The sequence below is a fragment of the Oryza sativa genome, chromosome 5, assembly GCF_034140825.1.
Source record: "Oryza sativa Japonica Group chromosome 5, ASM3414082v1".
Lineage (NCBI taxonomy): Eukaryota > Viridiplantae > Streptophyta > Magnoliopsida > Poales > Poaceae > Oryza > Oryza sativa.
This window is the reverse complement of record NC_089039.1, coordinates 14,177,733-14,238,680: the sequence shown is the minus strand read 5'-3', so window position 1 is coordinate 14,238,680 and position 60,948 is coordinate 14,177,733. Positions and strand designations below refer to the sequence as shown.

At 45.1% G+C, this 60,948-nt stretch overlaps 1 protein-coding gene, 1 long non-coding RNA gene and 1 other non-coding gene across 4 annotated transcripts in view; all 3 read right to left on the bottom strand.

The window, feature by feature from the left end:
* Nucleotides 1–6,458: 6,458 nt before the first annotated feature.
* Nucleotides 6,459–22,157, bottom strand: LOC107280950 (tau-cadinol synthase-like). The gene is made up of 6 exons (XM_026025744.2): nucleotides 21,796–22,157; nucleotides 18,984–19,242; nucleotides 17,449–17,827; nucleotides 11,306–11,524; nucleotides 10,391–10,526; nucleotides 6,459–8,338 (listed from the first exon to the last, which is right to left on the bottom strand). Exons 1-6 carry the CDS (start codon nucleotides 22,045–22,047, stop codon nucleotides 7,730–7,732), a joined length of 1,854 nt encoding a protein of 617 aa, XP_025881529.2. The 5' UTR covers nucleotides 22,048–22,157; the 3' UTR covers nucleotides 6,459–7,729.
* A 23,267-nt stretch (nucleotides 22,158–45,424) lies between these two features.
* LOC112939132 (small nucleolar RNA R71) lies at nucleotides 45,425–45,530 on the bottom strand. The gene has a single exon (XR_003242674.1). It is a non-coding gene; the product is annotated as a small nucleolar RNA R71 (small nucleolar RNA).
* A 12,997-nt stretch (nucleotides 45,531–58,527) lies between these two features.
* Nucleotides 58,528–60,948, bottom strand: part of LOC136356704 (uncharacterized) — an 11,229-nt gene continuing 8,808 nt past the window's right edge. For both annotated transcript variants that reach the window (XR_010741619.1, XR_010741618.1), the window contains 3 exons: nucleotides 60,230–60,948; nucleotides 59,833–59,913; nucleotides 58,528–58,705 (listed from right to left, as the gene is read on the bottom strand). The exon at nucleotides 60,230–60,948 is cut by the window's right edge and continues 3,330 nt beyond it. This is a non-coding gene — a long non-coding RNA (uncharacterized lncRNA). The remainder of the gene's footprint in view (nucleotides 58,706–59,832; nucleotides 59,914–60,229) is intronic.

Genomic DNA, 60,948 nt, shown 5'->3' with positions numbered 1-60,948 from the left:
GAAGATCATAGTAGAGAGAACCGTACTAATAATTTATATGTTACTTGTAATAATCACAGTATAAGCAGGGGTTAAGATAAATCAAGGGTAGAGTGACACACAAGCAGGGAGCTACTCATTCTCAAACTAAAATATCTAAGCTAAGTGGAAAGAAAATAGAAAAGAGAATCTATTCATATACTTCTAGTATACATATATTCTAGTTATACGATTAACTAGCTAATACCCTCTTTTCGATGCCCTCCTAGTACTTCGAGAAGCCACCCTTGACTGCCGAGTTCGTTACGACAGCCCGTCATGACCATACAACGGGGTTAAATACAGAGGAGTACCTGTTGATGGTCGTTAGCGATTAGTTTCGACCGTCAATATTACCAAAATAGAGGAGAACTAGTTAGGCTTGCAATACATATACATGTTAGAATAATAATATTCCACTAGTATTTGGTTCACTAACCCTTTTGCAGAGAATAACCATAAAGTAGAGGAGAATCGACATCGAATCAGACGATAAATCAATCGGTCGATGTCGAGAATCAGACTTATGTAGGAATGGGCCAAGAACATAGAATTGACACGATAAATTGGGCCAAAATTCACAAGTCTGCAGTGAGCAACAGAAGAGGAGGCCACCTGCCAAGTTTGAGCCAGGTGGGCCCAGCCCATGGTTCGGCCGAACCCCCTGCAGCGCCATTCGATCCAGGTTTCTCTTGGACGGTTGAGATGGCTCCCCAATGACGGTTAGTGGGTATTACCGACCTTTCCAACCATCACAACTGTAATTGGGAGGCTATAAAAGGAGCTCTCATCCTCCCTTCACTCACACACCTCAAGTAAAGCTTTCTCATATTCTCTCAAGTTTAGTTTAGTATTCTTAAGCTAGTGGAATAGGAATAGAGTAGAAATCGGAGTCCGGAAGCCTTCGGAAAAGTTCGGGTATGGCTCTAGTAGCTCTTCTCTTCTCTTTTGTAAGCTTTGTATTATTATTACAATACTCTTCTTTATACATTTATGGTATTGGAATACTTTCTAAGTATATGAATGCCAACTCTATATTATGTTCATGTTATACTGATTATACTACTAGCTTATCTGGGAGATGCTTTGGTGTGGGTGTAATATTTGCTTATGCAATTACTCTATGTTATGACGATGATATTAGAGTAGTATCTGGTACTTTAGACATGATGTCTAGATTACGAGATATCATTATTTGGGTTACGACCTCCCAGGGTTATAATCTTGTATTTTTTTCATGCTTTATCAATATAAACTTTGCGCTGTATGGTGCGAGTCGTTCAAAAAAAAATGCTTGTTTCCGGTGGTTAGGAATGCAGATCAAAGCAAATGTGGAAGCAAATGCAGGGTTAATCAACCATCTCATCGCCAAAATCCAACAAACTACATTCGCTGATGTGTAGCAAGTGCTCGTCTCCGTGGATTGGCTTGACCAACATCTATCAACTCTGGAAACTGGACTACATTTCTTTCTTCCTTCCTAGCTTCTTACTGAACGAATTAACTTTCCTTCATTGCTTGTTTGCTCCTCCTTTTATTGAGCGATGGTCGATCCATTTCAGTTTGACGAGACAGCCGTACTGAAGCACTTCAGCTGGTTGGAGAGAAGAGACGACATACTCTAGGAGGCGGCCTTCGAATACCGTCATCTCAACTCTCTTCTTAAACAGATGACAGTTTAGGCTCGTCACTGATGATCTGGTTTGGCGTAGGGGTTCGATTTCAGTTAAGAAATTTAAATTTCGGCCATTAAATCATCCAGAGCAAAATATCGTAGAGTACCCATGTCATGTGGGGGATTCAGTTCCAGAGAAGGAGGCCTGGCGCGACGGGAGAATCAAGTGCGGCAATTGCTTAGGAATTTGGTTTTATCTTTTTCTTAATATTAGTTAAGTTTGTTAGCAAGTTGTTAGAAGTAAGTTTGCTATTTAAAGGATGTACTTTGGATGTTTTAGATCAACAAGAATCAGATTAATCCTTGTCGTGCTGCTCGACTCCGGCTCCATGCACAACTTCATCAACTCCACCGCCGCCGTATGCACCGGCGTCGTCCTTGACCCCCGACATGGCCTTCACATCCGCGTTGCCAATGGCGACCGCCTGGATTGTGGGGGCGTCGCGCGTGACGTCCCGTTCAACAATGGCGACACGACGTTCTGCTCCGACTTCTTCGCCATCCACCTCGATACGTTTGACGTTGTTCTGGGCGTCCAATGGCTCCAAGATTCTAGGTCCCATCCATTGGGACTATGCGCAACTCAGCGTCACACTCACACGCGCCTCGCTGCCCGTCACCTGGCGGGGGATTGGCGGCCCCTCCGGCGACCAGGGTGGCCTCGCTTTCACGTGTTTCGGGCCCGATACATTAGCTGATGAGCTAGGGAGGGCTTTAGCACTCTCTTCGCTGCCCCGCACGGGCTGCCACCGCCGCGATCACGCGACCACCACATCCATCTGCTACCGGACACCCGCCCCATGGCAGTCCAGCCATACCGCTATGCCCAACACCAGAAGGATGAGCTAGCGCGACAGTGTGCAGACATGCTCGCCCAAGGCATCATTCGTCCGAGCTCGTCCACCTTCTCTGCCCCTGTCCTCCTCGTAGCACGACAACAGTTGGCGCTTTTGTGTCGACTACCGTGCCCTCAATGATCGCACGATGAAAGACAAGTTCCCAATTCCGGTATCAACAAAACAGTACAAAAACAAGCATAAACAGTACATGTGGATATTTTTAACATGTAGATCTCGATTTTAGATGAATTTAGCAACTTGAACCACTGGAATCCGACTTACGATGATTTAGTTATGAATTTCCAAAGTTTAATCAGATTTTCATCTAATACAAAAAAAATATTACGATTTAAATAAAAGATTTATGGTGTCATCACGACATCATCGCCGGCCATGGCCTGGACCACAAGGTTACCAGCGCTACAGAGCTCGGTTGGGCTTTCCGAAGACACCAACATGAAGAGGATGACGACACGAACTCACCGAAGCAAAGAACTACGACGAACGATGACAGACGATGAACTCCGACGGCGGCACGGCTCGGCTCGACGACGGCGACGGCTCTCTGGCGAGATGCAGCAGCGGCGAAGGGGCGGACGGGATGCTCCTCCACCTGGCTGTTGATGCGAAAAATACACACTGGCCTGGGAGATCTGCTTAACTCCAGTGCAAGTCCAAAGATTGATGAGATGCGGGTGTGCCAGTCAGTTTGATCCTGCAACTGACAAGATATGTAAACAGCAGATAAAACAGCCGATCGGCTGACAAGCCGATGGAGTAGTTCCAGCCGATAGCCGATAATAGCCGATGCCGATACCAGCCGATAGCGATAGGGTTTAAGCAATCGGCTATATGTCCAATGTAGATAATGATATGAAGGCAATCGGCTGATGATGATGTAATAAAATAACAATATAATCCAGTATAAACCAATCGGCAAATAATGATATGATAAATAAGCATCGATCCGAAGGTTAAAGCACACATCGGCTGGAGGTCCGATGTCATGAAATCCACAAGATTAGATTAAACAATGAAACCTTTGTTGTCATCGGCTAAATCCAACTTATATGTATGTGCAATCCTTATGAGCCGATGCAACGTCCAGATAACTCACCGGCTGAAACCCCGATGAAACCCTTATTGGCAATAAAGAAGCAGGCTGGAGATTATGGTTCTAAGCACGACATAGTAGATCAAAATTAACTGATGCAGCACTAAATATGAAAAGAAACATAATATCTAGACAATCAAGCCGTTGACTGAGTTTTCAGGGTGGTAGATGTCTAAGCTAATCTAATCTAGCAACACGATTTAGCCGATACCGGCATAAACCCTAAAACGAGAAGCAGCCGATAGAGCTAAATTGATATGCTAAGACTAGATTAACAAAGACATATGATAAATAGGTAGGCAAATATATCATCCAAACCAGAGCAATCCAAGAGGTCGAATGTACTGATGCTGCCTTAAACGATGCCGACGTAAACGATACAATTGCCTGGACAGTAGGAACATTGGACTTACCCCTTAGCCGGAGATCGAACACCGATGCAGCCCCGCGTCAGGTGCCAAGTCCCGCCAGACGATAAAATAAAGTAGAAAAGGTAAAAGGTGGCGATGCGCCGAATTGTATTGATCGTAGCGATAGATTACATAGACCCCGGGTGTTCATATTTATACCCATGGGTTGATACAAGTCCTTTTCGGAGAAGAAAGAAACTTTCCTAAAGATAAAAGAAAAAGATAAAGTCCTTATAGGACACTAAACACACTTTCCTAAAGATAAAAGGAAACTAACAGACTATTCCTAATTAATAGATAACTTGCCATGCCACATTCTCTTTAAACTCGGTCTCTTCTCGATAAGCTTCCTTTAGTAGATCAATTTCCTTAACCGAATATAGCAAGAATCCGACAACTGACGACTTGACAACTCTCATCGGCTAATCTCAGGACTTCAAAGCCGATGCTGACTCTAAGCCGATGACTATTCCGGGCTTACCAAATTTCACTGTTAACACTGGTGAACCCGACGGTGGTGACGGAAGGCGGTGGCAACGACCACAGCGGCGGCGCAAAACGGTTGAAGCAGCGACGGCGACGGTGACGCTAGGGCTCACATGGCGGCGGCGCTACGGGCGACGGCTGCAGCTTGGACTTGAGGCAAACGGAAGAGGACGACTAGGGGATGCTATTTATAGGCTCGGATTAAAGAGATCGAACTCTAAACGAAAGGAATCGAAACCGGAAAATCCGATGGTTAGTTTGGAGAGATAAACTCGAAACGAGTTTGATTTAGTTGAAATACGAGGAATTAAACTCCGGCTTTTTGAGGGAAATGAAAGAGGACAACGAGGAGATAAATTCCCCTCATCCAATTGGACTCAGGAGCAACTGATGGAGGTGGATTCAAAGGGGAGGCGGCAGCAGCTCGGGCTCAGTCGGCTGGCCTGAGGTTGAAGAAGAATAGTGCCGAGGGAGTCATTGTAGACTTTCAGAGAAAAGGAAAAAGAAAAGAAAAGAAAAGAAAGGAATGGAGCAGCAGGCTGGCATGGCTGGCAGCCCGAGAGAGGCTTTGTGGGCCGAAAATGACCCACGGCCTAGAGAAAGGTTTTAATACTTTTCCTTATTTGAATAATTCGTGAAATGCTATTTCGTTGATTAAAAATACTTCCCTTGCTCAAATAATTCCCAGAAAAAATCCAGGAAACAGATAAACAAGCAAAGTATTTAATGAAATTTCATCTAACTCAGTTTTATGTTGCGATTTTTCCTAGATTATTAGAGTTCAACTTGTAAACTTTTAAAATAATTTCTAAAAATGCATTAAAGAATGAACTATTAAATTAGGCGATTTTCAGGGCGTGACAATCGCTGTGTAGAAGAAATCGCCAACAACAACTCTCAAACTGGCTCAACTAGTAAGATGTTCTTAATTTCTCATTAGCCGATCATAGCCAATCTTATGTTAACACTTATCTCTTTTTGCAGCCTCCTCCTCCTCCTCCTCCTTCCCCTGTACAACAATCACCAAGTAACCAAACCCCATCGGCTACAGGGAGCCATCATGTTGAAGAAGAAGAACAACCAGCTGCTCTTGCTATCCCAATACGTTTCCCTTTGATACAAGAACTTAGATCGGCTATATCTATTTAGCTTCTAACTATTCCTAAATTATTCTTGCAGGTCTTAGCCGATCTGTTCTCTTTTGACATTAAGGACTATCTCGATGAGACAGAAGAGGATACCACAAGCGAAGCCTTGGCCCCTTTATCCGATGATGTGAAGAAAACTCTTGAAGATATCTCTTATCGGCTAGAGGCATCATCACTAGACAGTTTGGTGGTCGACTGTGGATCAATTAGGGCCCGGCTACACGAAGTTCAAGCTTTAATTCCTGAAGAACTAACCGATGTCCTCACTCCAGCTGCTTATTTTGAACAACATCAATTCAAACTGGAGAAAGCCAAGCAAAGACTAGTCGAACGCCGAGAACGCAAAGAGATTGAGGCTACCATCCAGGCCAATCGGCAACTCGTGCATGAAGAGAAGTCAAAACTTGATCAACTATCTGAGGGCCCGATCAGGTCTAATATTGATCGGCTTGAAGCTCGAAAGATTGAGCTCTTGGCACAATTCCAAGAATGCAATGCCGAAGTGGTTCTGGAACACAAGAAGCTAGCCGATCTCCCATAGTCTGTCGAAGAACAAAAGGCAAGGCTAAAATCGGCTATCAAGAACGTCGCTGATATGACCAAGTCCCTAAAAGTCATCCCTGGAACCGATGCTCAGGATGCCCAATTCATTGAAGAAGTAGAACAAATTGGGCAAAGAGCTATATCGGCTATCCAGCGCTACTTGTCTCAGTGATATTTTGTGTAATAGACTCTAGGAATTTTATGCCGATTCAATATAACTCCATATTTTGCTAAAAAATTTGCAATTTTGCAATTTCTCATATATGTGCCCCCTAATTTTATAATGTCCAAAACATTGATAAAATTATAATTTGAACTAAGGGCGATATAACAATATCAGCCATTGTACATCGGCAAACCACAACCGATTACAATATGAAAACAACTAAGGGCGATATAACAATATCGGCCATCTCAAGGCGCTGCAAATGCATCGGCTATCATGTACCGGCAACATCAGCCGATCATGCATTAACCTAAACACTTGGGTAATATTTCTTCAAATATTTTCCATTTAGTGCTCGTCCATAAACTTCTCCATCGAGTCCTTGCAACATGTAAGCTCCCTTAGATACAACCTTATAGATTTGGAACGGTCCTTCCCAATTCGTTGACCACTTGTCCGAATTTACTATCCCGAGTCCCAATCGGCAAAATTAACTTCCATACAAGTTCACCTTCCAAAATAATCTTGGGTACCACCTTCTTGTTGTAATGCCAAACAACTCGTTCCTTATCCTTGGGTACCACCTTCTTATTGTCGGGTTCATCTTCAAGCCATATTTCCTAGTTCTCTCAAAAACCTTCCTCAAATCGGCTATATGGTTCTCTATCTCTTTAGACTTAACAACCACATCATCAATATAGACTTCAACCAACCAGCCGATCAGATCATGATATATATAATTCATGGCTCTTTGATATGTTGCTCCGGCACTTTTCAAGCCAAAAGTCATTACAACCCACTCAAACAAGCCGATTGCACCAGGACACCTAAAAGCCATTTTATGGATATCCTCTTCGGCCATGAAAATCTGATTGTATCCTGCATTTCCATCCATGAAACTCAATATCTTGTGTCCTGAAGCAGCATCAACCAGCTGATCGGCTACTGGCATTGGATACTCATCCTTTGGGGTAGCTTTGTTTAAATCTCTGAAATCAATGCACACCCTAACCTCACCATTTTTCTTGATAACAGGAACTATACTAGAAACCCACTCTGCATATCGACAAGGACGAATAAAACCAGCATCATATAAACGTTTAATCTCAGCCTTGACGGGTTCAAGCATATCGGCCTTGTATCTTCTCGGAGGTTGTTAATGTGGTCTAACCCCTGGTTTGATAGGTAGCCGATGTTCAACAATAGATCTGCTGAGTCCTGGCATCTCATAATACTCCCAAGCAAAACAATCTCTGAATTCCCTTAAGAGCTCTATCAACTTGGTTCTAAATTATGGAGATAAGTTCTTACTGATAAATGTCGGCCTTGGTCAGTCACCCGGACCTATATCAATCTCTTCCAAATCATCAGCCGACATGAAACCCTGTCCTTGCTTGTCATCGAGATCATCTACTGTGTCCTTGGTGTAGACGTTTGAACCCTTCACGATGCCCTCAAAATAATAGCTTGGGCTCTCGATCTTCAATTGGCTGTCGGCTGGCATGATTTCAATCTTGTCGCCTTGCCACTGAATCAAGCATTGATGCATGGTTGAAGGAATACAACAATTGGCATGAATCCAATCCCTTCCAAGCAACAAGCTGTAGGAACCCTTCCCATCGATGACAAAAAATGTTGTAGGGATAGTTTTGTTGCCGACTGCTAGCTCTACATTTAAAACTCCTTTGGTTTCCGATGGATTGCCACCAAAATTTTTGAGCACCATATTTGCATATGCTCTTATGGCACCAGTGTCGCTCGCTGCCCACTCAAATGCTTCTTTTGTTAGTGTATCATCTCGGCCAACCGTAGTACATACACATAGTAGTGGTCCTCCTGCAGTCATCGTAGACAATTCCATCTGCTCTTTAAAGTTTGGCTTATGATTCTGATGTGACCATTCAGATTCTTGCAGGTAATAGGTGGACAGCTTTTGAAACTACAGACAAGCAAAGGATATTAACCACATAGCAATATTTGCACTTTTTTGCGAATCTATGTAGCAATATCGTTATGCTACTACACAACTCAAATAGAGATACTTTTCTAGTCGCAATGTACTCGTCGTTTTAGATATGCATTTATACTCTATTTAGATTTAGACAACGCATTTAGACTTACTCGTCGTTTTATGTACTCGTCGCAATCTAAATATCTTAAATTTATATTCCATTTAGACAATGCATTTAAGTCATAATTGTAAATTTGTTCCAAAAAAAATAATTACTACATATTTTCTTTATTTTTTCTAGAATTGTTATCATTTTAGTTGTTTAATAAATTTTTAAATTATCAATTAGTGGTCTTACTCTCTCCATCCACTTACAAAGTACATACATGTACTTCAAACATTTCAACTTCATATACTTTGGTCATTAATTATACTAACCAAATTATACACATTTTCTGTAGACAAATTATTCTGATCGATTAGTATTACCTCAGTCCCAAAATATAGTTATTTTTAGCACAATACCTTGTCTCGAAATGATGCTATTTCTCCACCTACCTCTACTCAACCAATCACAACATTCTCTTTCACCTACTTTATCTTATATTAACTATTCACACATTTTCTCCAATCATTCTCACCTACTTTATTAATACACATGCCAATCTAAAAAATATTTGCATTTTAGGACGGAGGTAGTTTAAATTACTTTCATATGATGTTGGTGGCTTCACTATAACATATCTAGGCCTTTCTGACCGATTCCCTGTGATGACTGAGATATCCGTCATTAATCTAAGACGATTAAGGTCCTTAGTTCTGCCTCGGCTGATTCTAGTGACAGCTTAAGGTCTTGGTATTGGTAAGAAAAAAAGGTCACGGCATCAAACAGGGTAATAACAAATGCTTTGAAATTCGTGTTACAAGTTGGGCTGGCACACAGTGATGAACAATTCCGTCATAAAACATGGTAAGCAGGGTCCTCATGACGCGGACCACATTTAGACAGTACCATTCATATGTATGAGATTCTTTGTAAACATTGGTCATAAAGGAGCCCTAATTCCTATAAGAGTCAGAGCTGCACAACGATGATGAAGTAGTTTCGCAATATATAGCAGTAGCTAGCAATAGTTGCTAATTAAGGGTCTCACGCATGTAAGAATGAGATAACGTAGAGGAGGAGACAGTTTTCTAATGTTTACATGGATTGTGTGCATATGTTTAATTAGGGTTTGCTTTTCAAATCAGCATGTGTACGTCTCGCGTGGTTTGTCTGGTGGCTACATCCTATAGTCTGGCATAGTGGCCTCTTGTGAAAACGTGTTGATCAAACCATGTAGTTCCCTCTCCTGATCAATAGTGAATGTGAAAGATACGCCCATGCTAAGTAGTCGAGCAGGCGCCATTGATGTGATGCCCCGGAAAAAAATGGAGGTGAAAATAAAAATAAAACATGAGAGAAAAGAGGATTGATTGGGCTGCTTTGCTCCTTGGGTTTGAGATAGCGTGTATCAAGTTGCGCGTTAGACCGCGTTCGAATATCTCTTTTTCAATTTACTACTTCCTTGTTTTTCCGTGGCATGGTGAGTACGAATGTACTCAATCGTTGGTTTTCCCCCTTTCCCCAACACGAGTGAAGTGAAGTTGAAAGTTAGCTTTTTCTTTCCTAATTCAAAGCCGTTGCTTGTGGATTGTTTTCTAGATACTCTAAATTCTGCTGCTGCTTCCCTGCTTGCCGATTCGGGGTTGTTCCGAAGGTGTGGTTTACTCTCAACTATTATTTTTTACAAATGCCCCTTTTTGTCCGGAAGGTGTTCATAGATGGAGCTATCCACTATGACGCCCTTCAATTACATGGTCATCACAGAACAAGATATGTGACTAAATTTCGTTTATTCTTGATGAACATGCTTTATAGTTATTGATCATAATATATTGTATCAGAAATCAATGATCAAACTCTAATTTTGAAGATTGTGAGAAGAGGAAGAAACACATGCAATAAAATTGAGCTGATGGCGTATTACTGTTACATACCTCTTTCTTTGTTTGAGCAACCCGATAGCGGCCTTTCACCCCTACTTGATCCTCAAACTCTTTGAAGTTGTTCATAATTTCATTGTACAACGTTTTCATATAGTCCGGCAGGAAAGAGATAGCACTCTCATCCCATCTGCACCAGTTCGATTTGTAAATTCAATGAAAATTAATCACGGCAATGGTGGAAACACCCTATATTTTCTGCAACATATAAAAAACTACATGAAAAAGTTCTTTTAAAAAAACACTCCTTAATTTATGTGCCTTAAAATGTCAGGGCCTGTCTGTCCCATGCACGAACCATGCATCCGGACACTGCAACTTTTTCATCTCCTGATCTAGTACCGCTGATGTCTGAAGGTCCAGGAGGCCGAATGTCATGTATCACTTCCAGTTAATACCACAAATGTCCACGTATCGCTGCTGGACTAAGCCGCCAACCGCCATTCATATAGTGTATCTGTGCCGGTTCAGGAACCGACAGTGTTCCTCTCGAGCTACACTGTCGCTGCCCTACTGCCAGATCAAAAGCTGGCACTAATAGCTGTTTTGAACCAACATGATACTAATACCACATGATCATATACAATTTCAAGATTTAAATCAATTCAATTTGATAGAGGCTTTTGAAAAAAAAACTCAAACTTCACATTATTTTGGTTCTACACTATTCATTAATCTATTTTTGAATTACATATTATTCAAATGAAAGTTATCTAACTAGATCTTGAATTGTGTTACACATGCATGTTTGTATCACACAACCTTCTCTTCATGCATGTGATATTTTGTTTTGAACTTTTTTACATCTTCTAAACATATAATTTCTGGTCTTGTTTTAATCATGTTAATGAATTGCTGGGTTTCACATGATATTTACTCCTAATTGGATGTAGTAAATTTTCCTTAAACCTTTGTATGGCTTCATGCAATTTCCGACATTCCTCGATGTTGGCATGGCAATCATATGTGTCATCCATAATGACAGCTAGTACAAATAACTTGGCAAATACCATCCTTATGACCGCTAAGTCTTCCTCATAGAACACCATGTTGGACCAAACGTATGACTCCACTGCATGGTCCCTAATGTAACTTAGCCCCATGTTTCCATAAAGATCTTTCCACCACCTGAAAATTACGTGATTCAGATGTGTGCTCAGTACTCTATTTATAATAGATTAGTTCCTATTGACTATTTTAGGACTAGTACATATGAACATATACACATACAAAAAACACATGTTAAACAATGTACAGAGGGGTCTTAATAATATTGTCTCTGTAGTGCTGTAGAGGTATGTTTAAAAGCTATGCATATATATGAGCCAGTGAATGCCTGCTACAACCATAGTGACATTAATTCAATACTGTTTTGCATCTAGATTAGGGACATTATTTGAATAAATCTTGTGTTTTTCCCAAATCTCTATATAATTGTTCATTCCACGAAAGATATTATAAGAATATATTCTTTGTTTCGAAGGCCTTCATACAAATTATTCCTTATAGGATTCAAATCCTCCAAGATTCTTGTGTTTTTCATTATCATATTCCCTGTTCTGCAGGCCATATGAATTTTGAACCGCTAATCCCTTTCTGAACACACATCCATCAGTGCTTATCTTTATTTTCCAATTTCCATCGAGTCAACCCCAGTCACTACTAAAATACGATTTTTCATGGCGTTACCCTATAATTTTCACTGGCGGCCATACGCAAAAACCGCCAGCAAAAACATAATGAGAGCTGGAGAGCAACGGACCGCCAGTGAAAACAGATTTTTGCTGGCGGCCACGTTAAGAGGTCCGCCATAAAAAAACTACTTTATTTTTCAAGGCAGACCTCTTAAGTGTCCGCCAGCAAAAAAAAATCTCGTTTTCGCTGGTGGTAGGTAAAGAGGACCGTTGCCAAAAAATTTTTGAGGCAAATATATAAATCCACCGTGCCCCCCCTCCCCCACAGCTCCCTTCTACCTCCGTCTCTCCGCCGCCTCGCTCCCTTCTCCCACGGTCTCTGCTTCTTCGTCCCTTCTTCACTGTCACCAGCTACCGTTGCGATCACTGCCAATGCCACCACTGTCGTCGGCTTCCGTCGCCACCACCGCTGCTAGCTGCCATCGCTTCTACCACCTCTCCGCCGCGGCGGGGCGTGGCCTCCTCTTCTCGGCCGCTGGCCGCCACGAGCTCGGGGCCGGATCCTTTGCCGCGACGATGGGGGCGACCAGATATGCCGCCGTGATGATGAGGGAGGCCGGGTCTGCCACCGTGATGACAGGGGTGGCCAGATCCATCGCCACGACAACGGGGGAGGCCGCTACGACGACGATGCGACTGCCACAGGGCCATGGGCAGCGGTTTTGGCCACGGGAGGGGCGCAAGCTCTGGATCGAGCTGCCTCCAGCCTTGAGGTGTCGATAACGATGGCGATGAGGGGTAGATCCGGTACTGATGGTGATGGTTGGAGATCGGCAACGCCCTGCATTCCCTCGCATCCCTCTCCTCCCTCTCCCCGACAGGGGCAGATCTACGGTGTTCCTACCGGTGTCAGCTAACACCGACGCCCTTCTGCAAATCTTACACGATACTATTTGTTTTTAACCAATGACACCATCGGTGAAAGTTCACTGACACCGGTAGATTGACCAATTCACTACAGCTCATGCAATTAGCAGGTAATAAAAACATGCATTGTTTTATGAAAGCAAAACAGTTATGCTATTGTTAGCATTACACGTGCAAACACCCTGTTTTCCTTTAGTTAATTAATCAACTTCTCATAGTTTTGCTAAGTGATTATTAGAACTAACTTGCTTGGTTTCTTTACTTTGTTCTGATTGTTAAACAATTAATAATTTAACCCGGTGAAATGTGTCATTACTTCTTTTTAGGTTTAATAGATAACAATGTAGAATAATAAGGTATAGAAATAGTGCGCAACAGATAAAAGCTTACATGCATGCATTAAATTTTGCAAAAATGTTTTTTAATACTTAGAAGACATGGTAAGTTGCTCGAATTGTTATCAATCAGTGATATCTATTTCTATGTTGTACTAGTAATTCACTAATGTTAGAACACGTGTAGGACATTATAGATAACTAAGCTTCATGAATATGTGATTTAGATTTATAATTATGTTGATAATATTGGGATGAATTATTTTGTTCCCAATCTTTTATGAAATACTATAAAAATTTAAACCATTATAGTTTAACATATACACTTCAAATCCAGCGTGGATTAAGGATCTAGAACTATATCAAGCAAGGCTATAATAAAATATGTTTTACCTAATGACACCGGTGACTGAAAATCCTGGATCCGCCCCTGCTCCCAGATGGTGGCAGCAGTAGCCAAGGGGGTGGCTTCGGTGGCAGTGATAGCAACCTCTAAGGTCGCCGGCGACCGATGTGTATGTGTTGATATTTGCATATTGAAAATGCTGTGAGAAGTTGATGTAGATGTTTGGACTTTTGGATACTGTGAGAAATTGATGTTTTCATGTTGATGTTTGGATGTTGATGTTTGAAAATCGATTTGCTTCACTGTAATAGAACTATTAATGTGAATCTGCTGATCTGTTGATGAATATATTGATGTAAATTTGTTTTGAAAATCCTATGGAATATGTGGATTTTTTTTTGGAAAATCTCTTCACTGGCAGTTGACCTAAATGTGCCATCAGCGGAAATCCATTTTTCCGGTGGATTTCTAGGATGCCACCTGCGAAATTTTATTTTCGCAAGCGGATGAGGCCCGCCAGCCAAAATCACAATTTTCTCTAGCCTTTTGTTGCAGGCGGCTGGCCGCCTGCTTGCCAAAGTTGATTTTAGCCAGAAAAAAAACTGATTTTGTAGTAGTGAGTCAAGCATTAATTTTCCCTCAAAATGCTGCTACACCCTTACATAAACAAAAATTTAGAAAATTACAAATATAACATATAATTTAATTTGTACTAACTTGTATTAACAGTTGCAAAAAAAGAGAACAGTATATTTTTTCTGGAAAAACAGAGTGGCAAAAAGTAACATTTTTCAAAGTAACACGTATAAGCAAGTAAACCATGCTACAGTCAATCCCTGAACCTATCCAGATCTCCATCTTATACCTTGATATGCTAACCATCTCATCAAAACTTCACATATTGACTTCTGGAACTATTTGTTCATGTCCTACATCAGTCCTCTTATATTTATTCTAGTACACACAAATTAACACCGTACCCTAAATAATGCCTACGCGGGATGTCTTTTAACTTTTTGGTAAATTACAGTTTCCAGTACACACGAATTAACACCGTACCCTAAATAATGCCTACAGCAGGGGGGAAATAACTTTATCAAAAATGTCTTTTAACATTTGGTAAATTACAGTTTCTAAACATCAACACTAGACAATATTTATGAAATGTCTCAAAACCTTCTCTACAATGTCTGTAAGTGGGCTTCTATACAATATATTTAAACAAATATGATATTATTGAAACTAGTTGGGTGTCTTGCGCAATTACACAGCTAGCACCCTAAAAAATTATCTTATTGTTTACACATGATTTTCCTTAAAATTATTAAATAATCATCTCGTTGTCTTAGGACTTTAAAGTTTGAACCTTATAATTATTGGGTTTTCACTTTTATATTTTTAAAAGTTACACCAGTTGCCACCAAGATCTTTACCGTCTCTTTATTTGCTTGCCCTGTCTGTCACGGCTTCTATTCATCCTCCTTAAAACCTTTAACAATTGGATCTTATAGATTTTAGAAAGCAAGTTAAACGCCGCTACCATACTTCTTTACGGCTTGCCCACTGCACCCTTCTTTATTGTCATTTGGATTTAAAATATTGAAGCTATTCATTGTTATGGCCAGGTTTCCTCTTTTTACTTTCCAGAAGTCTTGTCAACCGCTTCAACCCTACTCTTTCATAGCTTGCATGTCACCCTTCCTCTTAATATCATTAGGATTATAAAAATAGAACCTAATCGTCATTGAGGCTTGGTTTTATAGTTTTTAGATTAAATGTTCTATCAACCAAAGCTACTTCTTTATGGTTTGCCGCTACCCGCTCTATCATCATTTGCAATCGTTGTCTTTTAGATTGACCCCTATTTCAGTATTTCTTCTTTTCAATGTCTAGTTTTTGTTATTTCTAAACTGCATTTTTATAAGAATTCTCATTTTCTCTCATTTCAGATCTTATTTTTTATTTTCAATTTTAATTAATATTGTATTATGTTCTTTGTACACTGTTCTTTCAATATTCCCTATTTTGTTATTTTGAATTTCGGTTATTTCTAAATTGTATTCTGAATTTAACTCTTATTTTGTTTCTAATTTATTTTTATATTTCATGTTTTATGCTGCATCTTACTTATTTCAGTGTGTGTTGTAAATGAACCTTAACTTATTTTATGTTTTACTCTCTTCTTTCAATATTCTTAATTTTCTATTCCAAATTTTAGTTATTTCTAAATTTTATTCCTACTTGAAAACTTATTTTTTTTTATTTTCCTAACTTTTTAAAATTTTTATTAATCTCATGTTGTGTTGTACATATATGTTTTTTCATATTCTTTTTAATATTAAATTTCAGTTATTTCTAATTTGTATTCGGACTTGAACCCTCTTTTTTCCTCCTTTCTATTTTTAGAATTTATGTTCTTTATTTCCTGAATTTTAATTAATATCGTATTGATGTCTCCATGGAATATTCTTCCAATATTTATTCCTTTCAGTTTTGAATTTCAGTTATTTCTAAATTTATTCCTTTTAATTTTTATTTGTAAATTATATTTCTACTTGAACTCTCATCCTTTTTCTAATTATGGAATTTAAATTATTTTTTATTTTGAATTCCATTTATTTCTAAAATATATTCCTACATGAACTGTTATGTATTTTTTATTCCAAATTTTAAAATAATCCCATGTTGTGTTCCAGATGATCTCTTCTTTCATTATTTTTAATATCAATTTTTAGTTATTTCTAGATTTTATCCCTACTTGAGCTCTTCTTTTTATTTTTATAATTTCAAAATATATTTTATTTTTAGTTTGAATTTTAATTAATCTTATGTGGTTTGCTAGATGAACTATTATTTCAATATTTATTACTCCCTATGTACCAAAATATAAGCATTTTTTTACTAACACGGTCTCCAAAGATACTACTTTGATCAACAATATTTATAAAAGTAAGATATTTTAAATAAAAAGAGTTTTATATTATGATAGTTTGTTTAATGATAAATCTAGTAACATCAATTTTACATTATTGTGTTTTTCATTTTGTTTGTTATTAATGGTCAAAGTTAAAAAGTTTGAATTGTCACTATGCTAAATATACTTATATTTTGGGATGGAGGGAGTATTTATTATTTAGAATTTTACTTATTTCTAAATTATATTTCTATTTTATCTCATGTTCTTATTTTTTTAATTTTGGAATTTATTTTTTAATTCAGGATTTTACTTAATCTCGTCTTGTGTTGCAGATGGATTGTGTTTTCAATACTCCTTATTTTATATTCTAAATGCTAGTTATTTCTAAATTATATTCCATTCCTACTTGAGTTCACTCTTTTCCTTTTCTAATTTTTTATTTTATTTTGTTTTGATTTCAAATTTTAATTAATCTTGTATTTGGTTCTTTATGGACTTTTTTTTGTAATATTCCTTATTTTTAATTCCAAATTTCAATGTTTGAACTCTCCATTTCTTTTCCTCTGATTAATATTGGAATTTATGACCTCCATAGCGAACATAGTGTCTCCTTTCAAGCCTATTTGATAATTAACAGATACATTTTTAAATATTTTTATGAAATATCTCATAACAGTCTATACCGTGTCTGGTATTTATGAAATAGATTTTTATCATGAATTGAAAGAATTTATATTATAAATGAATTGAAATTAATCTCTACACAAATTTTGGCTTGTAGTAGTTTAGGACATCATTATATCTTATGAGATATATAGTTCATATCATTATTGATTACTTTTATTGTTTTCTATTACTTTGTATATGTGTATATGTCAAGGAAAGATGCGTACTGAGAAAAGGATTTCAGCTCTTTCAAATGGACATGCTGCAAGAGGTTGAACTCCAGCTTTGCGAGATCCAGAAGGACCACAATATGGCCTTCCTCCTGTCCATACTCGAACATATAATGCAATGCTTCCATTCTCTTGTATGCCCTTGGTAATGGTAAGTCTAGGGCACGTTTCACTTGATCAGCTAGAGGGGGCTTGAGCTCACTTGAATCACATATTGATTGAAGATGGTCCCTTGAAAAAGAGATGGCTTCTACGAGTTCTGTCTCATCATGGACGAGGAGGTGTGCGCCATTGTATAAACTTAGTAATCCCCTTGGTTCATTAGATATTGCATCGGTGAACCTTCCATCCTCACCTTTAAATATTTTGAACACATCTGCAGGACATACCATTTCTTTGTATTAACTGTGCTGTTCCGTTTCAGAATGATACACCCAGAAAAAATGAGACTATATATCCTAGTATTCATTAATCAATCTACTTACGAACTCTGCATCAATCTAGTATTTATGCATGTCTTGTCATTTCTATTTAAGCTATATATATATATATACATATATATGTAGTAAATTTGTTTGGTGCTCCATGGTGCCCGGGCACCATTGTTGAAATTGAGTATATACCCAATTCAAATGAGCATGAAACTTTTTCAATTATTTAGGTATTAATATTAACTACTTTACTAACTAGTTGAAAGCAAGTTTGAACTGAATTTGAACTTGTTTTTGTTAGATTTTGATTCTAGGTATATAGCATTCATACATATAATTAGTTAGGTATGTAATCATGGATTGTGAAATAAAGTTAAATTTGAGTTGTTTTGTTGATAGGTATAGGTATGAATCGAATTCTTATAACTAGGTATATACTCACAATTTGAAAATTTTGAAAAATTTGAGTGATTTTGTGCATTTGAAACCATGGTGCCCGGGCACCATGGTGCCCCATATGAGTGTCCTATATATGTATATGTATATACATATATGTATATATATATATATATATATATTACGTATATGTATATATATGTATATATATATATGTATATATATAGATATTACATATATATATATATGTATATATATATATGTATATGTATATATATATATATATATGTATATATATGTATATTACATATATATATATATATATATATGTATATATGTATATATAGATATTACATATATATATATATATATATATATATATATATATATATATATATATATATATATATATATATATATATATATATATATGTATATGTATATATATGTATATATGTATATATATATATGTATATGTATATATATGTATATATGTATATGTGTGTATATATATATACATACACACACACACACACACATATATATATATATATATATATATATATATATATATATATATATATATATATATATATATATATATATATATATATATATATATATATATATATATATATATATATATATATGTAATATCTATATATACACACACATATAGAGAGAGAGAGAGAGATTGATATATACCTGGTGATACCCAAAAGCCATTCTCCCTAAGCAAACGAAAGCGAAGAGCAACCTCATGGAGGCTATTGCTAGCAAATTGACTTCCATTGATATCGCTTAGTGTGCTGCTTATCTCTTCTTGAAAAAGGTGATCAATTCCAAGACGTTGGACAGCGTCTACTAAGTGCATCTTGTCCACCATGTCATTACAGGTCCTAAACAGTGTACGGACAGCTTGTTTTAGCTTATCGGCCTTATTCATCATCCACTCCTTTGATCGCTGCTTGCACGCATGAATTTGATTAGTTATCTATGATTAACCGAAAGAAAAATATTGGAACCAACATAGTTGAGTTGAGTCAGTAATTTACAATGTATATAACTTGTGTTTGTTGTGGATTTGTTGTCCATATTGTTCGATGACCAATTATATGCCAAAATCAGCATAAAATTAACTACCATAAAAAAACAAATAAGATACACCATCGATGAATATATTTTGTTTACATGAATGAAGTGAAAATTTAAAAACATTTTTTTATAAAAATATAAAAAATATATGCTTAAAAGCTACTGCCAAATACTGCCTACGTTTCAGGTTACAGGATATTTTGACTTTGGCCAAAGTCAAAATGCTTCAAGTTTGACTAAGTTTATAGACAAATATATTAATATTTATATTACCAAATTTTTTTTATTAAATTAATAATTAAATATATTTTTATAATAAATTTATCTTGGGTCAAAAATATTACTATTTTTTTTCTATAAATTTGGTTAAATTTGAAACAGTTTGACTACATCTTATAACCTAAAAAGGAAGGTAGTATTATGCACGCTAGAGGCATAAACAACTTTATGAATCGTCATGTGAAAGCAATGTTAATTAATACTCTATCCAAGTTAAAAATAATTGTCATTTTGGAGTTGTCAAACTTGAAAAACCTTGACTATAAATAACGTCTGAAATATTTAACTTCTAAACATGAAGCATTAATGTTTTTGAAGAATTAATGTTTAAAAGGTACTTTAATAAAACTATATATTTTAATAGAAAATAGTGGTAAAAATTAATTTCGTAGACTATATGTTCTTGTTAAAACGATAATTATTATCAACTTGGAGGTAGTATCTAGATTACCAATTAAAATGTTTTATTGTTACTATTTTAGTAAGAGTAAATTTCAAAAAATATAGGTATATTAATCAAATTATCATAAAACCACATATTTAATGAATTGTATCAAAAAACTATAGATTTAGCACCAAATTTATGTTAAAACTATAGATTTAAGGCCAAATATCATAAAACTACATATTCAGTATTGAATTTATCTAGTTTTTATACTTTAAATATGTAGCACCATTATTATGTTGTAGCTATAAACATTGTAGTTTTGTTACTAAAATTGGTTCTAGATATGTAGTGTTATGATAATTTTGTTACTAAATATTTAGTTTTGTGACACTGTATCTTAAATGTAGTTTTGTGATAAATTTTATGTAAAATATGTAGTTTTGTGATAGTTTGTTCATAGTATATGTATTTTTGTGAAATTTATTCTTTTAGTAAATATATATAATGAGAAAGTGGATCTCATAAGAACAAGATGTGAGTTTGTGCGCATTTATATGGTATTAGAAAAAAAAAAGAACGATGTGTGCTATAGACCTATGTGTCCATAATGACAAGCAAAAAGGAATATAGGGAGAAAGCCCCTAACTATCCAAACTAGCTCCTTTAGCATTCCATGTGTGTGGATAAAACATTCAGGTTGAGCGCATCAGTTTATATATATTTTTTTACTCCTATATATCCCGGTTGGTCCATTTTCTTTTTATTTTCTCTCAAATCGAGTAGGATGTATATACCCAGATCAAACAACAAATCCCCAAATCGAGTGTCATGCATATACCTAAATCAAATCCCAAATCTCCAAATCAAAGTAACATCACAAATCATTCACATCACAAATAAAAATACAAATCCTAATTTACTTACACACAAATCAAATACATCACAAATCTTAAAAAAATTACACACAAATCAAATGCATCACAGATCGATTATACATCTCAGATCCATGCAATGAATCACAAATTCTAAAAAAGAAATTATACATCTCTCAATCACAAATTATAAAAAAAAAGAGAAGAGAGCCGGCGCGCTGCTGCCCTGTGCGCGGCTCCGCTGCCCGCGCCGCGTGCCGCCCGCCGCGCGCTGTGCCTCGCCCTCCGGCTACCGCGTGAGGATGCGCGAGGCCGCCTCCGCGCCTCCCGGCCGCGCGAGGCCGCCTGGCCGCTGCCGCCTGAGAAGTGGGGAGGAGAGGGGAGGGGGCGGATCGAGAGGAGGTTGAGAAGTGGGGAGGAGAGGGGAGGGGAGGGGGCGGATCCAGATGAGGTAGAGGAAGAGATGGGAGGAGGAAGAGGAAGGGATAGGGTGAGTGAGAAGAGGAGGAGATAAAGGTTAGAACTTATTAACTGATCCTTCCATGCGCCTTGGTTCTATTGATCTCGCATGGCGCATGTCGATCTTTTTTCCCGGTTGGTAACACCAACCGAGAGTAAAAATATTTTAGTTCCGGTTGGTGTCACCCACCGGGACTAAAGATAAAGGAGGGGTCTGACACCACCTTCCGTCTTTTGAACCGGGACTAAAAATGATCTTTAGTCCCGGTTGATGTTACCAACTGGGAGCAAAGATCAAAAAGTAGCTCTAACCGGTTTTTAGTGGAATCGGGACTATTTTGGATTTCGGCCGACCAACCAAAGATGGTTTCACCAGTGTATCATGCATGCAAAAGACATAGATATAAAAATATCGTGCTCTTGCCTGTAGTTGCTTCGGTTCGTAGTTGATAAAGAAATCTCCCCACACACTGGGCTGAAAGCTAGATGCCTCCATAGAAGGGGCGGCATCACCAGACTTCTTGTGCGTATATGCATGTAGCAGCACACCGCTCGCGCTCTGTTGTCGGAAGAAGCCGCGAGCTTGGGCACCAGTCGGATTGCAACGCTGAACCGGCTGCAGAACCGGACGACGACCAACCATTCCATGAGAGAGGAAAGGAAGGTAATGGGACATAACTAGCTAGTGCCCTGCCACGCAGTATTTCACGGAAAATTAACAGAAGGTAGGATCAGCCAGAGAATTTATGGAGGTTATAATTAGCAGCTGATTAGTAGGAGTAGTATATCACGATGAAGGCTAGCCAGCTCATATATAAAAGAGCTGCAAAGGTGGTCCGAGATTCCGAAAACACCCCGCGCCATCATCCCTGATACCGGACAATCGATGTGGTTTAACAACATCCACCAAAATACCGCATCGAAGTCATAGGTACCGTTTCTGAAGTCATAGGTACCGCGGAAAGGGGCGATCGCTCGCCTGGTGGCGGTAGCAATCAATTCACCCCCCACCCTCCCTCCACCTGGTTTTATTTTTTTGGCACCGCATTACTTTTCTATTTTAGTAAATTTATGCACCTATTTATACACCTCAAGTTTACACATCTAAAGTTTAGAGACCCAAAGTTTATAAGTCAAAAGTTTATATATCCGATTTAAATTTGAATTTGAATTCAAATATTTTTTATATATAGTATTTCAATACATTTAAAGTTTATAGACCTAAAGTTTATAAGTCAAAAGTTTATATATCCGATTCAAATTTGAATTTGAACTCAAATATTTTTTTATATATAGTATTTCTATACATCTAAAATTTATACACCTAAAGTTTATATACCCGTTTCAAATTTGAATTTGAATTCAAATAATAGTTTATAGACCCAAAGTTTATAAGTAAAAAGTTTACATACCCGTTTCAAATTTGAATTTAAATTCAAATATTAGTTTATAGACCCAAAGTTTATAGGTCAAAAGTTAACATACCCGTTTCAAATATGAATTTGAATTCAAATATTAGTTTATAGACCCAAAGTTTATAAGTAAAAAGTTTACATATCAGTTTAAAATTTAAATTTGAATTCAAATATTTATGGTGTAGTAGGAAGAGAAGAAGGGGAGGAGAAAGGGGGAAAGGAAGTAACGTACAGGGGGAGGGGCGGGTGATCGCTGGGGTGGGGAGGGAGCAATCACCCGCCCATTAGGACTACCCTAGGTACCGCTTTATAATTAAAACCAGCATCATTAATACCACAACTCATATATGTGTGTTTTTAGTAACTTTTTTATACGAAATCGGACGAAGATAAACTTTATCTGAAATTTGTAAAGTTATATGAGTTCTACAACTTTCTAGCTAATGATTTTCTATTTGAGGTTGTTTGGATAACCAAAAATATATATTATAAGGTCTCAAATCTATTTGGATAAGTGAATTTTTAAAATTTATAAACGATCTCGGATGGAGATAGAACCTATACGAAAGTTTTATATTTTGATGAGATCTACAATTTTGTAGTTGACAAAATTTTCATTTGACATCATCTACAGTATTAAGTATGGACTGGAGTATAATTTCTTTAAAAAAGCATTTGCTTCCAAGACAATAATTGTTCCTGGGTGAGATAGTAAGGAGGTTATATATATATTGTTGCACTTAACGGGACGGAGGGAGTACATTCCAAAGAATATGGGTTAAAAAAATAATATGACTTGGGGGAAGTAAAGTGTGATTGTGGTTGACGTCTAATAAAATGCAAAATATTTTTTTGGGTTTTTTCGCACTTAGAAAAATTAAAAAGGGTGCACCCCTATAGTGCTAGTATTAAATTATAATAGGCACCAATGATGAGGTCATTGGTGTAACCTCAATGGTGTAGAACCGGTACCAATGACTACCCTCAATGGTGCCGGTAAATTGATGCTGGTTCCATAAGCATTCAGGTGCAACCTTATCAGTTTGTGCGGTCCTACTCTTCTGTGCGCAGGAGCTGGCTCGCTCTCCATTGTCCTACATTGTCCTATTCAAGCAAAACAACTTCCATTCAGCTACAGTAGCCAGGACATGAAAAAAATCTATATACACCCTAAAATTTGCAAAAAAAAAAGAAACTTTGCAACAATAAAAATTCATCTAGCACCCCAAACAATAAACCAACACACATCTATTCTTCAAAATTTTACAATACTATATTCATATAACGTATAAACAAGATAAAACAAAAAACTAACAGGCTCTCGTATCGCCCACGCGTGGGCGGCTCAGGGGCGAAACCCTAGCCCCCGTCGCCCCCCTCTTCCCACCTCGATCGCTGCTGCCAGAGGGTGTCGCTGGAGAACCGGACGACGGGCCGAGATAGAGGTGGCTAGGTTTAATTGCAGCGGCGCCCTGTCTCTGGCATGGGAGAGGCGGCATGACGTGTGGTGACCGGAGACCGGAGGTGGCGACAACGCACCCACTCCCCAGCGAAGGAGGTGGCGGATCCGGCACCGTCGTGCCCGCATCCGGTACTTCCGTAGCTAGATCTAGTGCTAGGGGTGGGCGTTCGGTCTGACTGAAAAATTCGGTCTCAGTCTTCGGTTTTTTGGTCATTTCAGTCATTGAAAACTCAGCACCGAATTTCATCCGAAAAAACTCAGGACCGGCAAATTCGGTCTCAGTTTTTTCAGTCTCAGTCTCGGTCTGACCGAAATCACTGGAGAAGTTCACCGGCTCAGCGGCAAGCACTGGTGAAGGCCACGCCGCTGCTCGCCAGGTGCGCCGCGGACAACGGCGCTAGTCGGGGCCGCGGTGGAGGCGGCCTAGCTGGAGGCAGCGCCGATGTGGACGGCGGCACTCGTCAGGGCCGCGGCGGCCAGCTGGAGGCGGCGCGAGGCGGACGGCGGCGATCATCGGGGCTGCGGCGGAGGCGGGATGGCTGGAGGTGGCGCGAGGTGGACGGCGGCTCTCGTCGGGCCGTGGCGGAGGCGGATGGCGGTGCTCGTCGGGGCCACAACGGAGGTGGGCTGGCCGGAGGCGGCGCCGACGCTGTGGATGCCCGCGACGCGACACGCGATGGGGATGGATCGGAGGTAGAGGCAGCATGATGGATGGGGTTGATGGCCTCGTGACGAGTGGTAGTGCTGGCTTTTAGGGTTTAGCAATTTAGTGGGCTTATTGGGCCTCCTAGGCCTATTGGCCACAATTCGGTTTTCTCGGTTAATTCGGTTAACCGAAGACAATAACCGAATTGCCCGAAAAAAATTCGGTCTTTCCAGAGCTGAGACCGAATTACTAACCGAATTTCTTGGTCTCGGTCTTTTCGGTTTCAGTCTCGGTCTTTTCGGTTCTGTTCTTCGGTTCGGTCTTATTCTGCCCACCCCTATCTAGTGCCTCCACGTCATATCTGACCGGGGTCGAGTACCAGGGGACGATGGTGGGGAGAGGCACAGTGGTAGCCTCTAGGAGAGAGAGGCCATCGTGGCCGGAGGGGGGATGGCGCAGACGGTGGTAGCGGGCAGGGACAGTGTTGTGGGCTGCGCGCAGCTACCAGGAGGGAGAGGCTGGTGGGAGGACGGCAAATGCCAACCCACCTGCTTAGTTTTGTTGCAAAAACCACCCCATACATACATGCTTAACCAAACCACATGTTTTCATAAGTGTGAGCTGTCAATGCGATTTTTACCAAAATTAAATACTTTTGACATTTTCTATTGTGAGATTCCACAGATAAATTTGCGGACGAGAGCTTAAACGTTGTCGTAGGGAGTTTCGCTATTTGCAAAAAAAAAGTTAAATCAAATATGAAAAATAAGTCTAATGCAAGCACTTGGAGAAGATTAACTTGGCTAGCTTCGCCTGTGGTAAATCTCACATCACCAATAACAGACTGATTCAGTTAAACATGTGTGTGTTAGGATGGTTTTTTCAACAAGACTAAGGATGGGTATGTGCAACAACTTATAAGGTGGAATGTCAAATTTCAAGTGACTTATGGGATGTTTTTTTTTGCAATTTTTCCTTTATTTATATTTTTTTAATCTCGAAAAAAAACATCAATGCAGGTTATTATGTGTAGCTTAGGTTTTTTCCTTTTATGCAGGTGGTGCGTTTAGGGTGACAAAGTTAAAATCAATTTTCATAGGTGGTATGCTAAGAGGTTCGCCTGTGAAAATAATGTTATTTTTGCAGGCAGTCTCCTTTTAGATTTTGCTATGAAAATTGGTTTTCACAAGTGGGGCTAGATCTGTGTGGCCTCTCAACATTTTTACAAGCGTTACTTTTTTAGGTCTGCCTGAAAAATTAATGAACGGAAAATTGCATAAGGCACTCCCTAAATCACTTGAAGTTTGACATGCATTACACCCTAAAAGTTATTTTCGTTGCAAATGTCCACCCACCTGCTTAGTTTTGTTGCAAAAATCACCCTAGTACATACATGCTTAACCAAATCACATTTTTCCTTTATTTATTTTTTTAATCTCGAAAAAAAAACATCAATGCAGGTTATTATGTATAGCTTGTACAGGTATGACCGTATGAAGCCATTGGCGCCGGATTCAAACTAATACCCAGCACAGAGATATACAATCATCAGTGCCGGATTCAAATTATTACCTGGCACAGATGAGTTAATCTGATCTTGCCCAAGATGCTCGCAAGCTCTATCTGTGCCGGGTCCAGAACTGGCACTGATGAGAGGGGTCATCAGTGCTGGAAATTTTGTGCCTGGGTTGACTTCCGGTACTGATGGCTCTTACGAACCAGCACTGATCGACCTGATCTTAATGCCCAAGCAATACAACGGTCCAGTATATATTCCACAGTGTGTTGCCGTCGATGCACTGATACTTTGATAACGATAGTCTTTTACTTTTGAAGATATATATTAAAGACAGTTTAAGTTGTCATTGAATTGTACGATGCGCAATAATTGCAAATTACACCGGCCAGGAAAAATGTAACCAGTTGGTGCGACTAATTATATATATGCTTCTCTAGTACGTGGAGGATAGTTAGAGAGGGGTTTAAATTGGATGTCTGGACGTGTATGGATGTGTCTCTCAGTAACAACCATATGTTGTCGCCTTTTGCGGGCGTTAGCTTCATATATACGAAACATTCCCTACCGTCCAATTTCATGTAACCTATACTAACCTATACTTTCATTCCGCTACAGTGTGTAGGTGCCGGGAAGTCGTCCCTCCGGGAGTACGGATTGTAACGTTGTTATCTCAGTTCCAAAATATAGGATGAATGATACACATGTATAAAAAAGAGATGCATGCATTTACAATTAGAAGTAAAGCGCAACTGCGCAAGTTTGGTAGTCTTTTCCACCCATGATTTAAGGTGTCACATGTTTTGGAATAGTACAATTAGGGCATGCTCAATAATTGAGTCTATTTCTATATATCTCCGAGTCTCACGTCACCAACACTATTCTACACATAAAATTATATACATTAATAGTTGAAACAGTTATGATATAGGGTGGCCCGTTCTTGCAGTGATGACGAATGATAACTCGAAAGTAGCAGCTCGATCAATCCTCGCAGCAACCTTGTACCCGTGTACAACACCTCAACGACGTCAATCACACGAACCTTCACAAATCCAATCCACATAATCGACACGAAGGCGATTGCACGAACGGGTTGACAACGACAGTCAATCCAAGCAACTCCGAAGAATTAGCAAAAATAATAATAGATGAATCTCTGCGAAAGGGCCTATATCCTAGTGGTTTCTTAAAAAAAAATAGATGAATCAATCTAAGCTTACGCTAGCGACACAAACAAACTTTCCCTTAGGGCCGGCTGCCATCCAAACGGCAAGAGAGCAATCTGACTGACGAGGCCCAACTCGAGTTTTCACGCATGACAGAGTCCAACAGGCTCAGCCCATGTAGCACAACATTGAGCCGTAATCTTCTTCCTTTGTTTCTTGGTCCACGTACATATTCAGCAAGCTTTTGCACATGAACATGCATCCTCTTCTTTCCCAGAAGCGTACTGCATGCATGCACTTGGGATCCATCTAATCTTCCCTTTTGAATTTTGATTATCACCAGCCACTACAACTAGAAAAAACATTTTTTGCATAGGACTGAAAACGGTCTCTTCTCAGGCGGACCAAAAACATTTTTGTAGGCAAAGGCCTTCTTATCGCCGATTTTCGCAGGTGAACGGGAGCACGGCACGCCTCCTGGGAAAGAGGGAAGGGGCCGCCTGTGATAAAGAAGGCGGGGCTGCCTGGTAAAATATGCACGCCAAAATTTAAAATTTCCCGCCAATTTTTTTAAAAATAATTTTTAATCAATAATGTTGCAAATAATTAATTAATTAATACATAATACTATTTAGATAGTAACAAACATTTAATACTGACATAAATACATATATTGCAGTAGTGAAAAGTGTTGTCAATATATTACAATAATTTTTACAGTTGTCATTTTGAATGCACTATCTAATTAATACATCATGGCATTGCATTGTTCCACTCCAGAAGAGACTTGTATTTATCACTTGTCGCTAGGCTGTCTTCTGTGTTGAAGAACCGTCCATCCTTACATCCTTATGACAGCACTCGCAATGGATGAAGTGGCAGAGGTCCTGCTGCATATTTTTAATGCCTTTATCGTCAAAGCTTGTTCGATGTTTGATTCTAGGCAACTGCATGTACGGAAGAACGAGAATATATTTGTATGTCATTTAGATGTGCAGTTCTCAATTGGACTTATACGTTGAGTTGAAGACTTACATCCTCTGCGTTGGTCCTGTACCTCACATTAACACTGAGAAATTTGCATGTGTAATAACCATAGAGGGTACTGCCTTTAGGTTGCTTCTAATACTTCGTGACATACACATAGAAGGAATTAGTTAGATACTGCAAGTAAAAGAATTTAAATACATTAAGTGAGTGGAGTATTACCAGCCAGTATGTATGCACTAGTAGCTTCTTCCTTATTTATAGTTGTTCTCCACTCTTTATCTTGTAGTAGTTGTACGCATTGTAAGGATATTAGCGATTCGTATTAAGGAGGAGATTTAATTATAATACATGAAAAGTACACATGCATGGATTAGAATCACTTGCAATTGTAAGATTATTAGGAATTGTGTATACGTCATGTGATTATAATCAAGGGGGTCCAGGACTGTAACAGTCCTGTACTTCGGGTAGATCAAGAAACAAATTTCATGATTGCTACATGGTAACGACGGTGCAGTTAGTCACGGATGAAATAACACAGATGTGTATAGAGAAATCTATGGGATTTACTTAAAGTTGTATACGGCCATTAGGACTCTTTTCCGTTGAAATTTCAGGAAAGCTCGTCTAATGTATTGTACCATAGTAAGCAACTTGATCGTATGCAAGCCCTTCTTGTATTCCGCTATTTCTTCAGGCGTCATGTTCTTGAGCTGTTCAGTGTTTTCTGATAGCGTTACGGTATGCTGGGATTGACAGATCCTTGTTGGATCTAGATAACCGATGGGAACCATGGTCTTCTAAGCATCCATGTATTGCATCCTATAAAGAAAAACCCGTTAATACTAATCACATGCTTATGTAGTATATTTATTTATTTGTGTAAAAAATGTGTGTTCATACTCATAGGCACCATGCACCAACAAAGTTTATGTCCATCTTTTCCCAACGATAGACGGTGACGGAGCGTGGGGCTCCTCACCGGGAGACCGCACAGGCCCCCCTTTGCCAGTTCGGCCGGGGACTCAGGGTGAGATTCTAAGCTCTCTGTATGTGGAAGGCTCGCGAGACAGGAAACACACAAGACACGGGCGATGTATACAGGTTCGGGCCACTGAGAAGCGTAATACCCTACTCCTGTGTTTTGGGAGATCTGTGTATGAAGGAGCTACAAAGTATGAGCCAGCCTCTCCCTTGTTCTGGGTTCCCCATCTGGAAAAGTCCAGTCCCCCCTCCCAGTGGGCAAGGTCCTCCTTTTATATCTTAAGGGGATACCACATGCACCATTTCTCTCTTTTTTGTGGGGACTTACCTCACCTTTTCATAAATGGACGGAGATTTGTATAGTTGCCGTCCGAGTCACCATCTGATGAGACGGCCCACAACTACCTCCACTTTCGCCGGGAGCAGATGCGACGTGGAATCGTGGCTGTCTGCTGACGACATGACCGGTGTCAGACCAGTCACGTCGGTCATTCTTGTCCACCACGTGTCAGCTTAGCAATCTACATGTTCGCCCTTCTTCACACAACATCTTGCCTGTAATGGTTAGGATGAAGCCTGGCATATATCTAACCAGGACTAACGTGCCATCTCTGGGAGGTAACACGCTAGCTCCAGCTGGGGACGAGCGCCTAGAAGCCCTCGTCTTGACGGGATGGGGCGAGGCGTGCGTCAGATCGCCTGTCGCCACCTAACCCGCGATCTGACCGGTCACAGACCGGATAAACGAGTGCACTGCACTGCGTTACATGCGGCGTGACGCGCTCAGCCAAACCGCAATAAATGTGGTTAGGTGAGCCCCACTGTGCTCACCTAACCCATACACGCGGAGCAAAAACCCACGAGGGGTCGGGGCGCCTCGGCCCTCGGGGCCGAGGCGGGTGCGGCCCGACCCCCTCGGGGGGACTAAGAGGAGGGCGAACACATCACCCTCGGGCCCGACGTCCCTCGGGGGTGCCAGGCCACGTGTGCGATTGTGTCTGCCTCAAACCTCCAGTCATGATACTCCTGATCCCATGTCACCGACAGTAGCCCCCGGCGTTATGCCAGGGCGATCGCCCTCTTTAAGGGAAACGGTCGGGCATGACGCCACTCCTAAGGCCTGGTGACAGGTGGGACCGGTCTCCACAATTGGGCAGAAACCCAACGGTCACAAACCACGCACATCGGCAATGGTAACTCGGCTGTCAACAATGAGCGGTCTCTTCAAGACTGCCACATTACTTGAGTAGCACACGAATCTGGACATGGCGATTCGTTTCATCTGGAGATATGGTAACGTCGCTTCGGTCGGCGAGCGTAATTAGCGCGCGCACGATATGATCTATCTCGACTGCCACAACCGCATATCCACCTCATGCGCCGCAAGCGGGCGAATAGGATTAGTGGAAGCGTGGGTGCGAGAAACGAGGGGGCGAAATAGAGGGCGCGAGAAGCGAGGAGCCGGGCACAGCGTTGGCAAGAGTATAAAGGCACTGAAGATGGAATCTGTTTCCTTCCTTTCGCCATTATTCCCCTTGTTTTCGCCGCTTGCGCCCTAACTCCTTCTTTCCTGTGCCCTACCTTCGCCACACGCGCTCGCTCTTAATCTTCTCTTCCTCCGGCGCCATGGCACGGGGCTCCGCTCTGCTCGATGGTAGCGTGCTGCCGCCTTCCCGCATCGTGAGCGAGAGACAGGCTGGGCTGTCGCGCCGCTTCATGCCGGAATCTGCCACCGGCCAGGAGATGGTCACGCTGGGCGAGGGACGCCCGGCGCCAGACTACCTGGGGCGGTCCGTCTTCTTTCTCCCCTTTGCAATGGCAGGGCTGGTTCCGCCATTTTCTTCTTTCTTCATGGATGTTCTGGAGTTCTACGATCTCCAGATGGCGCACCTCACCCCCAACGCGGTGATGACATTGGCCATCTTCGCGCATCTGTGCGAGATGTTCATTGGGGTGCGCCCATCTCTTCGGCTGTTCCGGTGGTTCTTCACCGTGCAGTCGGTGTCGCCGCCATCGGTAGTCGGTGGCTGCTACTTCCAGCCACGGGGGCCGGTGCTGAACCGCTACATCCCCTGCGCCCTCCGCAAGAAGTGGGACGACTGGAAGAGCGACTGGTTCTACACTCCCCTCGCCGACGAAGCGCGCCTCCGACTTCCGAGCCAGCCCCCGGCGCAGGCCTCCAGCTGGCGGGCGCCGGTAGATCTGGGGGATGGCTATGACGCCGTCCTCGACCGCCTGGCGGGCCTGCGATCCCAGGGGCTCACAGGGGCCATGGTGTACGGCGACTACCTCCGTCGTCGGATTGCGCCGCTCCAGCGACGCGCTCGGGGCGCCTGGGAGTACACCGGGTCCGAAGACTTCACGAGGACCCACCAGGGAGTGAGATGGGACTGGGCTCCTGAGGACTTCAAGATATTGGTCCAACGGGTGCTGAATCTCAACTCCGTAGAGGCGGCCCTCATTCCCCAAGGAATCCTCCCCCTCTGCAGCGATCCAGACCGCGCCTCCATCCTGACCATTATGATGGCGGTCGGGGCCTCAGAGGAGCGAGCTCCAAAGGGCCACGACGGCGCAGGCGGGAGCCGCAGGGGGGAACAATCTACCCCGAGAGGGGGTCGTGCTTCTGGGTCCCGCGACAGGGGCCCGGGGAGCAGCCGCCCTGCCGACGCCCGGGGTAAGAGGAAGCAGGGAGGAACACCTCCCCCATCTCCTCCCCGAGGGGGCGGGGCGGCGCGTGCCAGCAGCAGGCGCCCGGAGGGGGCCGCGCCAACATCGCAGCCCGAGGGGGAGCGCAAGAAGAAGCGGCCCCGTAAGATGGGGGAGACAGAACCATCTCGGGGAAACCTCATTTCCCCTCCAAAGTGGTCGTTTAACCGACCCCCTCGCAGGTTCGTCTCTCACCCATCGTGGCTGTATTCACTCTCTCAACGCGAGTTTTCACTCACCCATCTTGTTCGTCTTCTGGTTTTTTCTTTTGTTTCAGCGAGATCCCGTCGCGTCCCTCCCGCCATTCCAAGTCCGGCCAGTCTGAGGCCGAGGATCCGGCAGCCGCAGAGGCCCTCAGGCGGGAATCTGACCGGCGAGAGGCCGCGGATCGCCTACGGGAAGCCGAGGAGGCCGCCCAGGAGGCCGCCCGGGCTCGCCAGGCCGAGGAAACCGCTCGGGAGGAGGCCGCCCGGGCCCGCCAGGCCGGGGAAACCGCTCGGGAGGAGGCCGGATTTTGCCAGGACGAGGCGATGGCGACTTCCGAGGCAGCTCGCGACGAGGCCGCGGGCGCGTCGCTTGGGCCCACTCCCTCGGGCGACGCTCAGGCGACAACTTCCGGGGCGGCTGGCGACGAGGCTGCGGGCGCGTCGCTTGGACCCACTCCCTCGGGCGTCGCTCAGGACCAACCGGGTCCGGGGGACATCCCCGAGTCCGGCACTTCCATCGGCGGCCCGAGCCGCGTGGCATCCTCTCCAAGGCGGCTCTTCCCCACGCCTTCTATCGCCCCACTGAACGCAGAGCCCCTTCTACAGGCCTTGGCCGCCGCAAACACCACGGTGTTGGATGGGTTAAGTGCCCAGGTGGAGGTCCTGCAGGCAGAGCGGGCGGAGCTCGACGCCGCGTGGGCGCGTGTCGAAGAGGGGCGACGCTCGGTGGAGGCCATGGTGGAGGTGGGCCGTAAGGCTCACCGCCGGCACGTCTCGGAGCTTGAAACTCGTAAGAAGGTGCTGGCGGAGATCGCCAAGGAAGTGGAGGAGGAGCGGGGGGCTGCCCTCATTGCCACCACCGTGATGAACGAGGCGCAGGACACCCTCCGCCTTCAATACGGGAGCTGGGAGGCGGAGCTAGGGAAGAAACTCGACGCCGCCCAGGGGGCGCTTGACGCTGCCGCTGCCCGAGAACAGCGGGCGGCGGAGACCGAAGCGGCGTCCCGGCGGCGTGAAGAGGCCCTTGAGGCGCGCGCCATGGCGCTGGAAGAGCGCACCTGCGTCGTGGAGAGGGATCTGGCGGACCGCGAGGCTGCCGTCACCATCCGGGAAGCAACGCTGGCGGCGCACGAGGCTGCCTGCGCCGAAGAAGAGTTCACGCTCCGCCTCCGCGAGGACGCGCTCACCGAGCGGGAGCGAGCTCTCGAGGGGGCCGAGGCCGCGGCGCAACAGCTGGCGGTCAGCCTGTCCCTCCGCGAGGCAGCGCAGGAGGAGCAGGCGCGCCGCAATCTGGAAGGTGCCCGCGCCGAGAGGGCCGTACTGAACCAACGGGCCGCTGAGCTCGAGGCGCGGGCGAAGGAGCTGGACGCGAGGGCGCGCAGCGGCGGGGCGGCCACGGGCGAAAGCGACTTAGCCGCCCGCCTCGCAGCTGCCGAACGCACCATCGCCGATCTGCAGGGCGCACTGGACTCGTCCGCCGGGGAGGTCGAAGCCCTCCGCTTGGCAGGCGAGGTAGGGCCCGGCATGCTTTGGGACGCCGTCTCCCGCCTAGATTGCGCCGGTCGGCAAGTGGGCCTCTGGAGAGGGCGGACCGTAAAGTACGCCGCCAACCAGGGAGGCCTCACCCAGCGCCTCTCGAAGATGGCCGGGGCTCTCCAACGGCTCCCCGAGGAGCTCGAGAAGACAATTAAGTCATCCTCGAGGGACCTCGCCCAAGGAGCGGTGGAGCTCGTCCTGGCGAGTTACCAGGCCAGGGACCCCAATTTCTCTCCATGGATGGCGCTGGATGAGTTCCCTCTTGGGACCGTGGACCGCGCGCGCGCGCAGGTCCGGGATGCCGCCGACCATATCGTCGACAGCTTCGAGGGCTCGGCCCCTCGGCTCGCGTTCGCCCCCAACTCCGACAAGGAGGGCAATGCCGGTGGTGCAGACGACAGTGACGACGAGGCCGGCGATCCGGGCGCATCGGATTGAGCCCCCAGACCCCCGCCATTCTTCAGTTTTTTCTTCTTTTCTTTCTTCTAAGGCCTTCGGGCCTCTTTTTTGTATAGATCAACTTAATCTGTAATCAAAAATGAAGAAATTTTTGTGTTAATTTCATCTTGCTGTGAGTATGAGATGAGGATGATCTGTGCCGTGGTCCTTTTGTGTCTTAGCTTGAATAAGGGCTTGTGCCCAGGTTCTGGTCCTCAAAAGGCGCGGGTCGGGGCTAGTGCCTGGGAGATCCACATGTCGAGACTGGCCAGGCCGGGAACGTGGTGACCGAGGGTTATGGGTGACCCGATTGTGGGTTTTTGCCGATTCCCCCCCGGAGTTCACCACGCCTCGGGGCACGGCTCGGTTCTGGGCCCCGTTTTGCGATTTTAGCCGACCCGAGCCCCCGAGGGCAGGATTGAGCACGAGTGACCTATTTCAAGTCAAGATTCTTCAAAAGGAAAAAAAAAAACAGCACAGATACAGCCTTTAGGAAATTGAAACTTCTTTTATTGAAATACTGAAAAAAAAAAGAAATAAGAATGTGCATGTGTGGCAGCCCCCGGCCAACCCTACACGCCCGAGGGGGTGCGGGGTTGGCCCGAGCCCGAAACCTGACACCCGACCCCCCCCTCAGGGGTAGAAGCGACGAAGGTGTTCGATGTTCCACGGGTTAGGCAGCTCAGTGCCGTCGCCCGTGGCCAGCCGTATGGAGCCCGGCCGGGGGACGCCGACCACTCGATACGGACCCTCCCACATTGGTGAAAGCTTGCTCAATCCAGCACGCGTTTGGACGCGGCGTAGGACGAGGTCGTCGACGCAGAGTGATCGGGCCCGGACGTGACGCTGATGGTAGCGCCGCAGGCTCTGCTGGTAGCGCGCGGCTCGGAGGGCCGCGCGCCGCCTTCGCTCTTCCAAGTAGTCGAGGTCATCTCTGCGAAGCTGATCTTGATCAGCCTCGCAATACATGGTAGCCCGAGGAGACCTCAGGGTGAGCTCGGATGGGAGAACCGCTTCCGCGCCGTAGACGAGGAAGAAAGGCGTTTCCCCGGTTGCTCGGCTTGGTGTAGTTCGGTTTGCCCAGAGCACTGCTGGCAACTCCTCGATCCATGAATCGCCGTGCTTCTTGAGTATGTTGAAGGTCTTGGTTTTAAGGCCTTTGAGGATTTCCGCATTGGCGCACTCCACTTGGCCATTGCTTCTGGGGTGGGCAGGTGAGGCGAAGCAGAGCTTGATGCCCATGTCTTCACAGTAGTCGTCGAAGAGTTCACTAGTGAATTGGGTGCCATTATCCGTAATAATACGGTTAGGCACTCCAAACCGGGCCGTGATGCCCTTAATGAATTTAAGTGCGGAGTGCTTATCGATCTTGACGACCGGATAAGCCTCGGGCCACTTAGTGAACCTGTCGATCGCGACATACAGATACTCAAACCCGCCCGGGGCCCGCCTAAACGGTCCCAGGATATCGAGTCCCCAGACAGCAAATGGCCACGAAAGTGGTATGGTCTGCAGGGCCTGGGCCGGCTGATGGATTTGCTTGGCGTGGAATTGACACACTCTGCATCGCCGGACCAGGTCGACCGCATCATTAAGAGCTATCGGCCAATAGAAACCCTGGCGAAAAGCTTTACCAACCAAGGTGCGCGAGGCGGAGTGGGCTCCGCATTCGCCTTCATGGATATCGGCAAGAAGCACAACGCCTTGTTCCCGAGGAATGCACTTCAGGAGGATTCCATTAGCCGCGCGCCGATAGAGGGTCCCTTCTACCAGCACGTAGCGTTTGGAGATGCGATGGACGCGTTCACTCCCTTCGCGGTCCTCGGGTAGAGTCTTATCTGTGAGGTATGCTTGGATCTCGGCGATCCAAGCAATCAATCTAAGGGAGTTGGGAGCACTCCCCTCAGGTCCCGAGGCCTGGACTCCGACGGGCCTCGGGGGCCGGTCAGGCGCATCCATCTCCCCTAAGGGGTCGGGTCGCGCCGACGGCTGGGCAAGCCTTTCTTCAAAGGCGCCCGGTGGGGTCTGGGCTCGCGAGGACGCGAGCCGTGAGAGTTCGCTGGCAATCATGTTATCCCGTCTGGGCACATGCCGAAGCTCAATCCCGTCAAAATGGCGCTCCATACGCCGTACTTGGCGCACGTAGGCGTCCATCTACGGGTCAGAGCACCGGTACTCCTTACAGACTTAGTTAACGACCAGCTGGGAGTCGCCTAACACCAGGAGGCGGCGGATCCCCAGTGCAGCTGCCACTCTTAGTCCGGCAAGGAGTCCCTCGTATTCTGCCATATTATTGGTCGCTCGAAAGTCGAGGCGGACCAAGTATCTGAGGACGTCTCCGCTCGGAGAGGTCAACGTGACCCCCGCACCGGCGCCCTGAAGAGACAGGGAGCCGTCGAACTGCATCACCCAGTGAGCGGTGTGAGGCAGCTGTGAGGGGCCCGAGCTGGCCTCGGGGACTGAGACAGGCTCGGGAGCTGGGGTCCACTCTGCCACAAAATCGGCGAGAGCCTGGCTCTTGATAGCGTGGTGTGGTTCAAAGTGCAAATCGAACTCAGAAAGTTCGATTGCCCATTTCACCACCCGTCCAGTACCCTCTCGATTATGCAAGATTTGGCCGAGGGGGTAAGACGTAACCACCGTGACCCGATGCGCTTGGAAATAATGGCGCAGTTTCCTCGAGGCCATCAGAATAGCGTAAAGCATCTTCTGGGCCTGAGGGTATCGGGTCTTGGCGTCCCGGAGGGCCTCACTAACAAAGTAGACGGGCCGCTGCACCTTTCGGCGGGGCCGATCCCCTTCGCTAGGGGCCACATCCCTGGGGCGCTCTTCTTCCAAGCGGCCTCGCGGGGCGCGCTCGTCTTCTGTGTCGACGACCTCGGGGTCGGAGGACGACAGGGGCGGCCTTCCCACAGTGGCCTCGGGGCCGTCCTGGGGGTCGGAGGCTCCTGGCGTCGTCGGACAAGCGGGCAAAGGGCCAACTCCGGTCGTCAGGGGCCTTAGGCCACCGTTCGGCTCGGGGGCCTCTTCTCCCCGCTTTCTCCCGGGTCGAGTCGGCACAGGGTTAGCCTCGGGGTCAAAGGGCGATAGGTGCGGCCTTCCCACAGTGGCCTCGGGGCCTTCCTGGGGGTCGGGGGCTCCTAGCACCGTCTGACAAGCGGGTAGAGGGCCAACTCCGGTCGTCGGGGGCCTTGGGCCACCGTTCGGCTCGGGAGCCTCTCCTCCCTGCTCTCTCCCGGGCCAAGTCGGCACAGGGTGGGGAAGCGTGAAATGAGAATTGTCCTCATCGCGCTCCACAACCAATGCCGCACTAACTACTTGCGGGGTCGCCGCTAAGTAGAGTAACAAGGGCTCGTCTGGCTCCGGGGCGACCAGAACTAGGGGAGAGCTTAGATACGCCTTCAACTGGGTGAGGGCATTTTCGGCTTCCTCCGTCCAGGTAAACGGTCCGGAGCGTTTGAGAAGCTTAAATAAGGGTAACGCCTTCTCTCCCAGCCTCGATATGAACCGACTTAGGGCGGCCATGCAATCGGTGACGCATTGCACATCCCTAAGTTTGCTGGGGGGGGCGCATCCGCTCTATAGCCCGTATCTTCTCGGGGTTGGCCTCAATGCCTCGGGCAGAGACCAAGAACCCGAGAAGCTTGCCCGCAGGTACACCGAACACACACTTATCGGGGTTTAGTTTTATGCGGGCGGAGCGGAGACTCTCAAAAGTTTCCGCTAGATCTGAGAGTAACATTTCCTGGTTGCGCGTCTTTACAACCAAGTCATCGACATAAGCCTCAACATTACGTCCTAATTGGCTACCCAAAGAAATTCGAGTAGTACGTTGAAAAGTAGGACCTGCATTCTTTAACCCGAAGGGCATTGTCGTATAACAATAGGTTCCTATGGGGGTAATGAACGCAGTTTTTTCCTCATCCTCCCTAGCCATGCGAATCTGATGGTAACCAGAGTATGCATCTAGAAAACACAAAAGGTCGCACCCCGCAGTGGAGTCGACAATCTGATCTATGCGAGGCAGGGGGTAAGGATCCTTAGGACATGCCTTGTTAAGGTCGGTGTAGTCGATGCACATCCGAAGCTTGCCGTTCGCCTTGGGAACGACCACCGGGTTCGCCAGCCACTCTGGATGGATGACCTCACGGATGAATCCGGCCTCCAGAAGTCGTGCCACCTCCTCGCGGATGAAGGCTTGACGTTCCGGGGCCTGCCGCCGCACTTTCTGCCGGACCGGCCTTGCGCCCGGCCGCACGGCGAGACGGTGCTCAATCAACCCCCTGGGGACCCCGGGCATATCCGCCGGTCTCCATGCGAAGACGTCAGCGTTTGCCCGCAGGAAGGAGACGAGCGCGTCTTCCTATTTGCCGTCCAGAAGACCACCGATCCGTGTGGTCTTGGACGGGCCGTCGCCCAGGGCAACCTCCTTGACCGGGACCTCGTCGCCTGTGATCATCCGCTGCCTCGGGGTGGCGGGGGCGGAGGCGCCAAGCCTCTCGTCGCCACCCTCGGGCTTGGACGCAGCGGCGAGGTGGTCCGCGCGCTGCTCCAGACAAGCGAGCGCGACTTTGAGGTCGCCATGGACAGAGATGGGGCCACCGGGGCCCGGCATCTTCATCTGTAGGTAGGCGTAGTGGACCGCCGCCATGAACTTCACCAACGCGGGCCTCCCCAGGACCGCGTTGTAGGGCAGACTGAGGTCCGCCACATCGAAGTTCACCCGCTCCGTGCGGAAGTTGGCGGATCCACCGAAGGTGACCGGTAGGTCAATGTGACCTAACGGCCACGTGTGCCCCGGCGTCACACCGATAATTGGCTGGGACGGCCGGAGCACCATCCCCGGGGCCTTGATGGCGTCAAAGGCCGCAGGGGAAAGGATGTTGAGGGCCGCTCCCCCATCAATGAGGACACGCCCCAACTTCACGTTGCAAACGGTGGGAGAAACCACCATCGCAATCTGCCCTCCCCGGGCAACGCACGGTGGGTGGTCGGTCTGGTCGAAGGTGAGGGCAACCTCCGACCACCGCGCCCGACACGTCGCCTCATGAGTAGGGGCCGCGGCCAGAAGCTCTCGCTTCATGGCCTTGAAGCTCCGGCGAGAAACGTGAGCACACGCTCCCCCATCGACGGTTGCAATGGTGGCCCCAGGCTCTTGGAAACCTAGGTCATCATCGCCGTCATCGATGTCCTCGGCGGGGGCCTTCTGCTTGGCCTCACTTCGCCGATTACCGGAAGGAACCGCCGGGGATTTGCCCTCTCGGCGCTCCTGCCTCCTCTTCTCCTCCCACTTCCTCGTCCGCTCAGCCAAACTTTTGACTGCACGGCAGTCCGCGAGGTCGTGAAGGGAAGTGTTGTGGACGGTGCACCACTTGCCGGTTGGGCGCTCCCTGTTGGGAGCGCCGGCCTCGTTCTTTTTGCCTCCCGCAGGCCTCCCCTTTCGGGTGGCCCGCGAAGCGCCCTCGACGGCGAGGACATGACCGTCGTCGTCGGTATGGGCTGACCTCTTCTTCCTCCTCCTGTCACGCCGCCCTATCTGAGCGGCGGATCCGGGGGCGGCCGAAGCTGCCACACCGGAACCGGAGGGGTTCCAGGTCCATGCCTCCTCCTTACGAGCCACTCGGTCCGCGAGCTGAAAAAGCTCCGCGGTAGTCTGGGGCTCTTTGGAGGCGATCTTTTCGAGCATGCGGTTGTGCCGCACACCCCCCCTGAACGCGTAAATCACCGCGTGTGCAGGGATGCATGGTATGGTGTTGCGGACTTGACAGAACCGCTGAATGTACGAGCGAAGTGACTCATCATCCCTTCGCTGTACTGCGTGCAAGTCCGCTTCCTCACCTGGGCGCGGATATGTGCCTTGGAAGTTCATGGTGAACTGTTGGCACAAATCCTCCCAAGAGTGGACAGACGCGGGTGGCAAGTTCATTAGCCAACCCCGCGCCTGTCCTTTCAGGGCCATGGGAAAGAAATTCGCCATGACCGTGTCGTCACCCCCGGCGGCCTCGATCCCGGTCGTGTAGACCTGGAGAAACTCGGCGGGGTTGACGCTCCCGTCATATTTTTCGGCGATGGTGGGCCGGAACCTTGGGGGCCAACGGACATTCCGAAGGCTCGCCACAAAGGCTCTACAGCCGACACCAACAACCGGGGGCACGGAGGGCTGATCCCCGCGTCCGTGGTGAGGTGACACTCCGGACGAGGAGGCGCCCTCCGTTGCGTGGGGAGCACGTCGGCCATTACGCCGGCGCTCGATACTGATGCGGGCATCCGGTTCCCCACGCAGATCTTTCCGGGTCGGAGGCGTTGACGAAGGAGTGGCGGCCGAATGGCGAACAGCGGCTGCCGCTCGCCGCGCCCTCCGTCTTGACGACGCGGAGCCGGTGGTAGCAGCACCAGAGGCCTTGGTGGCGGAGGACCGCCCACCAGCATCTAGGCGCTGCCGTGCAGTCATGATCAATTTGGCCACATCGTCCAGCCAACGTTGGGCTGGAGACTCCGGGTCATGGGCGACGGGCGGGTGACGTAGGAGCGCGCCCGCAGCTTGGAGCGCGCCCTGGGGCGTGCTGCCATCGCCGTAGACGAGGAGGCGACGCTCCCCATCTCGCCGCCCTTCTCCACCTCCTGTGGGTGTCGAAGTCGCGGATCCTTCGGCCCTCTCGAGCGCCTTCTCCCGCATAGGACTTTGGCGTGGAGGGGGCGGTGGAGTACGAGCTCGACGGCGTGGGTTTGGCTCCCCGTCGTCACCGCTCATACTCGGGGAGAGGTCGTGCGCCTTTGCTGGCTCGGCCATTGGGCTGAACAGGAAAAGCTTGGCGCACACGAAAGAGTGCGAGAGCTCAGAAAATCCCTCGCAGAGTCCCCTACCTGGCGCGCCAGATGACGGAGCGTGGGGCTCCTCACTGGGAGACCGCACAGGCCCCCCTTTGCCAGTTCGGCCGGGGACTCAGGGTGAGATTCTAAGCTCTCTGTATGTGGAAGGCTCGCGAGACAGGAAACACACAAGACACGGGCGATGTATACAGGTTCGGGCCGCTGAGAAGCGTAATACCCTACTCCTGTGTTTTGGGAGATCTGTGTATGAAGGAGCTACAAAGTATGAGCCAGCCTCTCCCTTGTTCTGGGTTCCCCATCTGGAAAAGTCCAGTCCCCCCTCCCAGTGGGCAAGGTCCTCCTTTTATATCTTAAGGGGATACCACATGCACCATTTCTCTCTTTTTTGTGGGGACTTACCCCACCTTTTCATAAATGGACGGAGATTTGTATAGTTGCCGTCCGAGTCACCATCTGATGAGACGGCCCACAACTACCTCCACTTTCGCCGGGAGCAGATGCGACGTGGAATCGTGGCTGTCTGCTGACGACATGACCGGTGTCAGACCAGTCACGTCGGTCATTCTTGTCCACCACGTGTCAGCTTAGCAATCTACATGTTCGCCCTTCTTCACACAACATCTTGCCTGTAATGGTTAGGATGAAGCCTGGCATATATCTGACTAGGACTAACGTGCCATCTCTGGGAGGTAACACGCTAGCTCCAGCTGGGGACGAGCGCCTAGAAGCCCTCGTCCTGACGGGATGGGGCGAGGCGTGCGTCAGATCGCCTGTCGCCACCAAACCCGCGATCTGACCAGTCTGTGACTGGTCACAGACCGGATAAACGAGTGCACTGCACTGCGTTACATGCGGCATGACGCGCTCAGCCAAACCGCAATAAATGTGGTTAGGTGAGCCCCACTGTGCTCACCTAACCCATACACGCGGAGCAAAAACCCACGAGGGGTCGGGGCGCCTCGGCCCTCGGGGCCGAGGCGGGTGCGGCCCGACCCCCTCGGGGGGACTAAGAGGAGGGCGAACACATCACCCTCGGGCCCGACGTCCCTCGGGGGTGCCAGGCCACGTGTGCGATTGTGTCTGCCTCAAACCTCTAGTCATGATACTCCTGATCCCATGTCACCGACAGACGGCGTGAAGATCAGCGAAATTGAGCCACAAGAAACCTTCCTCGGCCATGAAAGCATCAGGTGATGTTCAAACAGCTAATGACATTAGGCCTTTCTTGTTGGCGTCCGTGTACCATTTATGTAATCTTCTCATCTCCCACGGACCTTCTTCAAGTGCATAATCCAGCCAAAAGGCTTTGCCATTTTCAAACACTGCCAGACAATCATCTGTTCCAAAGTATTTTGGGCCGGCAAGTTCACCGGTCTTCTTCTCATCAACATCTCTTTCCTTGGCACGTTTTTTACCACCTCAGAAGGCGGTTACCATCCACTTCACCTTCTGATTATCCTTGGACTTGGAGTTGTGGCTTTTGACCAGTTTAGGCACTTCGGACTTGTCGATGACATAGTCATCGACCGAGGGTGCGTCCACGTTGTCTTTTGCAGGAGATGGATCCTCATACACATCTGGTTCTATTTCGACCCATTCCAAACCTGTTGCGACTTCGATTTCGGTTCTATTGCTGGCATAATTGACAATATTGCTGATGTAGATGCCACTTCAGTGCTCTTAGGTTGCTCATGTTCTTCCACCTTATCATTCGATAGTTGTTTTTGAGGAGGTCTCAGTGGTTTCGACAGAGCATTGTTGCCAGTCCCAAAGAGTATATCTTTATGTGCTACAATACTATAATGTCAACCGCATCCCCAAGTACGGATATGCCATCAGGAGTTTGGATGTCCAGATCGTATGACTCTAACCCTTTGTTCACCACTTGCAACTGCACTTTCGCATAATCATATGGAATAGTGTTATCGTGATAAATTCTTCAAGGGATATCCATTCCAATCGCAGCCACAAGGGTTCTTCCAGCTCTACCATGTGGGACGTATTCTCTTTCAAGCCTGTTGACGGTCGTTATCGATAAGTTTCGACCATCAATATAGCCAAAATAGAGGAGAACTAGTGATGCTTGCAATGCATATACATGTTAGAATAATAATATTCCACTAGTATTAGGTTCACTAACCTTTTGCAGAGAATAAAAATAAAGTGGAGGAGAATCGACATCAACATAGATGATAAATCAATCGGGCGATGTTGAGAATCAGACTTATGTATGAATGGGCCAAGAACTTAGAATTGACACGACAAACTGGGCCAAAATTCACAAGTTTGCATAGAAGAACAACGGAGGAGGCCGCTAGCCGAAATTGGGCTGGATTGGGCCGGCCCTAGATTTGGCCGAACCAGGGGGTTAGGCCGAACCCTCATCAGCGCCATCTGATCCAGGGCTTCGCCTGGACGGTGTGGATTATCCCCCAATGACGGTTGGAGGGTATTTCTGACCATTCCAACCATCACAATCGTCATTGGGAGGCTATAAAAGGAGTTGCTCTTCTCACTTCACTCACACACCTCAAGCAATAGCTCTCTCATATTCTCTCAAGTTTAGTTTAGTAGTATCTAGCTAGTGGAATAAGAATAGAGTAGAAATCAGGAGTCCGGAAGCCTTCGGAAGAGTTCGGGTATGACTCTAGTAGCTTTCCTTTCCTCTTTTGTAAGCTTTGTACTTTTATTAGAATACTCTTCTTTATACATTTATGGTATTGAAATACTTTCCGAGTATATGAATGCCTACTTTATATTATGTTCATGTTATACTGAATATACTGCTAGCTTATCTGGGAGATGCTTTGGTGCAGGTATAATGTTTGTGTATGCAATTACTCTATGTCATGACGATGATATTAGAGTAGTATCTGGTAGTTTAGACGTGGTGTCTAGATTACAGGATATCATTATTTGGGGTTATATGCTGCGGATGAGAGGTGGGCCGCTGATGGCAATAGCTCAGTACGGGTATTCCTCCGCGTGTGTATATAATCCTATGTTAATTCACTGGGGAGGGTATTCCTCCTTATTTAGCCCCGGTTGTATGGTCATAATGGGCTGTCGTAAGGAACTCGACAGTCAGGGGTGGCTTCTCAGAGTACCAGGAGAGCATCGGATAGAGGGTACTAGCTAGTATATCAGATAACAAGAATGTATGTATACTATATATATTAGAAGTATAGGAATAGATTATCTTTCTCTTTTCTTTCCACTTAGCTTAGATAATATATTATGAGAATAAGTAGCTAATGCTTGTGTGTCACTCTACCCTTGGATTATTCTAACCCCTGCTTAGAATATGATTATCACAAGTAATATATAAATTATTAGTCAAGTTCTCTCTACATGATCTTCCCACGGGATAAAATAAATATGATACCCTTGGAATACTCTCGGGTGAATTGCTACAATGGTATATCCGTGCGCTTGCGGATAAACTCTATAACCATAATATACCATAAGTATTTTTGCGCCATTGCTGGGAATTATATTTCTAATAATGTTGTTAAGAAATACCAACAAGCATTTCTAGCGCCGTTGAAGGGGAAGATTCATAACAGAGATTAACTGAACTAATACTTTATATTTACCTCTGTATAACCTTGGTTGTTTTCACTTTTGTTGTGAAAACAGGGTCGTGCATGACTGGTTTCAACTTGCCGGGAAACTTCAAGGAAAATCTAGAAGCTTTCATCCGGAGCATCAGGTCGCGAGTCATTGCTCCGCAGAAAACTCTACCGACAGAGAAACCAGTTGTACCAACGCCATCATCCTTCAAGACTATGGCTGACAAGACCCTTCGCGAGTTCGCTGCTCCCTCTGCTGAGAATGTGGCCATTTGGCCACAGATCAACATGGGAGACGTGGATTTCGACTTGAAGTCCAGCCTCGTTACGTTGGCACAGGCTAGCCCGTTCTGTGGCAAGCCTAACGAGGATGCCAACGCTCATCTACAGCAGTTCCTGGAGATCTGTAGCACGTGCACCATGAAGGGCGTCGGTCCCGACGCCGTCAGGCTAAGGCTGTTTCCGTTCTCCCTCCTCGGGAGAGTGAAGCAGTGGTTCTACGCCAATCATGCTGCTGTCAACACCTAGGACAAATGTTCTACGGCATTCCTCTCGAAATTCTTCCCAACGGGCAAAACCAATGCCCTTCATGGACGGATTCCAGTTTCCAGCAGACAAGGGACGAGTCCATTCGGGAAGCATGGGAACGTCTGCAGGAGTATGTGGCCGCATGTCCTCATCATGGGATGGAAGACTGATTAATCCTGCAGAACTTTTATAATAGACTCACCCCAATGTCCCGCCATCACATGGTCGAGGCAGCTGGAGGAGCATTCTTCTCTAAAACGGTTCGAGGAACCGTTGATTTAATAGAGAAGATGGTCTCCAATATGGGTTGGAGCGAGGAACGACTCCAGACCCGTCAGCGAGGCATGCACTGTTAGTGATATGCCCTAGAGGCAATCATAGAGATGATTGTATCACATACTATGTTTACATATTTATTTGACATTGTTCCTTGAAATAGATAACTCCTTATTGGTTAATGAATATGTGATTCTTTCATGAGACTCTTTATGTTGTTTGTTACTATTTCTAAAGGATCCTTGATCAAATATCATATGTGGAACAAATATGTTTATATGATCAGCACATGTATTAATTGATGATCATGCCTCATGGATCATGGTATAGAGATACCAAATTAATAATGTGGACACATGTTGGTGAACATGTTGTTGGATAGACCCAACATGAGACACTACAAGAGCCCTATGTGTTGTGTCATCAGTGATCTCATTTAGTGTTGGTGTTGAATCCTTAGACCTGAGATTATCATGGTTCTCAACATGTGTAGTAGCTTACTTAGGGACTGCTAAACGCTACTCCGTAAATGGGTAGCTATAAAAGTAGTTTTCGGATATGCTATGAAACATGTAGTGGGATATGAATAATCAAGATGGGATTTGACCCTCCTATGGAGAGATATGTCTGGGCCCCTCGATGTTGTAGATTATGGAAGTGCATGGCCATGGCAAAGGTGGAGGAGTCAATCACAAGTTACATAATCTATCAACAGGTTCGAGTGAATGATTGAGCTATTAGAGGATGGCATATATCTAGCCTTGAGCTTAATCGATATCGTGAGGCAAAGGGGTTCATACAAGTATACACTAGAGGTTCAGCCGATATGATCTTTATGTATGCACGGTGGGTCAATTCGTTCTACTAGGAGCCGCTGTTGACGCATGGACCGAAAAGGAGTTTTCGGGTTGCAGCCGAGTATACATGAACCTACAGGGTCGCACGCTTAATGGGCCGGACTAAGGGGATTGGATGGAGATCCAATATGAGCATACTTCGTATAGGGATCCAAATAGGAGTCTTACGGGCCTTGGAGGCCCGAGTGATGGATCCTATATATTCGTGAGGGGTGTGACCGGTGGAGGCATTGCATCACGTGAGAAACCCTAGCCGTCACTTCCCTCCCCGAGCAAAACCCTAGCCGCGCGCGGGTGCTAGCACATCTGCGCGTGGCGTTTCGTCCCTGTATGTGTGGATACCGGTAGAGGCGCCGCTGGTTTGCGGTGCTGATCAGCGTAGGAGTACGGCAAGGAGAACGCACGAGGAGGAGAAGGTCGAGCCGGTGCGATCGACTACTTCCTCTACAACGACGCGTGCTACTTCGCGAGAGTTTCTTCGACTTCTCAGTGTCTTCTTCCGCTGCGCAGCGCGTCGAGTGGTAACGATATATGATCTAATACTTGCTTGGTTCCTGGTTTATGCGATAGAAATGTTTGATTTATGCTATCGTAGCTTACGCTTATCCCAACAGTGGTATCAGAGCCGCCTTGTATAGTTTATGATCTAGATCATTGCATATAGTTGATATGCGGGTGTAGTAGATGAGATCTATTATGTTGTATATGAGTTCTTAGGTGATCGGAACATGAGATGAACCGATAGCCGCATGGGTTGATGAGATGAACCGATAGTCGCATGGGTTGGTGACTTCACTGGAATGTCTAGTACTCACCAAGGCTGAGCGCGATTGTGTTCATCGGATAGTCCGATGTCCACTGGAACCGTACGCCAATGAGAAAAAATGAGCCAGTGAGATTGACTCGGTTTCGGCATAATTCGATTACGCCGTTAAGGTTTTCACATGGCGAATCGTAGATGAGATCTATGTACCCCGTGACATGGTAGGATAGATTCCCTCAGATCTATGTACCGCCGTGTGCGTTGCCCCTTAGATTTCGCTTGGGGTTTTTATATCTATCTTACTTTACTGCTGTTGTATATTTGATATGACATGGTAGGATAGATTCCCTCAGAAAAATTAAGTGTGATTTATGCTCTTCCAGTAATTGCACCTAATACGGTTGTGATCATAAGTGATGGGTTTGTCATAGCAAAGTGTCACTTTTTATCATGATAAAATAGGATAGATGTCGGACATCTATGTGCGGAGATTATTGGTTTACTTGACAAGGTTATTAAAACAGTTTTGGACCTTGGGGCATAGGTTGGGTTGGACATGGAGATGTCACCCCAACAGCACAAGAGTCACATATGATGTGATTAGCAAGGTGTTGCTTACCTATTTTGATAGTTGTCTAGCTATGATGCCAAAGCTCACTAGACACTAATAAAATGAGGATCTTGACTCACTATGTTACTAGAGGGAATTTTGTTTCACAATACATAGTGGAAGTATCTTTTGTTAAATTGTTTAATGAAAGGTTAAATGTAAACATGATGCTGATTTTGCATACATATATTTCTATTGTAGATCATGGCAGCTCCTGCATCATCCAATTTTAACTTGCGGTCTATTCTTGAGAAAGAGAAGTTGACTGGAATAAACTTCATGGATTGGTATCGCAACCTGAGAACTGTTCTCAGGCAAGAGCACAAAGAGTTTGTGCTTACAGAGCCTTTTCCAGCTAACTTGCCCAACAATGCTCCTGCTGCTCAACGTAGGGAGCATGAAAAGCGATGCAATGATTATCTTGATACAAGCTATCTCATGCTTGCTACTATGTCCCCTGAGCTTCAAAGGAAATATGATGCATTGGATGCTCATACGATAATCACGAGACTACGTAACATGTTTGAGGACCAAGCAAGAGCTGAGAGGTTTAATACCTCAAAGTCCTTGGTTGCGTGCAGGCTAGCAGAAGGTAATCCAATGAGCCCACATGTGATCAAAATGATTGGTTACGCCGAGAGTCTGGATAAGCTTGGTTTTCCCCTTAGCCGAGAGTTGGTTACTGATTTGATTCTCCAGTCGCTACCTCCCAGCTTTGAGCCGTTCATAATGAATTTCAATATGAACAACCTGAACAGGACCTTGGCAGAATTGCATGGGATGCTAAAGACTGCTGAGGAAAGCATTAAGAAAAACTCCAACCATGTGATAGTTGTGCATAAGCGCAAGCCCAACAACAAGAAAAGTTGTCAAAAGAGAAAGCTAAACTCTGATGAGATCACGAGTACTAGCAACTCTAAGACCAAGGTTCAAAAGACAGGGCCCGCTAAGGATGCAGAGTGCTTCTTTTGCAAGGAGACAGGTCATTGGAAGAGAAACTGTAAGAAATACCTAGAGCAGTTCAAGCAGAAGCAGCAGGATGGAAAGAGTTCCACCTCAGGTATTAATGTTATAGAAATTAATCTTGCTACTTCCTCTACTGATTCTTAGGTATTTGATACCGGGTCAGTTGCTCACATATGCAAATCGTTGCAGGGGCTGAAAAGAAGTAGGAGCTTAGCAAGAGGCGAAGTGGACAATGATTGTTCAGTCTATTATAATGACATTTTCTATTTCCATGCACCCATGATGAATGGCTTATACATTGTGAATCTTGATGGATGTTCAGTCTATAACATTAATGCAAAAAGGCAACGTCCTAATGATTTGAATCCCACTTTTATTTGGCATTGTCGCTTGGGTCATATAAATGAGAAACGCATGGAGAAGCTTCATAGAGATGGACTTCTACACTCTTTTGATTTTAAATCATTTGAGACATGCGAATCTTGTTTACTTGGCAAAATGACAAAGGCACCTTTCACGGGTCAAAGTGAAAGGGCAAGTGAACTATTGGGACTAGTACATACTGATGTATGTGGACCAATGAGCTCAACTGCCAAAGGTGGTTTTGGGTACTTTATTACCTTTACCGCTGACTTTAGTAGATATGGTTATGTCTACTTAATGAGGCATAAGTCTGAGTACTTTGAAAAGTTCAAGGAATTTCAGAATGAGGTACAAAATCATTTGGGCAAGACAATCAAGTATCTACGATTTGATCGTGGTGGAAAGTACTTGAGCCTAGAATTTGGCAATCATCTAAAGGAATGTGCAATTGTTCCACAACTCACTCCGCCAGGAACGCCTCAGTGGAATGGGGTGTCTGAACGGAGGAATCGTACATTGTTGGACATGGTACGATCAATGATGAGCCAAACTGATCTGCCGCTAAGCTTTTGGGGTTACGCTCTAGAGACAGTTGCGTTCACACTAAACAGGGTTCCATCAAAATCAGTGGATAAGACACCATATGAGATATGGACTGGGAAGCGTCCCAGTTTGTCTTTCCTAAAGATTTGGGGCTGTGTGGTCTATGTAAAACGTTTGCAATCAGACAAACTCACACCTAAATCAGATAAATGCTTCTTTGTGGGATATCCTAAGGAAACGAAAGGATATTATTTTTATAATCGGGAAGAGGGCAAAGTGTTTGTCGCCCGACACGGTGTTTTCTTGGAAAAAGAGTTTATTTCAAGACAGGATAGTGGGAGCATGGTGCAACTTGAAGAAATTCAAGAAACACCGGAAAACGCTTCAACGTCCACACAACCACAAGCTGAGCAAGATGTTGTTCAACAGGTTGAACAAGTTGTTGTTGAACCAGTTGTGGAAGCACCGGCTTCACGAAGATCCGATAGGATACGACGTACACCTGCGAGGTATGCGTTGTTAACTACAGGACAACGTGATATATTGTTGTTAGACAAAGATGAACCTACTACCTATGAGGAAGCAATGGTGGGACCAGACTCTGAGAAATGGCTTGGAGCCATGAAATCCGAAATAGAATCTATGCATGTCAATCAAGTTTGGAACTATTGGTTGATCCACCTAATGGTGTAAAAGCCATTGAGTGCAAATGGGTCTTTAAGAAAAAGACAGATGTAGATGGAAATTTTAACATCTACAAGGCACGATTGGTGGCGAAAGGTTTCAGACAAATTCAAGGTGTTGATTATGATGAAACTTTCTCACCAGTCGCCATGCTAAAATCTATTCGGATTGTTTTAGCGATTGCTGCCTATTTCGATTATGAGATATGGCAAATGGATATCAAAATAGCTATCCACAATGGAAATCTCGATGAGGATGTGTACATGACACAACCCAAGGGATTTGTTGATCCACAATCAGCTAAAAAGATATGCAAATTGCAGAAATCCATTTATGGGTTGAAGCAAGCATCTCGGAGTTGGAATATTCGTCTTGACAAAGTAGTCAAGGCGTTGGGCTTTGTCAAAAACGAAGAAGAGGCTTGTGTATACAAGAAGATTAGTGGGAGCGCACTGGTGTTTCTAATCCTATATGTAGATGACATATTATTGATTGGGAACGATATTCTTATGCTTGAATCCGTTAAGACATCGTTGAAAAATAGTTTTTCAATGAAGGACTTAGGGGAAGCAACATATATTCTGGGCATAAGGATCTATAGAGATAGATCAAAGAGGCTAATTGGATTAAGCCAGAGTACATACATTGAAAGGTGTTGAAGATGTTCAACATGCAAGATTCTAAGAAAGGTTTCTTACCGATGTCACATGGCATTAATCTTGGCAAGAATCAGTGTGCTCAAACGACTGATGAGCGAAACAAGATGAGTGTGATTCCATATGCCTTGGCAATCAGATTCATCATGTATGCTATGCTATGTACACGTCCAGATGTTTCATATTCACTTAGTGCAACAAGCCGATACCAATCAGATCCATGTGAGAGTCACTGGATAGCTGTAAAGAATATCCTGAAGTACTTGAGAAGAACTAAGGATATGTTCCTAGTCAATGGAGGACAGGAAGAGCTCGTTGTAAATGGTTACACCGACGCAAGCTTCCAAACTGACAAAGATGATTTTAGATCACAGTCTGGATTTGTGTTCTGCCTGAATGGAGGCGCTGTGAGTTGGAAGAGTTCCAAGCAAGATACAGTGTCTAATTATACAACAGAAGCCGAATACATTGCCTCTTCTGAAGCAGCAAAGGAGGCTGTTTGGATAAAGAAATTCATTTCTCGACTAGGTGTGGTGACTAGTGCTTCTAGCCCAATGGACCTCTATTGCGATAATAGTGGTGCCATTGCGCAAGCCAAGGAGCCTAGATCGCATCAAAAGTCCAAACACATTTTACGGCGGTATCACCTCATTCGCGAGATAGTGGGTAGAGGAGATGTGAAGATATGCAAAATACATACGGATTTGAATGTTGCAGATCCGTTGACAAAGCCACTCCCTCAGCCTAAGCATGAGGCACACACTAGGGCAATGGGTATATGATACGTTCATGATTGACTCTAGTGCAAGTGAGAGACTGTTAGTGATATGCCCTAGAGGCAATTATAGAGATGATTGTATCACATACTTTGTTTACATATTTATCCAACATTGTTCCTTGAAATAGATAACTCCTTATTGGTTAATGAATATGTGATTCTTTCATGAGAATCATTATGTTGTTTGTTACTATTTCTAAAGGATCCCTGATCAAATATCATATGTGGAACAAATATGTTTATATGATCAGCACATATATTAATTGATGATCATGTCTCATGGATCATGGTATAGAGATACCAAATTAATAATATGGACACATGTTGGTGAACATGTTGTTGGATAGACCCAACATGAGACACTGCAAGAGCCATATGTGTTGTGTCATCAGTGATCTCATTTAGTGTTGGTGTTGAATCCTTAGACCTGAGATTATCATGCTTCTCAACATGTGTAGTAGCTTACTTAGGGACTGCTAAACGCTACTCCGTAAATGGGTAGCTATAAAAGTAGTTTTCGGGTATGCTATGAAACATGTTGTGGGATATGAATAATCAAGATGGGATTTGCCCCTCCTATGGAGAGATATCTCTGGGTCCCTCAATGTTATAGATTATGGAAGTGCATGGCCATGGCAAAGGTGATTGAGGAGTCAATCACAAGTTATATAATCTATCAAGTGGTAACGATCTATGATCTAATACTTGCATGGTTCCTGGTTTACGCGATAGAAATTTTTGATTTATGCTATCTTAGCCTACGCGTATCCCAACATGCACATAGTCAAGGAGACGGAATTACTTGCTGCCAAGCTTGACCTCCTCATGAAGCGCTTAGACGACCACGACAAACGGCCTCAAGACACTGTCAAGGCTCTGGACTCACACGTTACATGTGAGGTCTGCGGCAACACGGGTCACTCTAGGAACGACTGCCGGGAAACCCGTGAGGAGGCGATGTATATGGGCAACAACAACAACAACGGGTATCGTCCACAAGGAGGCCAGGGGTGGAACCAACCACGCCTATATTATCAAGGGGGTAACAACAATGGTAACTTTTCTAACCAACCCTCCTTGAAGGATCTCGTCATTGCACAAGCTAAAACCACTGATGCGCTAAACAAAAAGCTCGCTGCCAATGACAAGATCCTTGAAAATATAAATGTTAAGCTAGATGGTTTGCTTCCGCTTTTCAAAACCAACTGAGCTTTAATAAAATGATAGAAACCCACCTAGCTCAGTTGGCATCTTTAGTCCCTGCAAAAGAAACTGGGAGGATTCCGGGGCAACCCGACTCCTCCCTTGAAAATGTTAAGGCGATCACGACGATGGGAGGTAAGTCCACTCGTGATCCACCATATCCTAACCCTGCACGAACTAACGGGATTACAAAAGAAGCGCTATCTAGTGACTCAGCTGACAAAGAGGTTTAGCAAGAAAAGACCATGCCGCAGGAGTACTACGACGCACGGTTGCTGTCGTTTCTTCAACGGAGTAGGAAACCGTTAGTAGACGAGCAATTCGCTCGTTTTGTTGAAGTAATCCAGAAAATCCACATAAACGTGCTGTTGTTGGATGCTATGCAAGTACTAACATATGCCCGTTATCTCAAGGACATACTCAACAACAAGAGACCACTCCCAACAACGGAGGTGGTTAAGCTGACGGAGCAATGCAGCAACGTGATACTCCACAAGCTCCCAAAGAAGAAGAAAGATCCGGGGTGTCCTGCTCGATCGGGGTACAGCAGTTCGACCAGGCCTTATGCGATCTTGGAGCCAGTGTCAGCGTCATGCCAAAAGACGTCTTTGACAAGCTCAACTTCACGGTGTTGGCACCAACACTGATGCGCCTACAACTAGCTGACTCGTTAGTCCGTTACCCAGCAGGGATGGCGGTGGATGTGCCAGTCAAGATACGGGATTTCTTCATCCCGGTTGACTTTGTGGTGCTAGACATGGACACGGGAAAAGAGATGTCGCTCATCCTGGGGCGCCCATTCCTTAGCACTACGGAAGCCAACATTGACGTGGGAGCGGGAAGTATCCGTTTTCATATTAACGGGAAGGAGGAAAAGTTTGAGTTTCAACCAAGGGTCGAACAATGCTCCATGGTCAGGATAAAGTACGGGCCGAACCCGCAGAATATTCAAGTGGTCGAAGTGGAGCCACCCAAGACGGATAGCCTGGTGAAGTTCATGCAGAATTTCCTAGAGAAGGAAACAACGATGCCTAGGAACCGTTATTGGAGGACGTTGATAAAACCAACTATACCGGCCAAGAAGTCAGAGCAGTCGGCTGAGAAGAAGCCGCCTTCTGCACCAAAGCCATGGAAGGTGTGGAGGGAAAAGCCAAACACGCCCGCTCCATCACCTCCAGAGACGGGTGGAAAATCCACGAACTGAATCAGAAGGAGGTACAGTCTTGCACGTCGGATTTTAAATGACGCGACCTTCGCCATAGGAAATTGGTATGTATCTGCATTTTTGCTTTCAACAATTTGAATTTATGCATCAACACATGTTTGAATTTCAAAATTTCCATTTAGGATTCTTTGAGTTTTGAGGAAAATCTTCAAATGAATTTTTCAGAGCAAACCAAAATAAAATTTTCAACGAAAATTCACTGTGCCACGACTGCACTAACCGTTGGAATCCAACGGCCGAAAGTGGTGCCGGTTGGGCCCACGAGGGGTTCGACCGAACCGGCCAGGCAACAGTTACCTACCATTTTTGGCTGGGCAACGGCTATTGGGTCCCACATGTCTTTTCTGACAGTTGTGGGTACCCTATAAAAACCAGCCGGCCGAGAGGGAATTCCACCCCATTTCAATACATTTTCATTCCCTCTCCAAAGTTTGTTCTCAAGTTCATTCAAGCTTTTATAGTTTTCCTCAAATTCAAACACTAGTTGCATATATACAAGTTGCTTTGGTGGAACTAACCGGTGGGTGAAACTCTTGCTATTCTAACCCCCGTCGGGTTAGTCTGTTCTTGCTCCATTGTGCAGAATGAGGAGCCGATTGTCTCATCTGTCCAAGGGGTCCGGCTCTTCATCAAGTCATCATGATGAGTCTAGTACTCATTCATCAGCTGATGTCTCGTTGGAAGACGCCGAAGCTCCGCGACGACTCCTGAACGACACCGACCTCGACCTTGTCTGTGATCGGGAGAGAAAAGCCTACTACATGCTGAGCAACCGGGAGTATGCTCATACACGAGAATACTCTCCGGAGCTGCTGAAAAAGATAGATATGGATGTTGAATTTCGTGCTATTTGGAAAGCTGTTGGTTGGCAGAGATTTGCTGTGGTAGATGAGCCTGGTTCTCGTTTGCTTACTTTGCAATTTCTATGCACTTTGAAAGAAATAGAAGATGGATTTTCCTTTCGCTTTTTCCGTAAGGAGTTTACACTTACATGGAAAAGCTTAAGCACACTTCTTGGTTTTCACGATTGCTGTAAAATCGATCTCTAGAAAGGAATTTCTGGGTTCGAGAAAAATAGGTTTTGGGAAGATATTTCTGGTGCTCCAATTTGCAAGAAACCTATGATGAATGATATCCATAATCCTACACTTAGGCTCATGCACAAATGGATTGCTATGACTTTGTTTCCTAGAGGTGATCTTAGACCATTAGGGGGGATGAATTGATTATCATGTTTGCCATGGTTAGAAAGATCAAAATTGCTCCTGTGAAATGTATGATAAGACAATGGTTAGAAAGTATAAAGTTCTCTGCTCCTGTTGAGTGCACTTCTCTGATTACTCAGATAGCAAAAGGGGTAGGTGTCGTTAGCAACAAAATTGCTTTTATCTCAGCCGCTCGTCCGTGTATGGATGAGACCTATCTAGTGCAAGGGCATATTCTGAAGTATGGAGTGGATGGATCTTTGATTTACTTTTTCCCCGGTTGTACAAATAAAATCCCGTTGCCAAATGCAGGGTATCATTTGTATAACTGACATGAACTAACCATTCCCCTGTAGAGCATAGAAGAATCTCGTGCAAGTGGAGCATACAGGGAGACACGCAACATGACAAGGAATGAACGGGAAAGTTCATCATCCTCAACACTCGTGCAGATGTATGAGGCAGGTTGGGAACCAACTGGGGATGCACCCGGATGGACCCAAGTTCCACGCCACAGCATTAGAGTCTCAAGCTGGGCAAGTGCCAGTGAGGACCGGTGGCGTGTGCCTCATGATATCCAATGGGGGGACAACCAACGTCTTAGATCAAGTGGTATGCCTCCATCTCCAAGTGAATGGCGCTCGAGTTCTTCTCGATGGGACTTGGGTGAAATCACTAGGAGAATGGATACCCTTGATGTGCAGACGGGGGAGATCCAGTACAACCTCACGGAACACATAGCTCAAACGTAAGAATGGCAACAATCTGCTGATGCTCAGTTTGCCAACATCAACAACATGATGCAGCAACAGCACGATGATGTTCAAGCGTACTTCCGCTTTCAGGGGTTCAATCCTTATCAAGGACCCTGAGGGAAAGCCAAGCTTGGGGGGAGATATCTCTCCCCCCACTGAGGTAACTTGTATCACATTGCATATTTCCCTTTCCAATTGCATATTTCCCTTTCCAATTACATATTTGCTTTCCAATTGCATCTTATAAACTTGAAGACAACATAAAAATTTGCAAAATAGAAAATACCAAAAAAAAAGATAGGATAGGTTTGAGTTATGCTAGGTAAGACAAGCTAGTTCTCTTTGTTGAAATGATGAAGAGTTGCTCTGTTTTATATCTCTTATATATAGGTTCATAGGTAAGTGCTCTCTCAAAGGTTAAATATAAATAGCAAACAATTATCTGGGAACCTGAGGTAAATGAGCTGCAAAGGTTCAAGCTTGGGGGGTTTTGTTGACAGTCGTTATCGATCAGTTTCGACCATCAATATTGCCAAAATAGAGGAGAACTAATAATGCTTGCAATGCATATACATGTTAGAATAATAATATTCCACTAGTATTAGGTTCACTAACCTTTTGCAGAGAATAACAATAAAGTGGAGGAGAATCGACATCAACACAGACAATAAATCAATTAGGCGATGTCGAGAATTAGACTTATGTATGAGTGGGCCAAGAACTCAGAATTGACACGACAAACCGGGCCAAAATTCACAAGTCTGCAGAGAAGAACAACGGAGGAGGCCGCCAGCCAAAAATGGGCTGGATTGGGCCGGCCCCAGGTTCGGCCGAATCCTCCTCAGCGCCATCCGATCCAGGGCTTTGCCTGGACGGTGTGGATTAGCCCCCAATGACGGTTGGAGGGTATTTCCGACCATTCCAACCGTCACAACCGTCATTGGGAGGCTATAAAAGGAGTTGCTCTTCTCACTTCAGTCACACATGTCAAGCAAGAGCTCTCATATTCTCTCAAGTTAGTTTAGTAGTCTCAAGCTAGTGGAATAGGAATAGAGTAGAAATCAGGAGTCCGGAAGTCTTCGGAAGAGTTTGGGTATGGCTCTAGTAATTTTCCTTTCCTCTTTTGTAAGCTTTGTACTTTTATTAGAGTATTCTTCTTTATATATTTATGGTATCGAAATACTTTCCGAGTATATGAATGCCAACTTTTCATTATGTTCATGTTATACTGAATATGTTGCTAGGTTATCTGGGAGATGCTTTGGTGCGGGTATAATGTTTGCGTATGCAATTATACTCTATGTCATGACGATGATATTAGAGTAGTATCTGGTAGTTTAGACGTGGTGTCTAGATTATGGGATATCATTATTTGGGGTTATATGCTGCGGATGAGAGGTGGGCCCACTACTACAAAAAGGCAAATAGGTGTCGCCACTATAGGTGCCGGCACACTTAAAACCGGCACCTATAATGTCTTGCCCACCCATACGCCCACCCCCATGCTCCACATATTCAAAAACCGGCACCTTTATATCCAAATAGGTGCCGGTTTCATTTTAAAACCGGCACCTAAAACCTGTGTCAGAGAAAGGTGCCGGTTCTAGACCCTAAACCGGCACCTTTAATCTTCTCCCTCCCACCTAACCTATGCCGGTTTTTAGACAATGTGCCAATTCTCAACCCAAAACCGGCACCATTGTTTCACTAATGCTTTTCATCCCGACGGTGGGTCCTACACAAAGGTGCCGGTTCTTGGTATGACAAGTCAAAGGTGCCGGATCTCAGCCCAAATCCGGCACCTTTAATATTCTCCCTCCCACACTAGCCGTTGGTGGGCCCAACACAAAGGTGCCGGTTTTTTGTATGTGAAGACAAAGGTGCCAGTTTTTGGTCTAGAACTGGCACCTTTGTTCCGATAGTGCTTTTCATGCCTCACACAAAGGTGCCGTTGTTGGATCGAGAACCGGCACCTTTCTTCCAATAGTGCTTTTCATGCCCCACACAAAGGTGCCGGTTAGGAAGACAAAGGTGCCGGTTTTGGGTCTAGAACCAGCACCTTTGTTCCGACAGTTGTACTTATACTCCATCCCTTGCCACTCGAGCTGATTGAGCAAGAAGAGAGCGGTGCCTCTCCTTCTTGCCTGATTAGCTAGAGGAGGGGAGGAGGGTTTGCTCCATTTTTTTTGTGGCGTTTGTGTCACGCCCGGAAATTCACTAGTAATTTCCGAACTTATTTGTGCATAAAATCCTCGTCCAGGAATCAGCCGAGGTACACAAACTGACAATTTAATATACAAATCCATCATAATAATAACGTTACACACTTACAAAAGAAAAGAAAACAGCAGCGGAATTAACGGTCTAGCGATGGCTTCAGCTCCACTCCCACAGGCAGCTCAACTGGGGTATAAGCCAAACGTCTTCTCCTTCTGGATCCTTTTTCTTCAACTGAGGTTGATTGATTATTGCAAGAATGAGCATATGACATACTCAACAAGCCACACAGCAAATATGCAAGTGCACAAGGATACCAAAGGATGGCATAATATAGGCTCATTTGCGAAAGCAGCATTTAGCAAAGAGTTAAGAGTAGTAAAACAGTAGAGTAATTAATTAAAAATTTTAATCAACACTGAACAGCACACCCATGCTGTACAGGCCCAACCATCCTGAACAACCATACCCGGCTGTACAGATCTAACTCCAAACCAGGAGCTAAGCAAATTATTATCAGGTATTAACATCCATAATTATTGTGAGAGGTGTGAGACTAATCACGAAAAACATTGCTCAACCCGCCCATAACCACGGGCACGGCTATTCGAATAGTTTTACTCTGACCAGAGGTGTACCACTGTACCCACAAGACACAACCCCACATCATGTCACCATGTGCCTCAATACCACCACGGTACCTCGGAAAGGAGTTGTGACAATACCCCTTGCACAACATAATCCATTACAGCGCACCTTTCTTGGATCATAATCACCCCCTCAAAAACCAGAGGCATGGACTCCCCAGCGACCCCCGTGGACTTCTCGCCACTTCTCAGTCTGGCGCACTATAATGAATCACGCTATACAAAAGATAAAGCCGTTGCCCACGCTGGCTTGTGGTTGGCACGATAAATGTCTCACAACAGTAGCTCGCGAACCGGTCCTTAATTGTCATGAGCACGACTCTCAAAACCATGTGCTCACAACCCACCATTATCAAGTTTTAGTTGGCAAGTAATTAATTAACCAATCACGATTAACCATCGTGAACTATCATTAAGCCATCCTTAAATAATAGTGAGTCATAAGTTATCCCAATAGTGTGCTAATGTTTCTAAGCATGGCTAAGCAATCATAACTAATATCTAGCTGAACCAATATATAAAGCCCAACTAGTCAAGTTATAATAACCCAAGGTATCAAGGAATAAAGTAATCAATGCAAATTGGCGATAACAAAGGAATAAGTTCACACCACCCGGTGACATTCGAAAATAAATGCATAGTTGAAATAAATAGAGAATTTAAATATAGGATCAACATGCTCAAAGGATTGTGTTTAGGATCTGTGTGACTTGCCTTGCAATAATCGGTCTTCAAGTAATCTTCTTGATCACTTCCGACGCACTCACGAACCTTCGCAACGACGGAAACGACAAGCTAACACGCAAAACGAAGAAAAAGACTAATAAAAACCAAATAAACAGTACATATAAAGTAAACAAACATGTAGATCATGATTTTAGATGAATTTAGCAACTTGAACCACTCAAAACCGAGTTACGATGATTTAGTTATGAATTTCCGAAGATTTAATCTATTAGAAAAAACTGGAAAAGGAGAAGATGATGACGTCATGATGACATCATCAATGGCCGGACCAAGATGGCGACCTCGCCGGAGATAGAGCGACCGGCTGCGGATTTGGAGGACATGAACACGTAGAGGACGACGAGACAAACCCAACGATACTCACCCTCGTGCCAAACGACGACCGACGACGGCCGGCGACGAGGAGGCGACGGCGGCGGCTCGGGTTGCACGGGGCGGCGGAGCTCCGATGACCGGCGACGGAAAAGGAAGGGTGGCCGAGCTTCCCCTCACCACGGCGCACCCAACGGTGGTGACGGCGACCGGCGACGACGATGGAGACGGCGGCGCGGCGGCACCGGAGATGGCCGGCGGCGGCGGTTTGCTTGGCGGCGGTGGCGACGGAGCTACGGAGCACGGAAGAGGACGGGAGAGGGGGCAAACGAAAGAGGAGGACTAGGGGGTCCTATTTATAGCCTTGGATTGAAGAGTTCGGACTCCTCCCGCAAGAAATCGATCCGGGAAATCAAAAACTCGGTTTTGGAGATAAACTCGAAAACGAGTTTGATTCGGATAAGATACTCAACGATTTGCTCCGATTTTTGGGGGTAAAGATAGAGGAGGATAAGAGGAATATTTCCCCTCAGCAAAATTGGAGAAAAAGAGCAACGGGGAGGCGAGATTTGGAAGGAAGAGGCGGCGGCACTGTGCACGGCACGGCTGGCTCGGGCTCTGCCTGAGTTGGAAGATGAACAGTAGCGCAGGGAGGGAAAGTAGACTTTTCCGGCTGAGCTGAGAGGAGAGGAGGCGGCTCAGGTTGGGCCGGCGGAAGAGAGAGGAAGGAAAGGAAGGAATGGGCCGAAAATGGCCCAAGCTGAGGAGGAG

What these genes read in the sequence shown, in the direction of transcription:
- LOC107280950 (XM_026025744.2), bottom strand. Translation starts at nt 22,047, where the DNA reads ATGTCCCATTACCTTCCTTTCCTCTCTCATGGAATGGTTGGTCGTCGT. An exon ending in GAGCTGAAATCCTTTTCTCA is followed by an intron (nt 11,525 to 17,448) that starts GTACGCATCTTT and finishes CGTAATTTTCAG; the next exon opens with GTGGTGGAAAGATCTTTATG. An exon ending in TTGCTCAAACAAAGAAAGAG is followed by an intron (nt 8,339 to 10,390) that starts GTATGTAACAGT and finishes GCTTGTCTGTAG; the next exon opens with TTTCAAAAGCTGTCCACCTA.